This window comes from Leucopleurus acutus (assembly GCF_964270905.1).
Source record: "Leucopleurus acutus genome assembly, chromosome: 15".
In the NCBI taxonomy this organism is placed as follows: Eukaryota; Metazoa; Chordata; class Mammalia; order Artiodactyla; family Delphinidae; genus Leucopleurus; species Leucopleurus acutus.
Window position 1 is genome coordinate 17,940,332 of NC_139157.1, and position 72,089 is coordinate 18,012,420.

At 41.0% G+C, this 72,089-nt stretch overlaps 1 protein-coding gene across 1 annotated transcript; it reads right to left on the minus strand.

Moving 5' to 3' along the window:
* Positions 1-2,898: 2,898 nt before the first annotated feature.
* SAMD5 (sterile alpha motif domain containing 5) lies at positions 2,899-56,173 on the minus strand (the record flags this gene model as incomplete). Its single annotated transcript, XM_082855297.1, has 2 exons — positions 2,899-2,961; positions 55,709-56,173. 2 exons carry the CDS (start codon positions 56,171-56,173, stop codon positions 2,899-2,901), a joined length of 528 nt encoding a protein of 175 aa, XP_082711423.1.
* Between the last annotated feature and the right edge of the window lie 15,916 nt (positions 56,174-72,089).

Genomic DNA, 72,089 nt, shown 5'->3' on the forward strand with positions numbered 1-72,089 from the left:
AAAGCTTTGATGAGTTTAATAATTGTTCAAGATCATTTCTCATGCTACATTCTTAGCTTATGTTCTTAACAGATTCATGACAGGAAAAAGCTATCAACGTGATTCTAGAATTTGAACTCAGATCTGAGGAACTCCAAAATAAAAACTCAATGCTTATTGTTTCTGTTATTAATTTCACAACACCAAGATGCTGTAAATTTCTCTGGATTGAAAAACTGCTTGAGTACAGCTATGCTATGTTGCTGTAAATTCCTTTGTGAGGAAAGAGCCCTTAGAATCATGCATTCCCTATGCCAAGAATATGTGCATAAAATCTTTCTTTCCTCACCTTAAAAATTTTGTTTTAAGATGAAATGAAGAAAGTGTTGCTATAATCCTCCCATTTCCTCAGTATTATGAAGTAAAAGTCTGTAATTAACCTCTCTTGATGTTCTAGGAAATACAAATCAAGATAATCCTCTAGTTTTCATAATATATTTATTTGTCCCTCCACTATTTCCTTTACCTTAAAAAATTAACGATATCATGAATATTAGATAAAAGAAAAAAACACTATGAAAAAATTACTCTTCTTAAGCTTAATTATCTCCAGATATAATTCATGGTAAGATTACTTCCTTTCTCTTATGTCTTATATTCTAACTCTTAACTCATCTTCATTTAATGCAAAAGAATTAATGGGCTTCCTTTAATATTTCTCTGCTGATTTTAAAGCTTTCTTCCTCTAGCTTTAGGTAAGAAGTCTTTAAAATCCATGGGCTATTTCACCGTTCTAGATTGTGATAGAGGATTGTTATTTTCAAATTCCAATAGCAAACACAAAGAGAAGATTTAAATTTGGCAAAATAATTGAAGCTAGACATTATATAAATAGAAAATAAAACTTGCAATGACCAAAGAGCCCCCTTTTTGGTTGCAGTAGATTGCATCATAATGCCCACAGTGAAAATACTAGATTTTTCAGAAATCGGGTCCTCTCTAGCAACAATTCAACAAATGCATGTAAATGTACATCTGTGAAATAAATCTGCCACAGATCCTGCACCTGGAAATGAGGTCTCGAACAGGAAGCCATTTATTATCACAATAAATTATATCTATAATCTACAGAGACCCCCCACTCCTTAAAAAAAACAAAAAGCAAAAAAAAAACCTAACTTGGAAATTATAAAGACTCACTTGGGAAAAAAAAAATGATGAAAGGTTGATCGGCGTATAATTCTTACAAAACTGCAAGCAGTATTTTTTTAAACATGTAGTTTAAAAGACAACGTATACATGCTTTTAGAGCTTAATTTCCTTGCATTTGTACTTAAGAATGAGACTGACTTTACCCGGTATCTAAATTAATCTCTAGAAGTAGCTAAACTATGTCAACCTTAGATTTTTAAAGCAGTATTGTGATTAAAATAGCCCTTGGAGACCTTAACTGCCTACCCATTCCCATATGCACCAGGAAGAAATGAATGTACATCTACCTCTTTTTCTCCGAGGGTTCCTACTCTTGAGCATTACAATGTGATGTAAGCTTCAATCTCTTTTGTACTTCTAAGTAGTGCAGGGAAGATTCTGGAATACAGTACTGCCCAGCTGCTCTCAGAATCTGTCTGACCGCAGAGCTTGTTGCATGTCTAGATCTTTTCTGATGATCTCCTTTTAACTAAGTTTGGGGTCTGGTCAACATGACTGTATTTTCTAAGCAGAAAAGAAAACTGCCAACATCCAAAGGCAAAAACAATAGGAATTAGAAGAACTCCAGATTCATCTTAATTTCTTCCTCCCACCTCCTTCTACTCTCCTTTTTGGCTGTGGTTATACAGGGCTCTTAATGTCCACTGCCACGGCCCACCTCTCTGCCCCCGCCACCACCAAAGGCCTGAAATCAGAATCTGGGGGGGGGAATCTGGGCCATGGCAGTGTCCAGGGCTGAGGAAAACTGGCCATCCAGTCACACAGCTGGCCCTTGCTCCATGTACATCAGAGTAAGACACTCTTACATGTCCTAACACTCAAATTCAGCCAGATGAAACTTGAGAAGTTAGAAAAAAGTTTCTTCCTTTGCAGATGTTCCTGAATTTGTCACCTTTATCATTGTACCTACATATGAAATAACTACATAAAGCACCTTAAAATAAGAATTCCTTCACCAAACTATTCTATAGAGAATTATATAACATACTTCACCTATGAAAACAGTCCTATATAAAGGGAAAAAATATGTTAAAATACAAAATTAAAATGACTATTCTCGGGCTTCCCTGGTGGCGCAGTGGTTGAGAGTCCGCCTGCCGATGCAGGGGATGCGAGTTCGTGCCCCGGTCCGGGAGGATCCCACATGCCGCGGAGCGGCTGGGCCCGTGAGCCGTGGCCGCTGAGCCTGCGCGTCCGGAGCCTGTGCTCCGCAACGGGAGAGGCCACAGCAGTGAGAGGCCCGCGTACCGCAAAAAAAAAAAAAAAAAAAAGACTATTCTCAACTTAAAGGCTAATTTGGAAATGATGTAATTTCTAGCTATTGCCAGAAATCTTTTTGTCTTGTATTACCACTTAGTCAGTACCCAAATGCCTTAGCCAACCTCACTTATTTGCAGCAAGAATTCATAGTACCGAGGGCAGAATCCCAAAATATGTAGAAGACTGTATCTCACAATGGTGTGTCTTTAAAAAATGAACTCAGTACTTCTTTATGTGTGATATTTCACTGCCTTTTGTCTAGCTATTATAAGTTCGTTACCCAGTGTACTAAGTTGATTATTCCAGAATTTTTCCAAGCAAAAAGTTAGGCTGCTGAGTATTTCCAGGGTCATCATCCATTTCCCTTTTTGAAAGAAGGCTCTAAATATGCCCTTTTCCAGTCTTCAGGCACCTCATCAGTCCTCCACGAGTTCTCAAAAATGATATCTAGCGGTTCTGTGATGACTTCGGCCAATTCATTAAGAACTCTAGGATGCCAGCCATTGGGACCTGTGGATTTGAACATATCGGGGTTATTTAAGTTCTCCTTTACCCATTCTTCCCCTAGTCTATCATGGATTCCTGCTCCAATTTTTAAGTCATACTTGTCGCTTTCTGGTTACCACATGGACTTCTGAAAACCAGCTTTCAGTCTCTGCTTTTTATCTATCAATTTTCTCTTTGAAGCTAATAAGAGAAAAATGTATTTTATTCTTCTCAAGCCTATGTTTTGTTTAAAAAAAAAAGGTCTACTTCTCTTTCCTTTCATGTTTCTTATAAGAAAAGGAAAGTTAAAACGCAATAAATAAATAAAAGTATATCTTGTAATAGTTTGCCTTCCTGAAATCACATCACTGAATTCTGCATTCTGGCAGCCTTAGTCATAGGTAACAGTCAACGTACTGCTAAACATTTCAAAGGCTACCTAGCTCATGCTCAGAGGGTACATATCTATCCAGCTTGTCTGTACAAGTGCTAATTCAAAATGTACCTTCCAAAATAAAAAAAGATTCACAATCATCTTTAATCATGCTTTGTATGCACATAACTTTAACACATAGGCATTTAAAAAGCATAGTTGTGCATGAACTGGAAAGAGATGGAGAAGCGTTTCTTACAAACAGTAACCTAGTTGAATTCATCTGCTATTGTGTGGTCATCTGCACCAGTGTTCTGGGATTGATATTACACTAATTATCTCCAAGCTCTGATCCGTGTTGACGGTTTTAACCCCTTCGTGGTCACCATGATTCCTCCAAAATTGAAAGACAGCAACAGATTACAGTTTCCTGCCCATCTGTCATAGTTATGCCCTGGGCCTAGAATCCCTTGACAGATCGAGAATGGACAAAGGAGAAGAAGGAAAAAAAAAGAGTGCAAAGGAAGAATGAGGATGCCTGGGTCTCTCCTATGATTTTTTTTTTTTTTTTTCTCCTATGATTTTTGATATGACAGGCAGGCTGTGCTGCTCGGATTCAACGATTTTCTTGTTGTTGTTTTTTAACTGGAAAAGCTTCTGGAAATGGTTGAATCAATTTTGCTCTCTTTTGTTTTTGTTTTGTTTTGTTTTTCTAGTCTATATCTCTCCAGTGGTACCCCCAGTTTTATCTCTTGCAAAAAAAATCATATTGCAGGCATTATTAAGACTTTTAAGAAACAATTCTGCATATTTCTCTAGGGCATAATAATTTGCTTTAGCATATGTCATCTTCACCCTTGCTCAAACCTGCCGATGGCAATATGTTAACTAATATGTCACCATTCATTACTTTGGGTAATATCATCCGGCAGTTGCATCTAAATGGATAGGAAGTATTACTAGCCATGCTCAGGAAGTTTCTTTCTCCAGAAAATCAAGCTGCTTTCAGGCCTTTTTCGCCCCTGTAAGACCAAGTAATAATATCTTACTACTCACTAATATAGTCACATAGTCACTCAGATAAACCCATACCCAAGCCAATCAATGCCTCCATGAAAACCAAACTCCTGTTATAAACTATGTAAAAGTAATGTTCAATCTGTCTTGACAAACTAAGTTTTTTTTTTTTGAGGGGGGAGTGATCAAAGTTACCTTAACATCACGAAGGCAAAACTGTTTCATTTTTAATGCTCGAATGAATGAATGAATGAAAAAGCATTGCAACAAAAATTGTATTTGCTATAGAGTGCAAGCTAACTTGCTATTTCTATCTGAAAAACCAGAAAGAGCCTCAGGTTACAGCATTAGGGTTACTAAGACCTCAGGAAGACTACAGCTGAATTCTGAAGGGGTCACAAAGGAAGGAGGCAGCATCCTGAGGACATTCTTATTAAAATGATTCTCAGATGTCTGCACCACACCTGATAGGCTCTGCCTGAAGTCAGCAGGATGACCTTGTCTGCTGTTAAAGGTCATTTTATTCCAGGAACCTGTGGAAATAAAGAAAACGCCTTTGTACAGACTATCATCTAGTAAACGGGCAGACACCCCCCACCTTAAACTTATCTAAAGATGTGGACCACGAAGTCATTCACAAATCTAGCATCAACCTAACAGCCTCGGAAACCTCTTGTGTCTTTGGTTCAACAAAAATAAATCGCATTCATTAAACAAGCCCAGCCGTGCAATTCGCTACTTTTCATTCTTTGGGGGAGGGGGTGGGAGGCAAACAGGATTTCCACAGTTGGGTCATGGAGAGTTTCAAGATGTGACAGCAGTCGCAGAGAACAGTAATTAGCTGAGCACATGGTGCTTCGTGATCATAGGAAACGTGAGTAATTTCCATGCTAGGAAGGCTCCTTGGAGCTCTGGCGCCTGGCATGCATTGTGACATCCCAGATCCTTTTCCTTACAGACTGCAGTCCTCAAGCTGAATAGAAATGAACAGATGTTCACAACTCTGACCAGCTTTAAGGAGATAACTGCTAGAAATACGTCTTATGGGCAAACAAGCGATGCCAGTCCAGCCTCATTTCACAGAGCTGCTCCTGCCACCTCACATTTTTTCCTTTCATTTTCCCCCCTAAATAATCCGGCAAACTCCTACAAAGAAAAAAGCCCTTTCTTCACTCCACCAAGAAAAATAACAATCTGTTTATATGTGTTTACAGCCTTCTTTGGATATGACTAGGCTGACTTAACAAATCATGAAAGGAATTGCCTCAAACCTGGTCCTTTCTCAAAATTCATAAACGTCAACCTCTGGACCAATAAATAGCAAGTTATATTTTTGGTTCTACTAATGCTCCTGAAGTTTTCCTGTTTTTAAAGTTTGTAAAAATTGAATGCCAGCGGTTTGTAATATGCCAAATTATTATCTATGTCTACGGAAACATTACTAAAAGGTTTATACTCTGGTTTGGCCTAATTCTTCCCCAATCTGCCTTTGAGCCCACTCTCAGATAGTCCTACATCAGGGCCATACAAACCTAATTCTTGGGCTGAACTGTGACTTTCTCAGTTTTATTTGCTCTAAGCTCTTATGGGGGACGGGAGGGGTACAGGGACAGTCTTTCATTTCACAGATACTTGGCAATTCTAATTCTAATGTTAGAGTTCCAATCTGAGAAACAGAGGGGGTGGGCAGGGGTGCAGAAAAAGTTATTTAAGGAATAAAGAAACTATTATCCTGTGGTTAAACATTAAATGTTATGAGATTACGTTTTCTTTTTTCTCAGTTGATTATTCTGATTTTTAACTGGCTTCCAGTCTGTTGCTCTTTTCAGCTTGTGATTTCCCCCCTAATTAAAAGGCAATCAGAGTTATATGCAGGCTAAACCATTTAGAGGTTATTTCTCTATTGTGATATTAGGTTAAAGGATGTAGCTTCATTGCAGATGGAGAACCAATAAATTCTCCACACGTGGTGGCTGAGATAAAAAAAATAAAACTGGTGACTGTACCATAACAGGCCATGCAATTCCCTTGGGGGGGGGGCGGGGAGGGAGGGGGACGACCCTCTCATAGGAAAGAATTAATAAAGAACAGTGGTGCAAATGCTGCCTTCTCTCCTCCTGGATGGCACAAGGCACACAAATCTGAACCTTTGGGTGGTTGGTGATAAGACAAGATTTTTTAACACATAACTTTCTCGACATTCAACCATGTCACACTACTTATTGTTATGGAACCAAGGAAGGTTGGTAATTTGATAAGAGACCGGGGAGGTGGGCGGGTGTAAATACAGCCTCATTTTAGCTGTAAATTTCTCCAAAGGCAGAAACCACATTTTACACTTCTTTCTATCTGCCTTGGGAATATTATATATAGCATGTCACACACTTCTACTGCTGATTGATTCAACTGTCCACAGTATAATTTCTACATACAATTTCTCAGTAAACAAAGTTGCTATTGAGAAATGTTAGTCTAGCAAGTCAGATAGGAGTATAGTTTCCTTTGCCTACACAACAGAGAATAAAATTGCAATATGTTCACTAAACCCATCTGCATCTTCACAGTCATCTTTCAGTTCCTCGAAAGGCCTCTGGTGTGGGGGGCACCTCTCAGCTGCTGGGAAGGCTGAGGCTGCCTCCCAGCCCCCAGTAGGCTGGAGGATGCAATGTTACGTTACACAATGAGCTGGCATATATGTCCTTTTTTCTACAGGGGTTTTACAGGGTAGGTTTCCAGGGATTCTATAGAAAAATGTTTGGCCTGCTCCAGTATGATCCACGTATATTTTCTTTTTCTGACTTTAAACACAAATACCCAGACGCATTATAAACCATTCTGTACAACTATCCTGCCTCCATCTATGGTGTGTACTTGGTAAGTACTGATTTACTATCTAATTCCTGGAACAAATTAAACAGGTTATAATAAGCTGAACAGCTTCTCGCCACCTTCTCTGGACCCACGAGAGTTCTAAGCTTCACTCAGGACTGAATCTGCAGGTGTTAAGCAAATGGAAAGTATACTGGAGAGGATGGAAATTCTCCTACCCCTTATTATTCAGAAAACTCTCAGGAACAAATTCAGAGGTTAAAAGACAAAAGCGTCTTTATTTATGCTCTCCTCAGGGCATTCACCGATTTTATAATTTTTCCAACTGAATAGCTATGTAAATTTCCGATTTCTTAAAACCACTTTGTTATAGTCATCGTTGACATATTCTGAATATGCTGAATTCCCCCCACACGGAGGGCAGCCCACAGGGCTGTGGTCGGCAAGTGGCAGCAAACTCCAGAGACCAGGCTTCAGAGGCCCGGGACCTCCTCGCTGCCCAGAGTTGGGTCATGTCTTATCTCTACCAGGAAGAAATGATCAGGGGTTTAACTGTTGGGAATTCTGAATTCTTCTTTCAACAATTTTATAATAATTAACAGCTGGTCACAACATGAAACTGGGGCTAGGTCACCACACTTTCAAGAAGTTTAATAGTACTGTTACGGAGGCAAAATAGTAGCTGGAGGGGACAGTGCTTTTAAGAACAAAGAGGGATTCTGAGCATGTTTACAGATGCAGTGGAAGGATTCCATGGAGAGAGACCAAATGCAAGAAAATAAAGGCATAATTATGGACCATAATTATGACTAGGGCCAAGGGTAGATACCCAGAGGAGGGATTAGTCTTAGAGGGGAGAGAGGCAATTCCTCATCAGAAACAGAGGGAAAGAAGAACAGATGGGCAAGGACGTCAACACACTTTGAGATGAAGGAGAGAGCGAGGGAGGTAGCTTGTGTGCAACGGACTTGCAGTTCTCAGGAACGACCTAGCCAAGGTCATCTGCAGAAGGGGAGGTGAGAGAGGAGCAAGGGTACAGTTTTAAGGCGCCCAGAGGCGGCAAGGGGGGCCTGAACTGGGACATGAAATCAGTTTGACAGCTGCAGGAGGGCAGATTCAGCTGGGCTGGACTGCATAGAATTACAGTGAAATGAGCTTTTAGAGTTTTTCTGTATTATGCTTCAAAGTCTCCAAATACTACCCAAAATAGGGATCAAGACACGGGCCTGGAAATGCGCAATACAAGTCCAGAATAGAAATAATGATAAGTGCTACAGTATGTTGTATATGAGTGTTTTGTCTTCCAGTAAAGCTCTTTAAGGCATATTTGATATGCCTTTGAATGAAACAGTGCCGTTGATGACTAGCTTGGTCTGTTTGGGCTGCTATAACAGAATACCACAGACGGGCTGGATTATAAACAACAGAATTACTTCTCACACTTCTGGAGGCTGGGAAGTCCAAGGTCAAGGTGCCCACAGGGTCAGCGTCTGGTGAGCCTGTCTTCCTGGTTCACAGACACCACCTTCTCACTGGGTTCTCACAAGGAAGAAGGGCCAAGAGAGCCCTTAGGTCTCTTTTATTAGGGCATCAATCCCTTCCTGAGAGCTTTACTCTCATAATCTAATCACCTCCCAAAGGCCCCACCCCCAAATACCATCACATTGGGGATTAGGTTTCAACATATGAATTTTGAGACATAGACATTCAGTCTATAGCATCATCTGTCTCTAACCAGGCTCCCTGGCTACCCATTTAAGGGTTTCTCACCTCTCTGTCCCTCCATCTCCTTCTCTCTCATCTACATACTCACAGTAAAATCATCCTTTATTATGTACTAATGGTGCTTGAAACCACCATTAACACTAACCTGCTAACTCTGATTACAATTATCATTAATGTAATTACCATCAACTGTAGGTTTATAGTACATATTACAATTATTACTACCTGCCTACCCCGCCAACAGTAAACAGCTACGAACAGTAACTGAGCGACCTTCTTCTGTGCCGGACACTGTGCTAAGGACACAGTATATTTAAACATAATCTCCTTTACTTCTTACCACAAGCCAGTGTGATGGCTATCATGGACTCAGTTTTACGCATGGGGAATCTGAGGCTTTAAAGTGTAGATACCCTGAGAGGGTCAAAGAGCTAATCAGTGGCAGAGCAGTCCTGTCCCACAGCAAAGCCCAACCTTGTAAAAGTATGTCTGCACTCCCCATCATTTTTGTTTTTATTTATTTATTTTGGTCCGTGCAGCATGCGGGACTTCCTTGACCAGGGACAGAACTTTGTGCGTCCTTCAGTGGAAACGCAGAGTCCTTACCACTGGACTGCCAGGGAATTCCCCCCATCATTTTTGACTGTGAATGTATAGTAGTTAAATAGCATCCTCCAAAATTCACATCCACCTGAAACCTCAGAATGTGAATTTGCAAATACAGCCTTTGCAGATGGTTTAAACTCTGGAGATGAAATCATCCTGGATTTAGGGTGGGCCCTAGATGCAGCCACTGGTGTTCTTTTAAGAAGAGGAGAAGGCACAGACACACATCGAGAAGAAGGCCATGTGAAGACAGAGGCCAAGAGCGGAGTAATGCAGCTACAAGCCCAGTAATGCCAGGAACCACCAGAAACTGGGAGGGGCAAGGGAGAATTCTCCCTTCGGGCCCTTAGAGGGAGCATGGCCCCCCACAAACTGTGATTTCATATTTCCGGACTCCAGAACTGTGAGAGAGTAAACGTCTGTTGTTTGAAGCCATTCAGTTTGTGGTACTTTGTACAGCAGCTCTCATAAACTAATATGGAATCCTTTCACAGAAATACTTAATTTCTCAAATGCTCTTGGGATTATTTTTAATCACTCCATCATTTTTAGCAATACATGCAAATGTGATTTTAGGCAAAAGGTATTTTATTTTTATTCAGGATACAAAATGTTGCGCATAATGCTTACTTAGATATTATATTTAATGTCATTCATAATATATAAGAACATTTTAATTTTGTCCTATTAAATGATGCAAACTGTTACATGATTTGTAAAAAATACATTAAAAACTATATGCTGTGTTTATGCATCCTCCATGTATATTAAGATGCAGACTGAGATTTAACTATTTCCTACAGCAACAAAAATAGAAAATAATCAGGGCTTCCCTGGTGGCACAGTGGTTGGGAATCTGCCTGCCAATGCAGGGGACATGGGTTCAAGCCCTGGTACGGGAGGATCCCACATGCCGCAGAGCAACTAAGCCCGTGCGCCACAACTACTGAGCCTCCCTGCGTTCTAGAGCCTGCGAGCCACAACTACTGAAGCCCGCGTGCCTAGAATCCGTGCTCCACAACGAAGAGTAGCCACCCTCGCCGCAACTAGAGAAAGCCCGCACGCAGCAACAAAGACCAAACTCAGCCAAAAAATAAATAAATAAAAAGATTGGCTTATGATGTTTAAAAAAAGAAAGAAAATAATCAGCAGTTGGGATGATTGTTTTCATTTTGCTTGATGCCCACTAGTTTATTTACTTGAATATTTATGATTTGCTTTAAGTTGCAAGACCAGAGGGAAGGTTACAGTGACTATTTGTAAGCATTTCTCTACAAATAACACGCTATATACATGACATTTTTATTTCCAATAAGTTAAAATTGAATGTAAACACCAGTATTTTTCTGTTTTGATATCAGTTATTGAAGAATGTGAGTTTAATGTGCGATGTAAGCATATCTGAACTCTAATGAAGCTCTCATTTTACAGAGGAAAATATTTAAATAATTTTCATTGATATACTTAAAGATATATGATGAAACAGTTACTATTCCCAACCTGGAAACCTTTCTTGACTCTTTTGACAGCTCAGAAACCTCCAGCTAGATAACATGGCAGTTTCTATATTAGCAGTTCTCAAACATTTGTTTCCAGGAGCAAACTGCATTTTTAAAGAACACTGAAGATTCCAAAGAGCTTTTGTTTATATGGGTTATAATTATCGACATTTACCTATTTGAAACTGCAACTGAGAAATGTTTAAAATATTTATTTAATTCATTTAAAAATTAAAATAGTACATGTATCATGTTAACATAACATTTTTATTAAAAATAAATCTATTTCCCCCAAAATTAATAATAAGCATGACATTGTTTTGCATTTTTGCATATCTCTTTAATGGCTAGTTTTATAGGCTACTGAGTTCTCATATCTTCCACACTTGAACTGTGACAATATGTTGTCTTAGTTGAAATACATAAAGAAAATCTGTGCCATTAGAAAAAGGAAAATATTTTAACAGCTTTTTAAGATAGATAATTGTAGATATTCTTTTGCTACCATGCCAAAATTTGACAACATATAGATTCTTAAGTCAGTTACCATGTGAAATCTGAAACCATATCAATGAACTTTTTGTACTCCATCAACTACATGAAAATCTTTGGTCTGTCTTCTACTATTAACAGATCTCTTGTTATACGTGATTTGGCAACATCATGCATTAATCATTTGGAAAATATTAGGTTCCTGAGCTATGCAGATCTTCTAAATGTTAACACATATCGTCATTCAATATCAAAAAAGTAACATTTGTTACTATCACCACCCAGCTCATCAAAAAAGCCTTCAAGTCTTGGGAAACTGTCAAGCTCACTGTGGCAGACACAGGTTTTTTTTTTAATGTAATTTTTACTTGAATATTCAAATTTTACCATTAACAAATATTATCCATTACTTTTCTTGAAATATTAGGTTCACTTTACTCACTTTCAAGAAATTTAGCTGCTGGGACTTCCCTGGCAGTCCAGTGGTTAAGACTCTGGGCTTCCAATGCAGTGGGTGCGGGTTCAATCTCTGGTTGGGGAACTAAGATCCCACATCCCACGCAGCGTGGGCAAAAATAAAATAAAATATATATTAAAAAAGAAAGAAATTTAGCTGCCAAATACCCAATAAGTAACCACAATTTGTTCCTCAGTTGTTCTTCTAAGGCAAAATGCTGTTCCATGACTAAAGCAGCTAGTTGAGCTAGTAACTTAACAGCAGAAGTGGTTAGTGAGGAGACAAGGTTCACATGCACTTCCAATTGCAACAGAAGTCTTTGTGAGTAGTTCTCATTTTGTCACACAGAATATCAAAAAAAAAAATGTACTCAAAGGTTGAGAATTTAATAAACTTACTAATTTCTACTGCTTCATCAAGGATATTTTAAGGAAAACAGCTATTTTTTGGTATGTGCTCAGGTGATGAATGCCATAAGCATTAATGCAGTTTGATGCCACTGCCTTGATTGGCACTAATGTGCCAGCATTTTTACCCACTGTGGCTTTTGTGCTACCAATGCAAACGTCCACAACGCGAAAAAGGCAAATAATGTTACAGTATTGTTATGAAATAATTATTACCTCAAAGACCCCTGGGACCCCCAAGGATCTGTGGACCACACTTTGAGAACCACTGTCTAAACCACTTCTAGATGGTACAGGCCACAAAATCAGCACCAGGAGATCTCAGACCAACTCATCAGTCTGGAATATAATTCTTCCCTTTGAAATAACTCCTTCCTAACAATCGCTCTGTATTTACCCTCCTGGCTCCCCACCTGCCTCAGCCCCATGAAACCAGAAAGTCTGTAGCCTTCCTGCCATGAAGGTGAGTTGACTTTCCTCCTGTCGGGAGAGGGTTTGCAAAGGTAGCTGGGCTGACTGGGGGGGAAACGCTTCTCGGAGGGACAGTGCTTGCCAGATTTGACGAAAGCAAGAGCTTTTCATGTGACTTAGGCAATTCTGATCAAAAATAACCTGTGGTCTCTTGGCATCCAGTCCCAGACCCCTGAACACTGAAGCGTGGCCTCCACTGGGCCTTAACCTCACCTGCCAAATTGGAATGGGCAGGGAAGCAAGACAACTGTCATAAGCCTTTTTAGCAATTCCTTGGAAAGCCCATTTGCATGTATAGTGGCAGCCAGAGTGAAGCACTACCCAGGGAATCTGTGCTGTTTTCCATTACTCTACCTCTTCTCTGGTTTTGGCAGGGGAAAAGAGGGACATTTTTAAATGTCTCGAGAAAACCACAAGCTCTGATGCCATCATTCTGGGTCTTAAGGACTATCAGCTAATTGCTTTAAAGAAACAGTACTGGGCTTCCTGGGTGGTGCAATGGTTAAGAATCCACCTGTCAATGCAGGGGACATGGGTTCGATCCCTGGCCCAGGAAGATCCCACATGCCACCGAGAAACTAAGCCAGTGTGCCACAACTACTGAGCCTGCGCTCTAGAGCCCACGAGCCACAACTACTGAGCCCATGTGCCACAACTACTGAAGCCCACGCGCCTAGAGCCCGTGCTCTGCAACAAGAGAAGCCACCGCAATGAGAAGCCCGCATACCGCAAGGAAGAGTAGCCCCCACTTGCCACAACTAGAGAAAGCCTGCACATAGCAATGAAGACCCAATGTAGCTAAAAACAAAAAAAAATAAAAATAAAAGAAAGAAAGAAACAGTACTTATGAAGTCATCTGAATAATCCTCAAGATGCTGGCCTTGTCCAAATAAACTCTGAGGACGTGTAAATGGGTTACCTGAAGCAGCAAAATATGTAAATAGGATGTTTCATCATACACTGAAGGTCTTCACCACACACACACTTGGTGTTATGAAGTGACACTTCTAGAAGGTTTGGGAGCAAAATCCAAATCGCAGCCCTTCACACGGTTACAGTTCAAGGTAGCCTAATGTCACTGTGTCCAGAGTGAGCCCAGAGTGACTCTTTGTGTGTGTGTGTGTGTGTGTGTGTGTGTGTGTGTGTGAGAGAGAGAGAGAGAGAGACAGAGAGACAGAGAGACAGAGAGACGTTGAGGGTTGGGGATGGGGAATGGAGGACACCTGGGTCTACCTCCTCAAACCAAACCAGCCTATCCTCCAGGTATCCTCAGCAGTCAGTGCATCCCTTCCTGCCAGGACAGAAGTGAAAGCCCCTGGCGGGAAGCAGTGCAGGGCTAGAGACCCATGCTCAGACTCTGGAAGGAAACCCCAGGTTTACTACTTTCTGGATGGGTGGGCTTGGGCACATTACTTAACTTAACTGCTCTGTGCTTCAGTTTCCCATCTGAAATGAGAACAACAGCGGTACCATTTCAGAGGGCTGTTATGAGGATTAAACGAGTTAACATTTGCAAGACCGTTTAGAACAGCATCTGGCACAGTGTCAGCCTATATAAGTGGATGTTTCTTCTAACACGTACCCCATAAAAGGCATGGAATTCTATTTCTTCATTCAATCACCGAGTGATATAAACCCACCCCTAAGGAGGCATAGATACTTAGGCACATTTTCAGAACAAAAACATAATGGATGTGCGGCAACATTATTAAGTTAGTCATCCACAAATGTTATTAGAATAAATCATGAATAGTGTGTATGCTTTAAGCGCTGTCTAGCCATTAAGTTTGAAAAATTTCATTTAGCTTTGTGAAGCATGCCCTATAGAACATAACTGCCATAGCAGTCGTTCTCAGCTTGTTCAAGCATAAAGACCCCTTTAATTGTTTTAAAACGTAAGTCACACCCCCCCGCCACAGGGCGTGTGTGTGAGTGCACGCATCCACACACACACACGCACAAAAGAGAGTAACTTCACTATTAAATTCTTCTTACTTTCCTACCACTCTTTGAGAAAAATTGTTGCTTTAAAAGTGATCAAGAATGTAAGAATGCCTTCAAATAAATGTATATGAAACATATTATTTATGTACAGATCCACTGAGGATAGGTCGTACCCAAGTAGGTTCCAACTGTTTTTATTTTGGCTACACCGTGCAGCTTGTGGGATCTCCGTTCCCCAACCAGGGATCGAAGCAGGGATTCCACGGCTGTGAAAGCCCAGAATCCTAACCAGTAGGCCACCAGGGAACTTGGTTCCAACACTCCTGTATTAATTCCTCAAGGGTCTGGGTTTCTCAGATTAGAAGTCGCTTTCACAGAGGAATGGAATCATCAGAAGCTAAGATCGTGTTCTTGAAGAAATTCAAATATATTAAAATAAAAGTTGATTAACCAAGTGAAAGTCAAACCCCAGGATCCCGACTTTAATCTAACACGGAGTGGTCACCCCAGGCTTGCACTGGTTAGCATGTGGCAGGCAAGAAGTATTTCAGTACATCTGAATACAGCAGTATTCCAAGAAGCTAAAGGCCAACATTTTTTATGACTTAAATCAGAATAGCTTGCTTTCCTCTCCACACAATCTTCCACAGTTGAGCCTCACAATTTTTCACTGTTTACCCCTTCAGGAATCTGACCCTCTGCGGCAAAGATGTTAAACAGAGAAACAGATAATACCATGTCGTTTCTACAGGAAACATGCCTGGTTCCAGAGATAATAGAAGGGACCCAAATTTCCTGGAACTAATACATATCCATGGAAACATCTCCAGGCAAAAACAGAGAAGCTCATTGGACTGGGCATTTTTCAGACAATTCAAAACTAGGATAACAAGAGATTTCAGAAGCTCCCTACTGTTGATAGGACTCTGCTCTGTATGACATGGAACGCAATCCCAAGAGCTGACTTTTTGTCCCTCAGACAAAATAGTATTTGAAATAGGTATAAACGTCTGCTGAAATTACGTTTAGGAACAAGTTCTTCAGTTATTTTCTTCTGTGCTTCTCATTCCCTTTGAGAGCAAATGGAAAACAACCTCTCACGTAATTGCATTTTGCTATCACTTTAAAGGCAGAGTTGTTTTTATTTTAGGACATAACGTGCAAAATCATGTTATTTGACTCTACCTTATATTCACAGGTCATGCAAGCTAAATAAAGACACCTTGCTGATTTCTTAATATAGATTCAGCTAAGATTAGTTATGCATCTGCCACCTTAACATTCAGATTGGGGGGAAGAAAAGCCTTAGTTAAAAATCACACTTGCATTGGAAGCACTTATAATTTCATGGTTCATTTAAGAGCATCACAATCAAGAATTTAATTATGTCAAAAAAAGAACGGTATCTTTTTAACAACCAGAAGTGCATCCCCCTCAATTTCTCTCCTCCCCCGCCCCCAAAGTGGGTCATTCTTCTTAACCTTTATGGGCTTGTTTTCTGACCTAGGAAATAACGAGTGTGATTAGATGATCTTAAGATACCCTCTGGTTCTATCATGCTGTGATTTTAAGATTTCTAGGGAATAGTCTGATGCGGAGGCAAAGGCGAAACAGAGCCAAGATGCTATGGGAACTCGGCCAATTCAGCTCCTAAACAAGGCAGTAATTCCCATGATGCAGACACACATCCCACTGGGCACTGTCAGTGGACTGGCAACTCGAAGCTACCACAGAACAACAGTTCCACCAAAACCTCAACTCCACATTAACATTTAAACATCTGCCTACACACTTTATTTAATCCATTCTATGGTTAATGCAAGGATCTCTATGACACCAGTTAAAAAACAAAATATTCAACTGAGTATTGGCTTTTAAAATAAGTAAATAAAAATGAAACAAATAAACATCTGCCTAACAATATGCCATTCAATAAATCACTGAACCTCAAAAAAAAAAAAAAAAAAAAAAACATGGATTCCTCCCAACGAAGGTCTGTGTCAGTGTCAAGGCATCAGAATGGACTGAGAACTAATAACAGGAAATTAACCTCTGTAGGGGGGAAGGGGAAAGTCTTATTTTTGGATCAGCAAATCTAACAATAATTTTCAGGTTGAGTAACAAAGCGTTTATGCTTTGCAAGTTTCTGTAAATGCATAGTATAATCCTTTACACCGCTGAATTACTTAAATAATTCACTCTGGTGGTGGATAATGTTCTGATTGGTCCAATTAAATGAAGGTCTGACTGGTTCCCCCGCCAAACAGAGCCTGAGACAAAAGCTTAGGTGCAGGTCGTTTATTTGGGAATGTGATCCCAGAGAGCAGAAGTAGGGGCCAGGGAGCGTGAAATAAAGAAGGGAAAGCCAACACAAGGATGCATCTGGGGTTGGCCACTCAGTGACGTGCTGTTCAATTCTGTAAGACCTTCAGGGGAGCCTTAGGAAATGCATCTCAGAACCAGGTATGTGAAAGAAGAGAGGAGGAACATTTTAGACCTCATCTTCTATTACCCACTTGTCAAGGTTTTTCTGGTGGGTGGCAATTTTTCTGCACTTTGTATTTACACACGGTGAGAGCCTAGCCAGCTCCCATAGGAGTGAATGAAAGAATCAAAGAAGCTCCTGGCTATAAAGCAAGAAGCGCAGGCTTGAGCCAATGAGCCGTGAGGCTACACTTATGTGCTACCTGTTTAAGCCTGTGCAGAAGTGTTCACTCAGCAGTGGGTGGAATAAGAAACAAGGCTAAGATGATTTGAACTGGTGCACACAAGTATCAGGCATGTGTATGAGTCAGGATGGGCCAGTTATGCCGCAGTAACAAATGACCCCACGATTTCAATGGCTTACAACAACAAAGGTTTATTTTTCACTCATGCTACAAATCCAAGGTGGGTCTGCTATGGCTCTGGGCCATTTTCTTCACTCCAGGACCAAAGCTGACAAATCAGTCTCCATCAAAAAAAATAGCCAGGGCTTCCCTGGTGGCACAGTGGTTGAGAGTTCGCCTACCGATGCAGGGGACACGGGTTCGTGCCCCGGTCCGGGAAGATCCCACATGCCGCAGAGCGGCTGGGCCCGTGAGCCATGGCCACTGAGCCTGCGCGTCTGGAGCCTGTGCTCCGCAACGAGAGAGGCCACAACAGTACTCAGAGACTACCATTTAACAGATTGACATCCCACCTCTCACCATCAAACCACTGTTTTACTGTCTTTAAAGACCTACCCTAATTTGAAGTTATCTTGGTTATTTACATGTCTAATTGTTTATTCTCTGCACCCCCTACCCCCTCCCCAAAGTGTACACTCCATGTACCGCAAAACAAACAAACAAACAAAAAACATAGCCAGTCCTTGTGACTTGAGGGAAAATATTAAATTTGTGAACTATGCACAGTTTTATAAAGCTTCTGCCTGGAAGAGGTCCACATCACTTCTACTCACCTTTCATTGACCAAAACATGCCATCTGCCTATTCTTAGTTCGAAGGGCTGGAATATATAATTCTCCTGCAGGGAGGGGTAATGTAGGAAGAGTGATTTGGAATACAGTAATACAGCCTATTACTCTATACTTTCATTTTCATGGGAGAAAAGCCAAGGGTAGGAGGAACAATTAACTTTAAGGAATCCTGTGAAAATTATTTCATAGCACCAATTTTCTTTGGGCACATGGCAACCAATATTTAGGAATATTGGGCTTCCCTGGTGGTGCAGTGGTTGAGAGTCCGCCTGCCGATGCAGGGGACACGGGTTCGTGCCCCAGTCCGGGAAGATCCCACATGCCGCGGAGCGGCTGGGCCCGTGAGCCATGGCCGCTGAGCCTGTGCGTCCAGAGCCTGTGCTCTGCAACGGGAGAGACCACAACAGTGAGAGGCCCGCGTACCGCAAAAAAAAAAAAAAAAAAAAAATTTAGGAATATTAAGTCTCAATCAAAGAAAGCAAATCTTTTTCCAATGAGAAAAAAAAAGCATGGGGGATACCTCATGGGGAAGGATAAGAAACCATCTACTTCCTGTTTTGTGAATTCCTTCATTTTATAGATGTTCAAATCCCAAATGAAGTGACTCCTGAGGAAGTTAATGAGAGACCTGGGACTAGGCTTCAATTCTCTGTATTCCCATTCCAGGACAGAGTTGATAGAAAACATTAGTCATCATTTTCTGTTCAAATTACCTGAAAAGTACATACATTTTACAGAAAATATCTGTTTCTTTTATAAAGTTAACAACCTAATGTAACAATGAAACAATTTAAAATAGCGAGGTAGGCACTACACTGACAAGACAAAATTCAATTTAATTTGTTAATAAATTAAAGGAAGCATGTTACAGTTAGAGCATTTGATTTACCAGCCTGCCGACCAGAGATATCACGTTCTTTGTACAAACTTAAGAACCATCAGAATTTTGTCAGATGAAACAACCAAGAGGGAACAGGGAAGAGGTTAGACGAACCTCATTTAAATAAAGGGAGTCCCTATTTGGGAGAGAAAACTGTAACCTCCAAGCCTTTACCTAATTTGATCTGCCTTAGAGGCCAATGATGAAAGCGTGGCAAACTATTCCATCCGTTTATTCATTCAATCCGTTTTTACTGAGCGCCCATGCTGTGCACAGCACAGTTCTAGGCACTGGGCTGACAGCGAAGGGCAAGGCAGCAATGTCCCCCCTTCATGGAGTGTACGCTTTGGGGAGGGGGTGGGGGGTGCAGAGAATAAACAATTAGACATGTAAATAACCAAGATAACTTCAAATTAGGGTAGGTCTTTAAGGACAGTAAAACAGTGGTTTGATGGTGAGAGGTGGGATGTCAATCTGTTAAGTGGGGGTCTCTGAGCAGGCATCATGTAAGGAAATTATGACGCTATTTATGTAAAATCGCAACCCAGTTGTTAGTAACAATCAGCAACATTACCCTTTAAGGCTATTGTTACTCTAGTGAGATCTTTGAATGGATTTTACCTCCACTTCCCATTCCCCACTAAATCTCTCTTTTAATTGCCCATTACTATATTTTTCTTGTTTTATTTATTAAATGCACTTTTATGATTACAGACAATTTAAAAATGAAGTAAGCTATTTTATATCCCCATTACCCAAATTAAGTTGCTTTTTAAGTATTTTCTATACATCATGAAGCCTCTGAAAGAAAATTCATCCTCCCTCCTCACCACCCTCAGTTACCCCTTCTTCTCCTACCTGAGTTTAATTCTGGCAGTAGAAAGATTTCGTACCTTTCAAGTCTGGATTTGGGCAAAAATACAGGTTCTGCTAAACAAAAAATTCCTTTCTTACCTGTCCCGGGCAGAAACACATACCAGAGGCAGAATTCTAAGAATGGCCCCAGTGACTCTTGCCTTTGTCCAAGTCCCTGCCCTTTGAGTAAGGGTGAAACCCATGAATACACGATGTCACTCCCATGATTAGGTTACACTGTATGACAAAAGGCAGATTCTTCAGGTTGGCTTAATCTAATCCTAGTCATTTAAAAGCATAGTGCTTCTCTGGCTAGAAGACAGGAAGACAGAGAAATCGGGAGCATGAGAAGAACTTGGCTCACCACTGCTGGTTTAAAACAGGAGAAGGAGGGCTTCCCTGGTGGCGCAGTGGTTGAGAGTCCGCCTGCCGATGCAGGGGACACGGGTTCTGGCCCGGTCCGGGAAGATCCCACATGCCGCGGAGCAGCTGGGCCCGTGAGCCATGGCCGCTGAGCCTGCGCGTCCGGAGCCTGTGCTCCGCAACGGGAGAGGCCACAACAATGAGAGGCCCGCGTACCGCAAAAAAGAAAAAAAAAAAAAATAGGAGAAGGAACGCAGTCAGTATCCAGACGCCCACCGCTAACAGCCAGCAAAGATTTGGGAACCTCGAATCTACAGCTGTGAGTGGAGTCCTGACCACTGGACGGCCAGGGAATTTCCTGCAAGGAATTGTATTCTCCCAACAACCTACCACCTTAGGAGCAGATTCTCCCCCAAATCCTCCAGATAAGAGCCCAAGCTGGCTGATACCTTGACTTTGGCCTTATAAGACCCTGAGCAGAGAACCCAGCCAACTTGCCCAGAGTGTTGACTTACAGAACTGTGAGGTAACCAATGGGTATTATTTTTAGCCATTAGGTTGGTAGGAATTTGTCATGCAGCAAGAGAAAACTAACACAACATGTAACCAGATTTATCAACTGAGTGTTCTATTGTTAAACAGCTAAATAATGACACTTTCCCACCTTCAGAATATGCACCATTAATTCTAATGAAACGAGGGGAATTGTCTGGGAGAAAAGGGGGAGGAGGGTCAGTGATGGAAAAGTAGGACCCAATGTGGGACAGACTAATGGCAAACACTGTATCATTTACCATGCCCGGTTGCAGTGTAACATGAGCTGGACCACCAACTACAGTACTCTAAAGGAAGGAAAGAGGCAGAACAGCTAGGATAAACTAAAATGTGCCATGGCACAAAGTGACAGGAAACTGGGTACAACCAACTGTCTTTCTTGTCAATTCTGAGTACATGGGGTGGGGGAGAGAGGGGAGATGATGAAATTGCTTAAATGATGCCATGCCTTTCTGGCAGTTTTCCAATTATAAATCCACATGATTATATGCAGAGTTCAGAAGTATTTACATATTGCAGCAGAGGAAACATTGTGTGTTCACCCGATGCCCTTTCCTTTTCCTTGGCACAAAGGAAGGCTACCATTTCAGGCTCCTCTACAAATATGTTGGGAATACGATGGAGTTCTGGCAAATGGGATGTAAGTAGAAATAACAGAAGTCATCTCCAGGCCACCTCTTCAAAAATATCGTGAACCAATCTGAAGTTCTCTTGTCCCTGAAGAGGCCACGTGTTGAGGGAGCCTGGATCTCTGAGTCATTGCACGGAAGAGAGCCTCCACCAAGGTACACTGGACTTTGTTGGAGCCAGAAATAAGTCTGTTAAGGTTTTCAGATTTGGGGGGGGAGGGTAATATTCTTATTACAGCACAGCTTAATAATATTCACTTATCCTAAATAATACAAATATATTTTCTCCTTGGATTTAATTTATTAACAGGTTTAGACAGAATCTCTTTCTCTTAGACTTTTTCTTGATCTAGTGTAACACCCAAGCATTACACAAGGACATTAACACAGGAATTTGAATATCAAATTTAATTACTGTTAAAAGACACTCACACATCTGATATTTACACTGGATAATTTCTGTCTTAACGTAAAACTACAATGAGGAGCACACATATACATGCAAATGTACACATATACATGTAATTATTAATAATAGGAATAATGACAAACTCCTTCCTGCAATGCCAGTTTAAAGTATACTTAACCTCGTGGAGACTTATTTATGCAATAACAAGACTTTTAAAATAAAACTAGTGTAACAACAACAAAAAACAGTACACTTAACCTTAACCACATCTCCATCCCCCACTACCACCCCCCCTCAGAAGATGGGCCCAGCGCTCTGATCTTTTCAGCCTAATGTAAGCAATCAATGTCAACCTGGAACAAAGACAAGTTTAAAGTGAAAACTAGCATTTGTTTAGCAGGCAGAAGGACTCACAATGAGAAGTCAAATTCTTTTTCCTGAACATTCAGAAAAGGTGTTAACCACTTATAAACCAGAAGGCAGAAGTGAATATACCAGGCCTTCTAACCCAATCACCCATTTTGCCATTTACTTGAAATGAATTTCAAAAGACCTAAGAAGAGACAAAGGGCTAACACGTATTCCTTTAATGTACACGATTATAATTAACCCAAAGTCTGTTTCAAATTTACTGTTATCTATTAAGGAGTAAATAATTTTACAGCCCTCTAATACAGCTCTTAAGCTTTAAATCACTGACCATAACTAATAAGCAGCTTAATAGCAAGAATACCCTAAATAGAGCCACAGACCGCAATTTCACTGAGCATAAATCATCATCATTTTTAATGCAAAGGCAACAGCAAATCTCTGTAATTACTGGGTGCATTTTGAATCACTTTTATTATTACTGCACTGGCCCCATTAAAAATCCAGAACACTGAACTGCATGGAATATAAAACTGGAATTATGATACGCTACAAATGCGAATTGAAATCCATAAATTTTCTGCTAGTATTCAGAATTATTTTGTTGCCAAAGAATTTCAGCTATTCAGAAATAACTTTGAAAGCGTTTGCTTTGTCTAGAGCAATAAGTAAGAGCATTTTACACTGCCAAACTGGGGGAGTTGATTTCGGAGCAAAACTATGTGGATGGTTTCTTAAGCACTCAGGATTTTACATTTCTAAAGCAAACCATAATATGCAAAAAGAAAAACAGAATAGAAAAATCAAATAGACTCTACCATCCACGAAAGGATATTAAATGGTGCGTCCCTTCCCAAATCACTTCCATAGCCCCCCTCGCCCAATGGGATGTGATGGGGGCTACAAGAGACCCGGCAACATCAGCATCAATCCCCTTACTACAAATGACCAGGGGGTGTCAGGACATTTACAAAAAGGTAATAACAACAACACTGTTATTTGTGTGCATATGAGTAAGGAACACAGGATCGGCCACCAAGCCACTGAGAGGGATGGTGATAATATGAATATAACTTTAAGTGTAAGTTTAATAGCTAATGATCTAATAACTCCCTCTTAAATATATTCCGTAAATGCTGGCGTTCACATGAATGTATGTATCTATGTAGATACAGTATTTACTATTTACATCACATGGATGAGTATGCAGTGTAATCATTCTATTACAAGTAAATTTCCTATATACTAACTCCTACTAATTTGCCTGATGTCCACAATAGACGTTACAGCCCTGAAAGACCAACAATTTTCTTTCAATGAGGTTGTGCCACCACAGAAAGCCTTTTTATAAATTATATGCGCTATAATTTTCTACTCACAGTGTACTGGCATCTGAAGGGCCTTAATCTCCTTTGAGTATCTTATTTTTGAATATACTTTTCTACTACCTTTCAAAAGAGAGGATCTTGCTCTCCCTTGAACAGTCCTTGCCCACTGCTTATATGTGTTCACTTATATATATTTTTTCATACTTATTACCCTTTATTAATCCAGTTTTTTTTTTTAGTTTCTGCTTTATAACAAAGCGACTCAGTTATACATATACATATGTTCCCATATCTCTTCCCTCTTGCGTCTCCCTCCCTCCCACCCTCCCTATCCCACCCCTCTAGGTGGTCACAAAGCACCGAGCTGATCTCCCTGTGCTATGCGGCTGCTTCCCACTAGCTATCTATTTTACGTTTGGTAGTGTATATATGTCCATGCCACTCTCTCGCTTTGTCACAGCTTACCCTTCCCTCTCCCCGTGTCCTCAAGTCCATTCTCTAGTAGGTCTGTGTCTTTATTCCCATCTTACCCCTAGGTTCTTCATAACATTTTTTTCTTAGATTCCATATATATGTGTTAGCATACGGTATTTGTCTCTCTCTTTCTGGCTTACTTCACTCTGTATGACAGACTCTAGGTCCATCCAGCTCACTACAAATAACTCAATTTCGTTTCTTTTTATGGCTGAGTAATATTCCATTGTATATATGTGCCACATCTTCTTTATCCATTCATCCGATGATGGACACTTAGGTTGCTTCCATGTCCTGGCTATCGTAAATAGAGCTGCAGTGAACATTGTGGTACATGACTCTTTCTGAATTATGGTTTTCTCAGGGTATATGCCCAGTAGTGGGATTGCTGGGTCGTATGGTAGCTCTATTTTTAGTTTATATTTTATTACGTTCTCCTGGAATGCCTCCTCTCCTCCTCCCGACTCATATCTAAACTTGACTCAAACTCCATCCTTTATGTTATAAATCCCCAGATCACCCCATCCTGAAGAATTCATTCTCCTTATTCTAAACTCTTAGTTCATTTAGCAGCCATCCTGCTTTCCCATCTTTGCTGCCTTAAGCTATGCATTTAACATTTTACAAATTTCTGTCTTTTCTTATCAACTATAAGTTCATCAACAGAAATTATGCCTTAGTGCTGAAGTATTTTTAAAAATTGTCCATAATCCTCAACACTCAAGAGTTCCATAATTTTAGGACTAGATGTTCTTTCTCAGGTTATTTAGACCTAAATATTGTATATTCTGGTCATTATATACGATTTGGCTCCAAGCAAATCAAACACACAAATGGCAAAACAAATGGCAAAAAAAATTTTTTAATTAAAATTTTCTCACTTCTAGATAAGTTCAACTAAGTTCTATAATTCTGACCTTGCTCTCACTAGAACTTTCTCCAGAGGAGTGAACAGAGGATGTTCTCATTTGAAACCATAAAAATGTTTCTAGATGTCAGAATGTATACATGTGTTTAAGCAAATCAATGCAAGTCAGGCCAAATGACACAGCTTTCAAACAGAGAAAATAATTTTGCAGCCAGAAGGAATGTGACTTCAAATCTTGATTTTGTCATTCCACAAGCTTGGGATGTGGATTCAGTGGTTTAGAAAACAGGGATGGGAAAGTAGGGTTAGAATGACATGGATCAGTGATTCTCAAACTACTGAATTACCCAGCCTGCTGTGTGTTTGTTATCCGACTCTTAGTCCTTGCCCTAACTGTTCATTCAGACAAGTTCCTTTTAACTCTGTTTGGGAATTCCTTATGAGATTTTTACTTTAAAAAAGGCATCATAGGGCTTCCCTGGTGGCGCAGTGGTTAAGAATCCACCTGCCAATGCAGAGGACACGGGTTCAAGCCCTGGTCCGGCAAGATCCCACATGCCATGGAGCAACTAAGGTCATGCTTCACAACTACTGAAGCCCACGAGCTACAACAACGGAGCCTGCATGCCTAGAGCCCATGCTCTGCAGCAAGAGAAACCACTGCAGTGAGAAGCCCACACACTGCAACGAAGAGCAGCCCCTGCTCGCCGCAACTAGAGAAAGCCCGCGCGCAGCAACGAAGACCCAACGCAGCCAAAAATAAATAAATTAAAATTTTTCTTAAAGTACTATAAGAAAAAAAAAACTGAAAACCCCAGTCCTTTCACCTCTGATGTGGCATGCCTCTACAAATGCTTTCATTTAATATGGAAGAAAATGCAGGCTGGAAAGGCTAAAGGGCTCACCTCCCTCAGGACCCCAAACTAAAGTAGCCAATGGCAGAGCAGGGATTGGACCCCCATATTCCACTTGTAGTCATTCTGCTGCATTCTAGGTGTAGCAGGCCATCTCCACACTGTGGCAGGAGGTGACCTGCCCTCCCCCACCCCTTGTTGTGGTCCAGGTTGAGAACTTGCACTGGGGCTTGTGATGGTTAATTTTCTGTGTCAGTGTGGCTTGGAATTGGTGCCCCGAAACAGTCTAGATGTTGCTGTGAAGATATTTCTTAGATGTGTTTAACAATAGATAATAGAGTAAAGCAGCTTTTCTTGTACAATGTCGGTGGGTCTCATCCAATCAGGTGAAAGCCTTAAGAGAAAAGCCTGAAGTCCCCCAAGAATGAAGAAATTCTGCCTTCAGACTGACTTTGGACTCAAGACCATAACATCAATTCTTCCCTGAGTCTCCAGCCTGCCCTGCAGATTTAGACACACCAGCGCCCACAATCACATGAGCCAATTTCTTAAAATAAGTCATTCTCACTCCCTCCTTCTCTCTCTCTACACCTACACACACACACATACACACACACACACACACACACACACACACCCCACATGCTCACACCCTATTGATTCTGATCCTCTAATACAGGATACTCACCCTGCTGGCTTTGCAGTAAGTCTCTCACTGTCTTCTGCCACCACTGAGCTTCCTGTGTATCCTGTCTTGCAATCCTGTTGTCTATCTTCCTGATCTCAGCCTGAAAGCTTTGCCTGTTCTCTAAAATGTTCCCTCTGCTTGATCAAAGGCAGGTATACCATGAAGGAGAAGCCTCGAGGCTCCTTACCTGGGCTTTTCCCAGGCCTTTTACCTAATTGTGTATTCTGTTTCTTAAAAAGGGTCCTCTCAATTTGATAAACCTCATCTCCAAAAGACCTGGCTCCACCCCTGGGTTCCATGGATGTGTGGGCCTGGGTCCCTACGTCAGAGTCTGAGCTCTGAACTCACCTGCCTCGCCTCTGGCAGAGCTGCGGGACTCTTACCCTGCCCAGGGCCTGACCATTCCTGGGACTAGGCTGCATGGCAGGTGTGTAAAATCTCAGCTCAGAAGAACTTAAGTGAACCTTGACTATCCAAAATCTTAGAAGTAACTCTAGTCATAAGGCCTCCTCAGTGTTGTGCTGTTAATATTTAATAACCGGCTCCCCAGGGGGAAAAAATGTATACATACATACACATTCATAAATATATTATACATTTTACTGATATAAATGATGTGTAGCCCATAATTTACAAAAAGATAAACTCTGTGATACCCCTTATTGTAATTCCATAATACCCAATTGATTCTCATAGAATGCTTCTGTTGATTTGGGCTGAACTCTTGTATTGGAAGCCAACCCGTATCAGAAGAGTAGAGTTCTGACATGAATGTTGGCTGCTATGTTTGTTTAAATTAATGAGCAAGATGAAAATGGCGGCAAGTGTCCTCCTGGTGCACATTCCATGGAGTGGGTGCCTGCCAAGCACTAGGCATGGTGTCCGGCCTTGGGGCTGAAGAAGGAAATAAGTCACGGGCCTGCCTTCACATCTTACGGAACAAAAAAGACTGAAAACAGCAATTATCCTGCTAATCATCTAAGATTACAATTAAATACTGTAATTTCAGGCAGAACAGTTTAAATGCTGAGCCAAATTCACTTCTACAATTTACATAATCATAACTGACTATTATGACTTGAGTGTAGATTTCATGTGGACTGGACTTTATTCACGTAAACAAGATTAAAGTGTTTTTTCTAAAACATTAGAACAAAAATTAATTGAGAGTTTTAGAGCCTAAGGAACCTCTTTGATCTCCAAAATTGAAAAGGAAAAAAAAAACTATTATTTTTAAATCCTTGAAAGTCTAAATGTCCTGGGGTAATTGAAATACATATTCTGGTTTTGTTATAGAGATTTCTCGAGCCAGAAGGGATCTACAGTAGGAAAAAAGGCATATGTTTTATAAACAGAACACTGTTTAATGTGCCATAGTCATGACAGTAGTTTACAATTTCAAATAAGGCTAATTCTAAGTGAAAGTAGGTCAAGTTCAGAGGGTAACTTGGATTAACCTGGATCTCTGTAACACAATTAGGTAGTCCTAAGAATAACAGATGAAGACACCCGATGACAGAAATTGCAAAGAAGGCTGATGATGCAAAATGCCCAGGGCTCAGAACCCAGGACTTTTCTCCCAGTGTTTGGGAAATAGTGGCCTGGCCATGCATCTCACTAGTTCCTTAACTCCACCCCAAGCCACTCTGCACCCCAGCTCTCTGCCTTTTAGTTGCTGATTCTTAGCGTTTACAGCCAATCCTCTGTAAAGTTTGTTCTGCTTATTAAATTAATTTCACAATCTTCAACAATCACCACAAAGATTTAAAAAACAAAACAAAGCAAAAACAAAAACTACAAGCCAGCTGTGGTTGAGAAGGCGGCGGCAGGGGCTGGATGGCATGTCTCCAGGATGCCAGCTAGAGGAAGCAGTGGGCTGGCCCCAGAGGGCACCATGGGCTGCTTCACTTTACACTTCTCTGCAGAAGGAAATGAGAACTGACATGCCCTATCACTCATAAAAAGCCGTCTGCACCTGCCTCCTGCACACTGCCCACAGGCCCTGCTCCAAGGTAAATGCCAACAAGAAAAATGTGCACGTGTGTGCACACACGTGGCTACAACATGGTAGTAACTAACCGTATCGCCAGAAAACATTCCTCTACTAATATTGAAGTATTTCCTGTCTGGGTCACATCTGTTTATAGTATAAAAGCGAAGGTTAATTATTACTAAAGAGAAATCCCAAACACAAATAACAAATATTTCCGTGCCTGTGGCAGAACCTCTTAATATGTTTGCTGGATAGTTCTGCTTGTAGTTTTTTTTTTTTTTTAAAGCAGAACCTAAATATTAGAAAAGTACCGTCACCATATGTAGTAAAGACTAAAACCCACTTTAAAGAAAAAAGAAAGGTCACCAAAAGAAAAGTTGCTGAAGCATCCCAACTGTTGACAATATTTTTAAATGTCCTTTCAACCCATCTCTAAAACTAACAAACCTTTCCCACTAACTTTATTCTTTTAAACACGCAATACAAATCTTAAGTATCTCAGTTATCATTTGTATTGTATAAACTGGGCAACCTCTGAAAGAATTATTTTATGATAATATTCAAAACAGCCATATATTACAAAGTATTTATAAGTGCCTGACTCATTTTTATTGGATATTCCAAAATGTTCTAAAACAAGTAGAGGACTAGCAAAATAAGTGGTATGAAAAGCATTAATAATAAACTGCTTTACTCAAGGTGGGAAGAAGTAGGCAGAAAGTACAAAAGGTCCAAGAAAATCATTACTGATGAGTTTATTCAGCATTTTCTACGAGTGCCACCCTTCCTTTATGCAAACCTCCTGGAAGGCTTCCTATGACATTATCTATAATGAAATGATAATGGTGTCCAATTGTTTTGTGTATCTTAACAACACAAAGAAATAACTTATTTGTATCTATACCCCAAAGACAATTAAAGTTTATACTATTAACAGAATCCAATGTTCAATTCTAGAAGATAAATCGACCTAAGTTACATCTAAATTGGTATTCCTCAAATTGTTGGATTAAGGCCAAGGCAAGTTATTTTTCAATAATATTATAGTGTACACAAGAATAAGAAGTACGTTTATTTAATAAGGGTATCAGAATATTTATGATATTTTTAAAATATATAAAACATTAAAAATTATTTCTGCTATTTATATAAATATGGCTACAAAGACTAATATTTTGCTATAGTTCTATTGCTAACATGCCTATGAATAGATCCACCATTTTCATCTTTAATAGCAGCTAACATTGAATACATATTAGATTAGTTAACTTTCTGAGTGCTATGTTCCAAGCACTGTGCTAAATGCTTGACCTACGTTTTCTCCTTTAACCTTTCAGAACAATCCTATGAGGTAGGAAGCATTATCTTTGATTTATAGATAAGGAAAGAGTGGCAGAGAAAGATTCAGCCATCTGCCTGAGGTCACACAGATCAAAAATGATGGAGTCCAGTACACCTGACTTGACTCATCTCATCAACTATACTGTTTAGCACTTGCTTAGTTGGTGATGCTCTAGTAAATGTCGTACAACTGTGCTCTGGATTTATGTTCATCCTGTCCAAACTTACTTAAAACTATATGGACTGCCAATGGATTTGGTAGAGACTGAGCACTTCGGAAGGGATCGCTTTCACTAGGCAACAACCGAGTTCCATCAGCTTCTGAGCAACCAGCCACTTACTTAGATTCAAGCTTAGATCCCAACCACATGTGACACAAATTGCCTTGAACCCAAACAGTATGATATCCTGTCAGGTGGTAGAGCACGGATGTAACTTCTCAGGTCAGTGTTACGGGTTGAACTGTGTCCCGTCCAAAATTCACGTGTTGTAGTCCTAACCCCCGGTATTCCAGAATGTGACTGTATTGGAGATAGGGCCTTTAAGAGGTAATTACGGCATAATAAGGTCATATGGGTGGGCCCTCATCCAATATGACTGACTGGTGTCCTTATAAGAAGAGGAGATTAGAAGATTAGGACACAGACAACAAACAGAGAGGAGACCATGTGAGGACCCAGTGAGAAGATGGCCATCTGCAAGCCAAGGAGAGAGTCCTCAGAATGAAACCAGCCCTGTCCACACCTTGATCTTGGACTTCCAGCCTCCAGAACTGTGAGAAAATAAATTTCTGTTGCTTAAACTACCCAGCCTGTGGCATTTGGTTATGGCGGTCCCAGGTAACTAATACAGTCAGCAATTAAATCCATGTGCAACCTCTGCAGGAATACCTTGTTCCTGAATTACATGCTTTTCACCAATAAAATAGGAAAATTAATTGATTACCATTAGAGCAATGTAGGAGATAGTTTTTTAAAACAAAGCCCCAAAGATGGGGGTAGGGTGGAGCCCAATAAACTGGGTGCTTGTGGATAAAGAGATTCAGAACTCCTGAGGAGATAACAGGAAAGAAAACAAAGAATGGTGAAAGCATGAAGGAGCTCTGTAAAATAAATAAGTTTAGGTAACTCTCCAGGTCAAACATATCTGACAGGTCCCAGGCAGCGGAATAAATTCTGAACTCCTTAGCACTATAGCAAAGTCCCTCAAAAACCCAGCCCAGGGCTTCCCTGGCGGCGCAGTGGTTGAGAGTCCACCTGCCGATGCAGGGTGGATCCCACATGCCGCGGAGCGGCTGGGCCCGTGAGCCATGGCCACTGGGCCTGCGCGTCTGGAGCCTGTACTCTGCAACGGGAGAGGTCACAACAGTGAGAGGCCTGCGTACCGCAAAACAAACAAACAAATAAACAAAAAAACCCAGCCCAGCGCTCAATAAGCTGCACCTATACCATATAAACACTGGCCCGTAGCTGAGCACCACCCATGGCGGACCACTCACCAATTTACATTATTCCCCTCTCTACTCTGAAATTTGGGTGACGATGTTTCATGCATGCATTCATTCAACAAATGTTGTGTAGCAAGGTGCTGAATATTCAAAAGTTTATAAAATGGACAAGTTATAAAATGGATGGTCTATTTCCCTCAGTTTCCAGTCCCTAGTCCCCACTATAGCTCTGCCTAGTGAAAGCTACCATTTACTTTCCAAAGATCCTCCCAACCTCCAATCAAAATGGACAGCTTTCTCTTTTGTACCCCCCCAAAATTCTGTTTATATTTCATTTTGGCATTCATATCATACTGAAATATTATGTATGCTTACATACACATATTTACTATGTATGGATTTGTGGATGTATTTGTGTGTGTACATAGATATCAATACAGAAACAGATATATCCATATAGATTGTCCTCTAGATTATAAATTCCATTAGAGCATAATTTATACTTTAGTTACCTTTGAATTCCCCACATAACACCTAACAGTACTTTGCACATTCTTGGTGTTCAAAAAATATCTGCTGAACGTCAATGAATTTTTAAATATTAATGAACAATAATCAATAATATGCTAAGGTACAGAACTAAACAAAAATATGAAACTCACCAAATCTAGGCCCCCAAATTTCTAGGTTTACCATGTTTTCTCTGCAAAACACTGTTGCCCATTCCCTCTGCAAATATTTTTACTTTTTATGAGCTGAACTGCCACAGCCCACTTCATGATGCCTGGACTCTGCCCCAGGAATTCATCTCTAGCAGGCCATCTAGAGTGTGGTGTGTAGGTGACGCTAACAAAATGACAAAAGCCAGCCAGGTATGGTCTCTGTGGTATATCCAAGGATAATGGCCCAAAGGTTGGACCTGTATCTGCCTGCTGGAACCTAAGATCGGTTTAGAAATTGATGCTTATCGTACCATAAACCGTCTAGCTTTTCAGATGGCATACTGGCTTTCTTAGTTGTGTTTCTCTACCTGTAGGTAAAGCATATCAACAGACTGATCCTTCTAAAGAATATTCAGGGACATTAACAATCAACAGTGCTTCTCTAACACAGGCTGACAGATGTTTCTCTCGCCATCAGGTTTCGAGACACAGGCTTCAGATGATTTCGCCCATGCAGGAACCTACCACCATGGTTCACGCCTCAGTTTAAAAACCTTGACTGCTCTCTTCAGGAATCTGATGGTTGTGGTTTAATGTGACATTTCCATTGTGACTAACAACAATGCCATGTCACAAATGGGAAAAGTTAGAATCTGATCCCTTGTAACCTCTAGCTACCTAAACTTTGGATATCAACTGATTTTACTAAAAGGTCAGATACTATTTATACAGATCCAGTACTGTTTTTTAAGTTTCTTTTCCTTCTATATCAGTGTTCCTTGGACCTTTAAAAATGTATTTCCACTCCCAAACAGGCCAACTGATGACCAGCTTGCATCAGGGGTCAGCCACATCATCACCATCTCCATAAAATCTCCCCACTTTCCAGATCAGATACCCACTCCATAGAGTCCCATAACAGGCTCCCATGCCTACTCATAGTACTTATCCCAGTCAAAGCATTGTAATCCCCTACTGAGTGGTCTGTTTTCACAGTACGTTCTTGAGGACACAGACTGAGTCTTATTCTTCAAGACAAACAATGTCTAACAGAGAGAGAGTGTCCAGTTAAAAAATTTCAAATGAATGCAGAAATGAGTCTATGCAATAGCACAAGCAAACATCAATTTTGAAGTAAAATTGTGTGGACAAAGAATGTCACCTGCCACTTCAGTAAACAAAGGATGTTGCAGCCATCAAGTCGTCAGCCACTGCAGCCACCCCTGATGGTGCACCTGAGGGGAACTCAGGGTGGAGAGAAACAGATACTGGCCCTACATAGTTAAGGTGCACATCAAAGGAATAATTTCAGTAAGCTCAGACTCTTGCATCTTCCCATACATAGAAAAGCATTAAACTCATTAACTTGAGATGTCTCTTTTTTCTTTAGTTAACAGTAATCTTTTGATGTTCTGACTACGTGGGTTTCGGGGTGGGTTTTTTTTGGCAAAAACTCCTATCTATCCTGGCTCTGCTCTTACCTCTTTAGAACAGTCCCTCAGAGCTATCTGAGAGGCTATATCCGGGGTTTAAGTCCTCAGTAAGTCCATCAAATAAAACATAACCCTCAACTTTTAGGTTGCGCATTTTTTTCAGTTAACGATAGTAATGTTTCTCTAAATCCTTACTTCAGGTTATCACAACACATGGACATCTAAGTTTTCAGTCCCCTATTATACACAGAAGCTAAAGCAGCACAGAAATAACATTATTTGAGTATTTACTATGTTCTGGGAATTTTTCTAAGTCCTTTATGAGTATTATTTAAATGCTCACAAAAAATTCATATAAGGTATGTAGGACTGCTATCCCATTTTACAGATAAGGAAAATAAGGACCCAAGAAGTAAAGTAACTTGTTCAAGACCCCTCACATAGCACAGCATTATTGTAGACAGAAAGTACCAAAAGTTCTTAAAATTACATTTTAAATTATTTTCTGAGAACTTACTATATGTTTGTCTATGGTTTAATAGTGTCTTTGGACAAGTTTGTTGAAATATAATTTGCATACAATAATTTACCCTTTTTGTCTATTTGGCTCAATGAGGTTTTTTTTTTTTTTTTTGAGGTACACAGGCCTCTCACTGCCGTGGCCTCTCCTGTTGCGGAGCACAGGCTCCAGACGCACAGGCTCAGCGGCCATGGCTCACGGGCCCAGCCACTCCCTGGCATGTGGGATCTTCCCGGACCGGGGCACGAACCCGTGTCCCCGGAATCGGCAGGCGGACTCTCAACCACTGCGCCACCAGGGAAGCCCGGCTCAATGAGTTTTGACAGATGTATACAGTCATGAAATCACAACCACAATAAAATATATAACATCTTCATCATCTCAAAAATTTTCCACGTGCCCTTTTGCAGTCATGCCCAGCCCACGGCAATCACTGATCTTTCTTCTGTCACTATAGTTTTGTCTTTTCTAGAATATCACACAAATGGAATCGTACACTATGTAGTCTTCTGTGTCTGGCTTCTTTCATCTTGCATAAGTCTTCTGAGGTTCATCTATGTTATTGCCAAGTATCAGTAATTTGTTCCTTTTTCTTGCTTGGTAGTATCTCACAGTATGGATATATGACAATCTGTTTATCCATTCACAAGTAGATGAAGATTTGGGTTGTTTCCAGTTTGGGGCTATTTTAAGTAAAGCTTCCATGTATATTCATGCATACGTCTTTGTATGGACATACGTTTAATGTCTCTTGGGTAGAGAGCTATGAGTGGGGCTGCTTGGCTGTATGGTAAGCTTACACGCACCTTCATAAGAGACTGACGAACTGTTTTCCAAAGAGGCTGGACCATCCTGCATTCTCAACAGAAACGTATGCAAGCTCTACTTGCTTTATATTCTAAACAGCGCTTGGTTTTGACAGGCTTTTTAATTCTAGACATTCTAATGGCATCTCACTGTGGTTTTAATCTGCATTTCTCTAATGACTAAGGATGTTGAGCATCTTTTCATGTGCATAATTGCAATCCATAAATCTTGTTTGGTGAAGGTCAAAATGTTTGTCCATTTTCCTGTTGAAATGATTTTCTTACTACTGAGTTGTTAGAGTTCTTTCTTTAAGCAGACAGGCACTTTGCAAATTCTTTCTCTCAGTCTCTGGCTTGAACTTTTAGTTCCTTAATAATATATTTTAAATGTATTCCTTAACAATATAGTTTTTAATAAACTTTATTTTTAGAAGTTTCAGATTTACAGAAAAATGGAGAAGATAGTACAAAGAGTCCCCATATAACCCCATACCCGCTTCCCCGTTTTTAACATCTTACATTACTATGGTACATTTTTTATAATTAATAGCCATTTTTTAAGTTTCTATCTGATAGTTGCAACGTCCTGGTCATTCCTGGGTCTGGTTCTACTGACTGCTTTTTCTCTTGGTAGGTTAATTTTCTTTTCCCTTTTTATTCTGCATATCTTACAGATTTTGATTAAACACAAAACACTGTATACAGAAAAGCAGCTGAGACTGACGTAAATGAATTTACTTCTGGAATGGGCATATCTCTTCTGTTGTCAGGCTATTACTGTGAGTGCTTAAGTTAATCTAAGAGTACTGAGGTGGGTGTGTGTTTTGCTGATGCTATAGTAACTTTTGGTACAGCAAAAACTATGAATTCTTCTAGCAGTGGATTCCAGCCACCTTATGTTTAATGTGAGATCTGGGGTAACAGAGGGTTTTTCTTAGAGTTCCTGTTCCACACCAATACATGGTGGGGTCAAAGGAGTTTTCTTTATCCTCCTGCTGCAGCCTCTGTCTTTGACAGACCTTGTGCACCTGAGCTTCAGAAGTGAGGCTTTCTCAGCATCCCTTCCTCTTCTCCCTATGAATGACAGCCAGTCTCTACCTTGCACCACTGGTGGATCCGTGGATCATGAATCCAAGCCTGCTCCTCCCCAGCTGATGGGCTTTATCCAGCATCAGTGCAGGGCTGAGACAGTATATTTTCTATCACTATTCCAACAATTCCAACAAAAACTTTGCCTGGATCCAGGTTTGGGCAGGTTTCTTGCCCATCCCTGCCTATGACAGCTTTTGTGTCCTATGACAGAAGTTCTGGGACACTGGTGGATTTTGTGCCTGTCTCCGAGGGGTAGAGTTCGTCATCACCTACATGCCTGCACCACTGACAAGCTTCCTCTGGTTTCCTGCCCCACTCATTCTTTCTCATGAGTATTGAGTTGAAGGCCTATGGTAAAAAGTGGTAAGTACTGATAGATACAGATCCTCTTTGTATCTGGCGTCCCTGACAATTTAAAATTGTCATGTCAGCCCATACTAGCTTTCAAAAATTCACAAAAATTTTACTTGTTGTCTTCACATCTGCTTTGATGGCTGCTAACCCTCCTTCTCGGGCCCTGCTAAAGACAAAACAATGATGTGTCCCTTCTCTCCTTGGAATTTAGATCATCTGACTACCTTTAGAACTCAGGTCTCTGATGGGACCAAAAATAGGCACAATACTGTACATTATCCACCTTTTTCTCATGGTTAATGTGGGACCAGTGTATTCCTGTGGCTTTCTACACCGTAAATGAAAGCAGAACTCTAGAGTTAAATATTATTTAAAACAAGTTAATGATCCTATAGGACTTTACAGTATAGCCAAAGGCTTTCTCATTATTTTGAAACTTTCCTTTCCTTCTTTCCAACAAAATTAAGCCTCATATTCAGTATGTGAGTCTTTTTTCAGACTCAAATGATATGAAGGTATCCTAGGAATATTCCCATTAAGACACAGTGTTCACAGATGTAACATGGGCTGAGTCTTACTGGAATTGAATAATATGTCAGCTAATTCTTCAGAAGAGGCTAATTCCCTCTTTTATAATTAAGGCCTAGAAGACAGCCTGCTTCTCCAAGTTTATAATTGCTACTCAATTTCAAATATCTATTCTTAATTTCAATTGCAAAATAAGACCATTAAAACACATGAACCTAAGCAAAGGGGATACTTATTACAAATGACTAAATAGATTTTTTAAGCAAACAAATCAAGACTTACATATGACCCAAAAAGGTACCTTTAAAAGTAATTTTTGTAATTAGTGCTGCAATGAACATTGGGGTGCATGTATCCTTTCGGACTATTTACAATAGCCAAGACATGGAAGCAACCTAAATGTCCGTCAACAGAGGAATGAATAAAGATGTGGCACATATATACAGTGGAATATTAGCCATAAAAAGGAATGAAATAATGCCATTTGTAGCAACATGGATGGACCTAGAGATTATCATACTAAATGAAGTCAAACAGAGAAAGACAAATAGTATATGATATCACTCATATGTGGAATCTAATTAAAAAAAAGATACAAATGAACTTATTTACAAAACAGAAGCAAACTTACAGATATCAAAAACAAACTTAGAGTTACCAAAGGGGAAACGTGGGGGCAGGGATAAATCAGGAGCTTGAAATGAACATACACACACTACTATATATAAGATAAATAACTAACAAAGAGCTACTGTAGGGCTTCCCTGGTGGCGCAGTGGTTGAGAGTCCGCCTGCCAATGCAGGGGACACGGGTTCGTGCCCCGGTCCGGGAAGATCCCACATGCCACGGAGCAGCTGGGCCCGTGAGCTATGGCCGCTGAGCCTCCGTGTCCGGAGCGTGTGCTCCGCAACGGGAGAGGCCACAACAGTGAGAGGCCCGCGTACAGCAAAACAAAAAAAGAAAAAACAACAAAGAGCTACTGTATAGCACAGGGACCTCTACTCAATATTCTGTGATAACCTATATGAGAAAAAAATCTAAAAAAGAATGAATATATACATATATCTATAACTGAAACACTTTGCTGTACACCTGAAACTAACACAACATTGTAAATCAACTATAACCCAATAAAATTAAATTTAAAAAAAAATTTTAAAATAAGAAATGTTTTAAAAATACTTTTTGTTGGGAGACAATGCTTATTAAAACAGTAGAGCTATGTACATGATCAAGATATTAATAAATCGTCTCTCCTGAAAAATGCACAGTTCTAAGAAAATCAGACTTGTCTCGTGATAGTCACATTTCTGTTTTGTCTTACTTTTTATTTGATTGTTTGGTATTTGGGACTAAAATAGGACTACCCCACTAACTAACTTGTTTACCAAAATGACTTTCAACTGTTTCCAAATCCCACCTCAAACACCAAATATGCCATTATGGATATTCAAAAACTGTGCTGGAGGCTAAGAAAGCAACTCAAATTAACTTCAAGAAGTGTTCCAAGAAAGAAAAGAATCATTTGATTAAATGCCTGCTTCCAATACTATTCTCCACTTTGTCTAAAAGAATAAAAGCCCCGATCTTAAGAACTTATCTTAAACTAAAATCACAAGTTATGTATTTATTAGCAAAGACATTAATTCAGTAAAAACTCCTGAAAAGCAGAACCAAAGAAAACCAATATTTGCTTTGCAGTGTATGTACCACAGTAACAATCATACAGAGTTAATGATGGCTACTCACTTCATCAGTGAATGCTCAAGATTAACAGGGACTTTTGTCACCAAACTGGTGTGATTTAATTTATATATGACTTTCTTTCCAGTCTCCTTTTGCCAATCAGTATTTGTAATGCATGTGGAAAGAATGAAGGAATTCTCCTTATCTTAAATCAAACACGAAATATGGATTCATTCTACCGTAAGTCTATGAAATTTACACTTATTAGTATGCGATTAAATTTTAAAAATAAAGTAAAACTCTCTAGGACATATCCACTCCCTACCCCACAACTATGCCTCATTTTTCCCACCTATAAAACAAGGATAGCAAAAATAGCATCTTCCTCAGAGACCTGTGATGAGGATTGAATGAAATAATGTGATAAAGCACTCTTAGCAAATAATATAGACTGTTATCACTATTATTATCCTGCACAAGGGAGGTGGTTCGAGGAAGAAGAGAAGTCCTCCCCTGATGTGAAGAGAAAAATCAGACGTAGCCATAAATAATTCACATAAGGTTGAATCAAGAATAAGTCTAAATTTCACAGTGAATGAAATCAAAGCACAGTGAAAGGTGTTCAGACTACAGGGTGAGTTCCCTACTCTAGGAAGCTCTTGCTTTTTCAATTTGCCTGCTTTCAAAAGAACACCATCCCTCTCCCCGTTGCCCTACAAATCACTCTTAATATAATTTAGCATGTGCATCCCCAAACAGCAATCTTGGGGATAACAAAGAAGATCATGCTTCCTATCAGGGAGCAGGACTAATATGCCTCAGCAGGTCAAGCATGTCACTGTCACAATGTTTTAATAAACAATCAGAAGATTCAATTCACCCCCATTTTCAAGGTAAGTATATCAATACAAGGAACCATATTAACAGAGATAAACATATGGCCCAAACTGCTGTGCCAAGAAGTGGTGGTGAAAACTCTGATTTAAAATGATACAGCAAGGGGCTTCCCTGGTGGCGCAGTGGTTAAGAGTCCACCTGCCAATGCAGGGGGCACGGGTTCAAGCCCTGGTCCGGGAAGATCCCACATGCCGCGGAGCAACTAAGCCCATGAGCCACAACTACTGAGCCTGCGCTCTAGAGCCTGACAGCCACAGCAACTGAAGCCCACGCTCCTAGAGCCCACGCTCCGCAACAAGAAAAGCCAGCCACCGCAATGAGAAGCCCACGTACTGCAATGAAGACCCAGTGCAGCCAAAAATAAACATAGATGAAATAAATAAATTTATTTAAAAATAAATAAAGGGCTTTCCTGGTGGCACAGTGGTTGAGAGTCCGCCTGCCAATGCAGGGGACACGGGTTCGTGCCCCGGTCTGGGAAGATCCCACATGCCACAGAGTGGCTGGGCCCGTGAGCCATGGCCGCTGAGCCTGCGCGTCCGGAGCCTGTGCTCCGCAACAGGAGAGGCCACAACAATGAGAAGCCCATGTACCGCTAAATAAATAAATAAATAAAATAAAATAAAATAAAATGACACAACAATAAAACTCAAAGTTAATGTCACCAACCTAACTCCAACTCTCCACCACCTCTCCGTAATGAAGTAGGTCGCAAAAGAGTAAACTATTTTGCATACCCTCTGGCTCCACTCTAATCTATAATGGATGCAATATGCATATCCTGAATTTTTCTCCTACTGTGCAAACCAGAGATACAGGGGGTTCGTGCAATCCCAGATAGCAACGAATCCCCTCTTTTCTTTAGATGCCTTATCAATGACAGGGACTAGAGCACTGAACTTGGATGCAATTAGCAATTCACTGAATTATCGTTTTTTTCTTTCACATTTAGGTAGAGCTATTTTTCACCTTAACTGGATCCTGTAGTTAGCAAGTTCTAAGAATTGCTCAACGGTTTTTTATGTAAAATATTTTCCTCTTCATAAAGATTATCTACTGCTTTATTACTTTCTGGCCATGAAAATATTGCTGCTACTTAATGCAGTACTATTTTTGTCAATCAAGAGTTTCCCAAAGGAGGACCTCCTAATCCAGTTCCATTCTGCATTGATATATGGTTACTTTAAAGTGCCTATATATTTATTGCGTGATTGATGGCCAGCTTGGGAAGCGTTGGGTGCACCCATTTCTACACACTGAGCTGAATTCAGCACCTGAGGTAGGCATTTCTTCCAGAAACACACCATTCTGTACCCCATCTTTAATCCTTGCTTCAACGACCTTTTCAAAAAGTAATTCTTTTTGACCTGTCAACACATGTTTAAATGTAAATCAAGGATTTGTTATAACAATATTTCTTACAGAGTTTTCCAACTTCATCTTTGTTACAATTGGGCTACTGTTTCTATGCAAAGCCAAACATTCAAATTAAAATGAACGCCACTTCAATTTCTTTTGTAAGGGTTTTCAGTTTAACATGGCATCTGGCAAGCAGCCCCCATCTGTATTGTCCACCAACAGGTCTTGGGTAGGGTGAGGGCAGGAAGGGAGCAGACTAGTTGATGAGGGAGTATAAGGGGGTGGGGGGAGTGGGAGAGTGGGAGGATGAAGGAAAAGAATATAATTCTAGAATCTGGGAGCAATTTCCCGAACTATACTTAGGGGGAAAAAAAGCCCATTTTGGCTGTGAAAACAGTAAAATCAATAAAGATTCAAGTTAACCTCTCACCCCCCTCAGAGTCTCTGCCCTCTGGTTCAAAAACAAAATGTCTGCAAAACCAGAAAATTCAATCGTTACCCACAACTATGTGGCTGTTGTCTTTTGAGCAAGAAGGGTGCGGGGCTGGTCCCCACATCTCACTGCTGTCGCTGCCTCTCTTGCTTGTCTAGACAGAGACGGCAACTTCCAAAAAGCTATTGGCAGGAAGTCAACTGTAATAATATCATGACAACAACTGCCACAGTAGTTACCAAACTGAAGGTAAATGTCAAACATCGTTCCTGAAAGAAAAGCTATGTAATGTAAAAGAATGTCACAATAATCTGGGAGTAAGATCACAAAATTCCTCCTCTCACACTCAGGTGGCTTCAAAAGAGAACACTTAAGGATGGTTTCATGTTAGGAAATTTGTTCATGCAATACATCACAACATTAGGCCCAGGAAGAAAAAGACTTTCAATTACTTTTAAGTTGCTACAAAGGTATTTAATAGAATCAAATATCCATTCCCAATAAAAATGCCTACAAAATTAGGAAAACAAAGATGCTTTTCAACATCATGAAGAGTATCTTTTTTTTGGGGGGGTTGTGTTTTTTTAACATCTTTATTGGGGTATAATTGCTTTAAAATGGTGTGTTAGTTTCTGCTTTATAACAAAGTGAATCAGTTATACATATACATATGTTCCCATATCTCTTCCCTCTTGCGTCTCCCTCATGAAGAGTATCTTAAGCTGAGAGCCGATGGCAGAATAATAACAAAATACTTGTAGCATGTCCATTAAAATTTGGAATAAGACAAGAACATCTAATTATCACTATTATTTAACAATGCTACATAAATTCTAGCCAATGCAGTAGGACCAGAACACAGAAATAAAAGCTGTAATTCCTGTAAAGTAGGTGATAAAATTATCACCTGTGTATGATTACATATAACATTAGAACTCCATCTTTTTTTTTTTTTTTTTTTGCGGTACGCGGGGCTCTCACTGCTGTGGCCTCTCCCGTTGCGGAGCACAGGCTCCGGACGCGCAGGCTCAGCGGCCATGGCTCACGGGCCCAGCCGCTCCGCGGCATGTGGGATCTTCCCAGACCGGGGCACGAATCCATGTCCCCTGCATCGGCAGGCAGACTCTCAACCATTGCGCCACCAGGGAAGCCCAGAACTCCATCTTATATCATGTCCCAAAATAAATTTCAGATGAATTAGAGTTAAATGTAAACCTAAAACCAAATAAATTAATTAGAGATGTAGGTAAATATTAACTGATCCTGGACTAAAGAAGGGATTTATTATAAGAATAAAAGTAATCACAAAAATAGATTGATTATACTTCTCCGTTAAAAAAAAAGGTTCAATACAATCCCTATCAAATTACCAATGGCATTTTTCACAGAACTAGAACAAAAAAATTTTACAATTTGTATGGAAACACAAAAGACCCCGAATAGCCAAAGCAATCTTTTTTTTTTTTTTTGATTGATTTGAGTCCTCTCCCTTTTTTTCTTGATGAGTCTGGCTAAAGGTTTATCAATTTTGTTTATCTTCTCAAAGAATGAGCTTTTAGTTTTATTGATCTTTGCTATTGTTTTCTTTGTTTCTATTTCATTTATTTCTGCTCTGATCTTTATTATTTCTTTCCTTTTACTAACTTTGGGTTTTGTTTGTTCTTCTTTCTCTAGTTGCTTTAGGTGTAAGTTTAGATTGTTTAAATTTTTTAATTAAATTATTTGTTTATGGCTGCGTTGGGGTCTTCATTACTGAGCACCGGCTTTCTCCAGTTGTGGCAAGTGGGGGCTACTCTTCGTCGCAGCGCGTGGGCTTCTCATCGTGGTGCCTTCTCTTGTTGCCCAGCACAGGCTCTAGGTGTGCGGGCTTCAGTAGTTGTGGCACGCAGGCTCAGTAGTTGTGGCTCGCAGGCTCTAGAGCACAAGCTCAGTAGTTGTGGTGCACGTGCTTAGTTGCTCCATGGCATGTGGGACCTTCTCGGACCAGGGATCGAACCTGTGTCCCCTGCATTGACAGGTGGATTCTTAACCACTGTGCCACCAGGGAAGTCCCCAAAGCAATCTTGAGAAAGAAAAACGGAGCTGGAGGAACCAGGCTCCCTGACTTCATACTATACTACAAAGCGACAGTAATCAAGACAGTATAGTACTGGCACAAAACCAGAAATATAGGTCAATGGTACAGGATAGAAAGCCCAGAGATACCACGCACCTATGGTCACCTAAGCAATGACAAAGGAGGCAAAAATATACAAGGGAGAAAAGACAGTCCCTTCAATAAGTGGTGCTGGGAAAACTGGACAGCTACATGTAAAAGAATGAAATTAGAGCACTCCCTAACACCAGACACAAAAATAAACTCAAAATGGATTAAAGACCTAAATGTTAAGGCCAGACACTATAAAACTCTTAGAGGAAAACATAGGCAGAACACTCTTTGACATTAATCACAGCAAGATCCTTTTTGACCTATCTCCTAGAGAAATGGAAATAAAAATAAACAAATGGGACCTAATGAAACTTAAAAGCTTTTGCACAGCAAAGGAAACCATAAACAAAATGAAAAGACAACCATCAGAATGGGAGAAAATATCTGCAGACAAAGCAACTGACAAAGGATTAATCTCCAAAATATACAAACAGCTCATACAGTGCAATACATAAAAAACAAACAATCCAATCAAAAAATGGGCAGAAGACTTAGACATTTCTCCAAAGAAGACATACAGATGGCCAACAAACACATGAAAAGATGCTCGACATCACTAATTATTACAGAAATTCAAATCAAACTACAATGAGTCGTCACCTCATACCAGTCAGAATGGCCATCCTCAAAAAATGTACAAACAATAAATGCTGGAGAGCGTGTGGAGAAAAGGGAACCCTCTTGTACTGTGGGAGGAATGTAAATTGATACAGCCACTATGGAGAACAGAATGGAGGTTCCTTAAAAAACTAAAAATAGAACTACCATATGACCCAGCAATCCCACTACTGGGCATATACCCAGAGAAAACCATAATTCAGAAAGAGTCATGTACCACAATGTTCACTGCAGCACTATTTACAATAGCCAGGACATGGAAGCAACCTAAGTGTCCATTGACAGATGAATGCATAAAAATGTGGTACATATACACAGTGGAGTATTACTCAGCCATAAAAAGGAATGAAATTGGGTCATTTGTAGAGACGTGGGTGGACCTAGAGAGTGTCATACACAGTGAAGTAAATCAGAAGGAGAAAAGCAAATATCATATAATAAAGCATATATGTGGAATCTAGAAAAATGGTACAGATGATCTTATTTGCAAGCAGAAATAGAGACACAGACCTAGAGAACAAATGTATGGATACCAAGGGGGAAAGGGATGCGGTGGGAGGAATTGGGAGACTAGGATAGACACATATACATTACTGGTACTATGTATAAAATAGAGAGCTGATGGGAACATACTGTATAGCACAGGGAGCTCTACCTAATGCACTGTGGTAACCTAAATGGGAGGGAAGTCCAAAAGGGAGGGGATATCTGTATGTGCATGGCTGATTCATTTTTGTTGTGCAGTGGAGGCTAACACAACAGTATAAAGCAACCATTCTCCAATTAAAAATTAATTTAAAAAAAGAGAAAGGAAAACCTAAAAGGCAAATGGTAAATTGAGTAAAATATTTTCAATTATTATAACAAACAAATTATGTACATTATTGTTATTTAAACAGCTTTCTGAAATTATGGAAAGAACATTTAGCCTCAACAGAATCATAAGGACATGAACTAATAATTTAAGATAGGCCTTCATATTGAGAATAACTTTATAATCACAAGATTTTGTATTATACAACAAAGATTAGCCAGATGTTTTGAGGAATTACTGTCAGTTATTCTTTGAGGCACTTTTCATATACTGTCTCTCTGATTCAACGCCCTTAAGAAGTAGGTAATATTATACCCATTTATAGATGAGACAACTGAGTTTTAGAAAGATTAAATAATTTGTCCAAGTAAATGGTAAAAAAGAATGTAACTTCAATTCTATCCAAGTCTGTACCCTCTATATTCCTCCAGTCCGGAAGAAACAACTAAAATTATTGATAAGGTGGAATACATAGGAGTTTTAAAATTTGGACATCCAAAAATAAATCATTAAAATCTAAGGTAAACCACACTCTGAAAAATCTCTGCAACCTCTATGCAACAATGATTATTTTCCTTAATATATAAAGAGCTCTTGCCAAGCAACTGGAAGTGGTCTAAGACCAACAGAAAAAACAGGCAAGTACAGTGAATAAGCAATACATAATTATAAAAGCCACAAACATGAAATTATGTAAATCAATAATCTAAGAAATGTCATTCAAAGAATGATGAAATATTATTTCTCAAACATGACATTTTCAAATTATGAAGAAATGTAAATAATCAATAATAACATGGGTGAGGTTTCAACCCAATAAGAAAATGGTTAAATTAATTATGGTGCTAAACTAAGATGGAATATGTCTTAGCATTAAAATCACTTTTCAAATGATATCTGCCAACATAGGACTAGCCTTATCCTTACTCTTATCCAATACCAGATTTATGCATGTGTACAAGACAGAAATTCTAATTCATAGGTGATTTTTAAAGAAATACACTGTAGTGTTAGAAACTGTAAAACAGACCATTTTAAATTTCTTCTCAGTCTGCTTCAGTGTTCTCCAAATTTTCTCAATTCAGTCTATTTACTTTTCAATCAGAAATATTTTCAAAATTGTATTAGAAACAATGATTTATTCACTATCAGTAAGAGCCCTTCAAATTTGTGAAGTTCTTTTAGAATTTACAAAACAACCTCATAAAAATTATCCCATTTAATTCACACTACAACCTTTTGAGATAAATACTGGCATTATTTTACAGAAGAAATAACGTTTCTTAAACTAAAAAGATCACATTTCCTCATGTCTTCCAAGGACAGGGCAGAGAGAAAGGGCAGGCAAAGAAGGGGCCCTTAAAACAAAATGAAATTTTAAATTATGAACAAGACCTATAGAAACTCTAAACAATGTCAGTGATAAAACACTTCTCCCTGAAAAAAACCTTTTGTTGTCCTAACTTCTAGCTGTCACAGTTACTGTCGAGTTTCAATGGCATTTACATTCGCTTCAAATTAGCATCTTCAAATTAGCGGGCCTCTCACTGTTGTGGCCTCTCCCACTGCGGAGCACACGCTCCGGATGCGCAGGCTCAGCGGCCATGGTTCACGGGCCCAGCCGCTCCGCGACATGTGGGACCCTCCCGGACCGGGGCACGAACCCGTGTCCCCTCCATCGGCAGGCGGACTCTCAACCACTGCGCCACCAGGGAAGCCCAAATTAGCATCTTTTATTACCTGTCCTTTTATAGGCAGTGTCCTACCTGGGAGTTAATTCACAGAACTCCTGGTTATATGGTTGGCACCAACCCACGAACTTTGTTATAAGAGTCCTTTCCAAAATAAGTTTGTAGGACTTCCCTGGTGGTGCAGTGGTTAAGAATCCGCCTGCCAATGCAGGGGACACGGGTTCAATCCCTGGTCCAGGAAGATTCCACATGCCGTGGAGAAACTAAGCCTGTGCACCACAACTACTGAGCCTGTGCTCTAGAGCCCGCGAGCCATAACTACTGAGCCCGTGTGCCACAACTACTGAAGCCTGTGCGCCTAGAGCCCGTGCTCCGCAACAAGAGAAGCCACCGCAAGGAGAAGCCAGTACACCACAATGAACAGTAGCCACCGCTCGCTGCAACTAAAGAAAGCCCGGGTGCAGCAACAAAGACCTAACACAGCCAAAAGTAAATTAATTAATTTAAAAAAAATAACTTAAAAATAAATAAATAAGTTTGTAAAAGTTGTCATGTCTCTCCCATGGTACTACATGAATAAGTTAAACTGTAGATTGAAAATAAACAATGATAGCATCGTGATTTGTAAAAACAAAACAGAAAAACGTGAAACTTGAGTTAGTTCAATTCCATTATTCTTATGACCACTTAGAGTTTTTATATGTGTTGAAAAGTCAAAACAGTGAAACAGAGTACAAACTGCAAGGTGCAATATGTTAGTTTGGTTAAGTGCAAATTCTATTTTATAGATGAAATGTTTTTATTAAATTTGAATTCTTTAAAAATGAAATATATTCCTTATTTTAACTGTTAACTGTTTAAAACTACAGAAGAAATCAAGAAAATAATTGCTGTGTATTATTCCATGACTTTTACTTAAAATAGCTTTGTCAAATAGAGGTAGGGTGTTAAAAAATATGGGTGTCAAATACAACAGGTACACTTCCAGTCTTATTATAAAATTATCATATGCTCTAGGGAAAATATCTTAAAATTCGGATTTTGGTAAAGAATACAATGCTGATTGTTTTCCTCATCTTTTGGACATGTTCCAAATGAAGTAGGTCTTATTTTGTTTGTATTTATAACTTTATGGAAACATAACAGTAAGGTTTTAAGAGCTCATCAGACCATTTATTTCAATTAGAAGCAGTAATGAAATCTCTTTAAATTATTAGATGTCACTTAGTCTCTATGTAAGACGGATTGTATGCTTAATGCCTTTTGGCATGGTCCACAATTATTTGCCCTTAATACTTCTTATATTGACTGAAAACAAGGATTCCCTTCCTACTTCTCCCAGGCGCCCTCAAGTCCAAATCAGCGGTTGATCTGAAATAGCATTTTTCATAAAACTTAGAAAATAACTGTTAAAAACTTTTTAACTCAAGTGTTAGCAATAGTATAATAAGCCTTAGCTATAGCTAAGGACTCGATGCTGTTTCTAGCTCTACACAGACTATAACCTTGAAAAGTTATACCGATCATGGTCCTGGGTGTACTTTCCCTCACCATGGGCAATGTTCTTCCAAATACCTTAGGATATCCCTTGTTAATTTCAAGCACCAGCGTTGGTTGAGTCCGTGTCATCTGACTTACCTTACTTCAAGAAAATTCATTTCAGAACATATTTCTGGTGAACTGGAATCTAATTACTTACATAATCTGAAAAAATGTGCTTTTTTATCAAAATTTCTTTCTTATTTTTCATGGCATGCGTTAGACAACTACCTAAGAGCAGACAAGGTTCATGAGGCCCCACCCTTAGTACTGCTAACCCTGCCCTGAGCACCTTTTCCTCATTGAACAGTGAGGAAGGAAGAATGAGCACAACTGAGACCTTTAAGACTGGAGATGCCAGTGCAGAGAAAAGAGCTTTCTTTTTTTTTGACCTTTTTAATTTTAATAAAAATATGAAAATAATAATACGTACCAAGAAGGAATAGCTGTATTTTTCTTCCCATCCACAGAGGCAGTAGTTAAGAGTGTGACCTTGGGCAAGTTGTATGACCTTGGGCAGGTTGCTTAACCTCTCTCTTTTTTTTGCTCCTTTTTTATCTTCCTTTTTTTTTTTTTTTGCGGTACGCGGGCCTCGCACTGCTGTGGCCTCTCCTGTCGTGGAGCACAGGCTCCAGACGCGCAGGCTCAGCGGCCATGGCTCACGGGCCCAGCCGCTCCGCGGCATGTGGGATCTTCCCGGACTGGGGCACGAGCCCGTGTCCCCTGCATTGGCAGGCGGACTCTCAACCACTGCGCCACCAGGGAAGCCCTTAATCTTCCTTTTTTAAAAAATTTTCATTGCAGTATATTTGCTTTACAATGTTGTGTTAGTTTCTACTGTACAGCAAAGTGGGTCAGTTATACATACATACATACATATATATATATATATATATATATATATATATCCCCTCTTTTTTGGATTTCCTTCCCATTTAGATCACCACAGAGCACTGAGTAGAGGTCCCTGTGCTATACAGTAGGTTCTCATTAGTTATCTGTTTTATACACAGTATCAATAGTATATATGTCAATCTCTCACTACCAGGTGACAGTTTTGAACATTCCAACCGAATTTTGAAAATCTAATTTTTGAAGTTTTTACAAATAATTTTCATTATTGTATCCTCAGGCCTGCAGAAATGACTCCGTATCACTGGTACTAAAAATGTACTGCTGATTAATTACCAAATCCCCCTACTATCAGGAGTAAGACCTGGGCCAACAGGCTTTTCTGTACACAGCCAAGACATGACCGCTATGATGGTGGCTGAAATGTCTAAGCAAGGACAGGTACGGGGTGGCAGGAGCCAGGCTACCCATCTGGCAAATGTTGTTTGCTCAATGCCTGCTAATATCCACAAGCTTGGTTATAAGAGTCATTTTCTAAAATAAGTTTGTAGAAGTTGTCATGTCTCCCATGGTACTACATGAATCAGTCAAACAACAGACTGAAAATAAACAGTGATATTAGCACCATGAAGGCAGAGACATTCTTGGGAGAAGGAATATTTACTGTCATTTCAGCTTCTGCCAGGACCCAAGGCACAACTCCAAAGGACGTAAGCATGTTCTCTGCCAACCTCTCTTTCCTTTCTAAATATTCTTTCTATATCCTTCACCCTGGCCCCAAAAAACAGAAGCCCTCATGCCACCTGTCTCTCCAAACACCTCCATCCCAAGCCATCTCTCCCCAAAATCCATGAATAACACTGTTACCATGAGAGTCTTATTACTTACGGTAATTAAATTCACACTGAGGCGTGAATGAAGCTTAACACTCCTACAGCATTTTTAAAATAACATTATATTAACTCAGCTCTACTTGGTAGTGTGTGGCAAGGAGATATTTTTCAGTGAAGAAGTCTGTACACCTTCCCCGTCCACCATCTACCCTAGAGCCTGCCTTCCGCTTTTCCAAGTCTGCTAGAAAACAGGATATTTTTACAGTCCCATACAACCCACATCTACCACAACCCCCAGGAACAAGCACTGCCAAACTTACAGGATGCAATACAACATCACACGTAGCTTGTAACCTGCAGCGCAAACATAGGAATGGTGAGAGTACTTTCTATTCACGTAGAGCTATATATATCCTACAAGCATTATTGTATAACGTTTACATTTAGGCATAGCTATAAACACCAGATGCATAATACCTAGTATTTGTATATTAACGCAATACGCTCCATAAACCTCTAATCTCTCCATCTCCCCCCTCACTGGTATCATGTGAGCAGACAGAGAAATGAGGGCTCTTCAACGCCATCCCCACAAAGTTCCCAGTCTCCTCATCCACCCTTCCTCTCCGCCCCTCTGTCATGGAGAAGGCATCCCCCCACACACTGGAAGTGTGTTCCCCTTTTTTTTCCAGTGCTCTGGACACAATTCCCTCCCACCTCCTTGATCTCTTGGGTGGTCTCCCTTCTCCCACATCTTCACCCGCTCCCTCTCTCTGGCTCCCTCCCACCAACACTTAGACATGCTGTAGCTTCTCTCATCCTTAAAAAAGAAATACAAATTCACAAAACTCTTCCCTTGACTCAAATTCTCCCTTCTTCCTCCAGCTATAGCTTTAGTCTATTTTCTCAGTCTGACTTCATTAAAAAGTTGCCTATAGTACATCCAGACAATGGACTATTACTCAGCGCTAAAAACAAATGAGCTATCAAGCCATGAAAAGACACAAAGGAATCATAAATGCCTATCACCAAGTGAAAGAAACCAATCTGAAAAAGTTATATACTATGTAGCCTTTCCAAATATGTGACGTTCTAGAAAAGGCAATACTGTGGAGAGAGCAAAAAATCATTGCTTGCCAGGAGTTGGGGGAAAAGAAGAATGAATGGGTAGAGCACAGAGGATTTTTAGGGCAATGAATATACTCTGCACGATACCATAATGATAGCTACATGTCATTCATTATACATTTGTTCAAAGTCAAGAATGCACACCACCAAGAGTGACCGCCTAATGTAAGCTATGAACTTTAGGTGATTATAATGTATCAAGGTAGGTTCATCAATTGTAACAAATGTCCCACTTCTGGTGGGAGTGAGGAACACTATGCATGTGTGGGACAGGGGTATATAGGAACTCTCTGGACCATCCTCTCAATTTTTCTGAGAACCTAAAACTGCTCTTTAAAAAAAATTAAATCTTAAAAACAAAAGTTGTCTATGCTCCCTGTTTCCACGTCCTCTCATTGGTCCATCACTTGAACCTGCTATTTCAGAGGTCCCCACTGGCACGGCTGCTACTTCCCATGGCATAGATACATTTAGTTCTTGTCCTGCTTGACTGGTCTCTGACCTCCTGACCAGTCCCTCCTCCTTGAAGCGCCACTGCTTCCACTGACTCACCCTTTCTGCCTCCCTCGAAGGTTCTTCGTCCTCTGTCCACCTCCCAAATCCTGGTATTCCCCAAGGTTCTGTCCTGGTCCCTTCTCCCTTCTCCCTCTACAGATCACTCGTATTTGTGGCTTCAATGTGCCGACTACTCCCAAATCTGTATCTTTTGTCCCAGCAACTCTCCTCTGCTCCACAACTGTATTTCCAACTGCCAACTAGACAAATATGTTCAAATATGCCTCCGGCATCAGTATATTTAAACCTGAAGGCAACATCTCTGTTTCCAAACTTGCTCTTCTCCTGGGCCTCTTGCTCAGGAAAGGGCATCGCAATCCTAAATCAGAAATCTACACGTCATCCCAACCTCTCTCCCCTCATCCCTGTCGTCCAAACAATCATCCAGTCCCAGCAATTCTACCCCTCAGTTACCTCCATGGCGCCTCCCAGCCTGTCGCCACGCAGTCCAGGCTGCCGGCAAATCTCTCCTGACACTGCAACCTCGTCCTAATCATTTCCTCTATCTCTGGTCAGGATCCATCAATAGCTCCCCTCTCGAGATACACTCCAGCGCCTACATATTACTCCAAGGCCAGCCAGGACCAGCCCCTGCCTGTCTCGCCATCTCTTGCCACTTCTTCCAAGCATTCCGTGCTCCAGCCAGGCTGAATTCCTTTAAATTCCCGGTGCCCTGCTGCACTTCTTCCCTTTCTGGCCCTTTGCACACACTGTTCTCTATACCTAGAACACTTGTTCCCTTAGGACCCTCCTCTCCTTCAGGCTAAACCCTCCATCCTTCAGTTCTCAGACCAAAGGCCAGTTCTAGAAAGTCTGCCATGATCCCCCTCCCCGCAAACTAGGTTGGAAGCAATCACTTATACTTTATCATTGTTGTTCATCCCATTTTATGTCTTCCCCGCTAGATCCCAAGTTCCTTGAAGGCAGGACTTCTGCATCCTGCCAATCACAGTAACCTGGAGCCTGGCAGAGCCTCAGCATAGAGAAGCTTGATAAAGTATCGAGAACATGTACACAAAGCTTTTCCTAATCCTTACTTTGTGAAAACATATCCCCACTTCATTAAGGTAGAAATCACAGCAGTCGGAGAAGCTAAGGACAGAGCAGAAGAGGGATTCATCCAATGTTTTTAGATTTCAAGCAGCGCTCTTTCCAAGCTCCTGGTTTTCCAAAGCTGGATTGCCTTGGTACAGAGAGAAACTTACTTTTCTTACATTTTAACTCACCTAAAAGAGGAAAGTGGAAACTGCTGATAAGACAATGAACACAGCACTGCAGCACAGTGCCCGGTAACATTAACTGTTATTGGGGCAAATACCACAATCCTGCAGTCCTTTCAAGTAATTCCTGGGAAAATTCCTCAACTTACTTTCCTCTGTAAAGATTCACTATTCCTGCCTTGATCACCCTACATAAAATCCGCTTTCAAACCATCTAATATTCTCACCAAAGTACAAAAAAATTACAAGGATCAGCCATGCAAAGACTATAAAGGAGACGTGAGGCCTCTCTAACAAGCAGAATTCCAAATGCACAGAATGAACACTGTGTTCTGATCATGACAGAGCCAAGGAATCTGGAGAAATTAAAAAGTGGATCACACTTTAAAGAAGAGTCCTGGGCTTCCCTGGTGGCGCAGTGGTTAAGAATCCGGCTGCCAATGCAGAGGACATGGGTTCAAGCCGTGGTCCGGGAAGATCCCACATGCCGCAGAGCAACTAAGCCCACAACTACCTGGGCGCCACAACTACTGAGCCTGTGCTCTAGAGCCCGTGAGGCACAACTACTGAAGCCCGCGTGCCTAGAGCCCGGGCTCCGCAACAAGAGAAGCCACTGCAATAAGAAGCCCGTGCACCACAACGAAGAGTAGCCCCTGCTCACTCTAGCTAGAGAAAGCCCGTGTGCAGCAACAAAGACCCAATGCAGCCAAAAATTAATTAATTAATTAATTAATTTAAAAAAAAGAGTCCTAACACTGTTGCAGAAAACAACTTCTTAGATCATTTAAAATCCAAAATTTAAGAAGCAATGCATACGTAGGCAACAAATTCAGAAAAAGCAACATGATCTGGCACTGTACATGTGCATGCTCAGTTTGGGGTACATTAATTGTATTTTAGTTTCTATTTCAGTGTGTGTTTTTCTTGTAACAAATACATGAAGTGACAGAATTTTTTTTACACTTAAATTCGTCAGCTCCATTTTTTTGGTCCCCACTTGGAGCATTGATGAAGGAGGTACACAAACACTTCTGGCCCCATTTTATTCTTCTTCTCTTTGAGAAATTACGTATGTGTAGAAAGTGAATGAGGGTATATTTTTACTATCAAACATTATTGTTATGGGATTTATATAGAAGTTGACAGAAAGTATTATTTACAAAAGTAAATAGTACTACAATGTAAGTCGAAATTTTCTTCGATAAATTGCACTTACTCAAATGCACTACCATCTCACACACTGATCTAGGCAGGAATGCGCAGTCCAAAGCCAATGCCCAGACATTCATGTCCTTAGAACCCTCTTCCACTTATCCTTTTCAGCTTCTGACTTTGATATCGAGGCCTTTTTAAGCATCAGAATCAAAATGTGTTACATCATCCCCACCTGCAGCCCACACTCTCCTCTACCCACCCAGCCCCGTACCCAGCTCTTCTGAAGAAGCAGCAAGCCCTAGTGATATGAACTTGTACCCAGCATCCCTTTCTGGCCAGGACTTGACCTCTGCCCTCACCAGGTGCCCAGGAGCTCACACTCTCTCAGCCTAAGCCCACCTCACTTCCCAGGATGTAATCACAAAAGTCTGACTGGCCTTGAACTCCTTTGACCTGCCATCTCCAGGAACGAGCCTTTATTTTACACTGATGTCAGAGTCACTGTATACACACTACACGTATCTCCACCTCTACCTGCCTGGGAAAACTGTGTTCTCCCCTTCATCGCCCTGTTTGGGGCACATAGCAGAAACACAGTCAGAGTGGGTAACTGGAACATGTGTTTAACTTAAGGCAAACTGTCCTCCGGACTTGCCCTCTTTATATAGCTCATACAAAACAAATTTATACTCTTAAGCAGGTTATCTCAGTTGCCTGTCTTACAAGATAACCTATGGATAATATTAAACCTTCTATTCTCATCTACCCTAGATATTTTTATCTACTTTTTACAAAGTTTTCTCTTGAACTTCCTTAAATCCAGACGTTATGACCGTAACTTACGACTATAAAGCAACGCAAGTGCCCTAGACAAGCACACAACATTTGGATTATCCGCACACAACATTTGGATTACCCGCATGTCTCTGCTGCGGTGCTGTGTCTACTCCCCTCCAGCTACAGCATCCTTGCCACCATTCTCCGCTGGGCTTCTCTCTATGTCTTGACTTTCCCACTGAGGTGCTCCTTTTCCTGGGCAACTCCAGGCAAGCTTGAGGATTACACATACTGTTTACTTCTCCCTTTCAAGTCAGGACCCTCTACCTGGATGGCTGCAGAAGCCTGAACTGAACAGACTCAGCTGGTGGCCGAGCTCTTGTAAGAAATTAAGACTTTCCGTAGTTAATTATTAAAGGCCCAAATCCACAGTTCAGCCTTCCTCACAGATCGGCTGCCATACTTTCCCAGCTTCTCCCCAGGGAAGTCCTCACTGGTGACAGAAAATCTCACTTCCTTGTGCTGTGCTCTCCTTTCCTACATGAGAATCCACTCAGGCTTTCTAGAAGTCACAGCTGTACCTGCTTCATCTCATCTGGATTAATAATCAACCAAACCGGTGACCCAGCACAGAACTCAGGAGCACGCCCTCAGTGACCCCATTACCACCAATGTCCTTAGCACCCATTACCTCCCTACACTTAAGCTGAAGGAACTTATCCCAAGCGGACTGACTTGTGTTTTGTTAACTTTTCCCCTAGACTGTTCATGTCAATCGTTCACTTTTCAAATTTGCAGCTGGGATTCCACTTTATGGAATTGAGAGCAACAGGGCATCATTTCTCACTCTTTGAAGGAAAGGGTCGGCCAATTTCCCTTGGGAGCTTCTCAAAAAGGTGAGAAAAAGAAAGGTCGAGAACAATGTGGGTTTTAACCAGTCTTCTGGTACCTTCACACCCAAACACTCCCACGGAGGGTATCATGACTGTCCCGTGCTCCTGGAGAAGCACCGCGCACCCAGTTCCTGACCGAGCCTACGCGGACACTTGGTCCTAGTTTAGAAGTAACGCCTGGGTGAGGGATCCTGTCGTATCAACCGTTGGTGGCACCGGGAAGCAAGGGATAAAAAGCGAACACAGAAAGAACCCAGAAGAGAATCCCAAATACCCAGAGCCTCCTCGTCTCCCGTCGTTTCCTGGGAAAAGCGGGCTGCCAAGCCTGGGCAGGAGCGGCCGGGCCGCGTCCCTCCCGCCGCGCGCCCACGCCGCCTCCTTACCTTGCGGGAGTACGGGGGCTTGCTCAGGTGGATGCCGTCGCGGACGAGCTTATCCCTGATCATGATCTTCAGCTTCAGCTTCGGGTAGCTCACCAGCTCCCTGCCGCGAGGGGCGGTCGTCAGGCTGCGGGGGTCCTCGCGGGGGCTCTGGGCCTGGCCGCCGCAAGGCTCCCCCCGGCGGCGAGTGGGGACGGCGACCGAAGGCGGCCCGGGTGGCGCGGGCGGCGGCTGCGGCTCCAGCGTGAAGTAGAGGCCGGCGGCGGCGGCGTCCTGCTCTCGCAGCCGGCGCACGGCCTCCAGGATGCGACGCCGGTGCGCGGGCGCCAGCACCCCGATGGCGTCCAGGTCTGGGTCCCCGATCTGCTTGCACACCTCCAGGTCATCGTAGCCGTTATCCACGAAGGACTCCGCGTACTGCGGGAGCTGCAGCGCTTTCAGCCACTCGTAGACTATGTTGGTGCACATGGTGGGACTGGAACCCCCGCCGGCAAACGGCGTCCCAGCGCCCGAGCGGCACGGGCGGCACCAGTTCTGAGAACTTTTAATCCTCTCCTCCAAAGGGAAAGAAAAAAATCTCAGTGAAGTTTTCCTTTTAAAGAAAAGGATAGGGCCGGAGACAGAAAGCCATCAGAAGCCTGAAGAGGGAGAAGCGGAAAAGCGGCAAAGTGAATTCCCCAAGCAGCCTGGAGCTCGCAGGCACTGGCGGCTGGGGGAGCCGCTCCGCGCCGCCCCTAGATTCTCCGCCGCCGCCGCCGCCGCCGGCGCCTAGGGGAGGGGCGCGCGGCGGGCGCGCGAGGGGGCGGAGGCGGGCGGGGCCCGGGCACACCCCTCGGACCCGCGCGGGGTCAGCGGCGCATCGCGCCGCCCAGGACTTTCCGCAGCCCGGACCTTCCTAGGACTGCGCGCCGCATCTCAGTTTCTGGCCGCCGCCGTTGGCGTCTGAACGCGCGCCCCACGCTGCGGAGGCAGCTCCTCGGCGCAGATCCGCGTCCGCCCTGGAGCGCCTCGTCTTCGCTAGTGCAAGTCACTGTCGTCCTCCTAGCGGAGAGGGGGTGTCTCCTAAACTGCCGGGCTCCCGCGGATGCCTTGGATTGCTTTTCACATTTGTTTTTAATCCGCTTTCTCTAGCTCGTGGAAATCTCTGCGCTCACTTCTTCCCGAACCTCTCTGGCTGCAGCCTGCGCGCTCGCCGGTCGCCCACGGGCACTTCCCCAGGCTGGGAGAGGCTGGGAGAGGCTGGAAGGTCAAGTTTCCCTTCTCCTTTCCCGATCCGCGTTGGATCCCCCTTGCTCGGAGCCCGCGCGCAAGGCCGGAGCCCGGCGTTCTGGCTTCTCCCAGGAACGGCCGCTCGGCGCCCGGTCGCGGCGCTTTGGCTCGGCGGGTGGGCGCGACGCGGGGACCGCCCGTTTCAGCCGGCGCTGCGTGCGGCCCCTCCTCGCTGCAGCTGGGCACTCTGGGCAGCGGGAGAGGCTGGTACTTCTGCCTGGCTCTCCCTAGGCCCCCGGGTCTGCGAAAGTTTGGGACGGGTTGTACGAAATTTCCCCTCGGCTGGCGCATTCCCTGCCGCCCCGCCCCCCCACCCCCACCCCGGCGACTTTCTGCCGGGTTCTCTCACCCTCGTCTCCACTGTGCTTTCTTTCCGGTCCCCCCCACACACCCCCCAGCACTCTGCCCTGCCTCTTCGGGTGCTCTACCCCCCAGGGATGACACTTCGAGGCGTTCAGTCCAGGAGCCTGGGGAGCAGAGCTTATGCCTCCCGCCCCGGGATCGCGTGGACATCGATACACCAGCACCCAGCTCGCGTTAGAGGAGACGCACCAACCTCCGCCCGCCACACTTTCTCTCTAGGGAAGAACACCATCTACCGATTTTCCCTTTCGTGCCCAATGCCTGAACAGGCGCCTGGGGCGGGGACCCGAGGAGCAGGTGGAACCGCCGAGTGCCTCGCCCGAGTTTCCTTAAGTGTGTTGACCTCTTCTTGGGGCTAAGGGAATTTTGGTCTAGGTACTCAGTGGGGCAGGTTCACTGCCTCCACTCTTTTCGCGGAAGGGCGTTTCAACTTCGCACCTGAGCCATTTCAGGACCTGAACTGGACACTTTTCCTGGAGTCGCCGTGGGGCGTGCCAGTCGCTAGCCCCGACTCGACGATGATTTCAGTGTCGTTTCCAGACCTGCTCATTTAGCCTTCGGGGCAAGGAGGGGGTCTTCTTTCCTAAATCAAAAGAGCTGAACCCCTTTGGGGACGTAGAGCCCTTAAAGAATCAAATGACAGTTTTGGCCCTTTGGGCGGGCAAAACAACCCACCTAGGTGCACCCAAAATATTGCCTATAGCTGGGGGCGGGGGGAGAGGGTGGGCCGGGTTCCCAAGCCTCCGGACTCGCGGATACCACATTAAGAACAGTTGCCAGGAAGGATCTGCCAGGAAGGAGCCTGGTGGGCGTGAGGAGTCGAGCGCGAAGAGCTGTGAGGCTGCATGTAGCCCGTCCCCCACCCCCGCTGGGTCGCCCGGGTCACGCCTGACGGAGCTCGCCCTAGGGTCGCCGGCAATGCTAGGTTGCGTTTCTCCCGCGCGCTTGGGTGCTGAAAGCACCAAGCCCCTTCCGCCCGGCGCAGCTCGCCGTCTCTCTCTCGCCAAAGCAGGCTCACAGTGCCCCCTAGCGATCGCGCGGCCGAATTTTAACGAGTTGTTCAAGCACCCCTACCCCAAACTTACTCAGCCAAAGAAGTGAGCTTCAAGGCTTTATAATAGTTCCCCGACCCCCTTTTAAAATACAAATGTTTACAGCAGGTTTACCTTTGTACCCAGACACTGTTTCATAAAGACCTTTGACTTTTAGGAGGAAAATACTCCAGCAGTTTGAACTATGCTGCTAAGAACAGAAGTTACAGCAGGTTATTTATTTGTAATTTACCATACGCCAGGCACTTACACATATCTCCTTATATATGGAAAGCCGTATTATTATCCAGCATCTTACAGAAGAAGAAATGGAGGCACCGAAACACCAATTTGCCCACCCACCCCACCCCAAAGATGTCACTGTTCACGATAGGGCAAGGGCCAGAACCCTGGAGGAATAAATTCAGCGCCTGTCTTCCAGCCAGGAAACTTCCTCGTCTCCAGAGTGTGCTGGGTAACGTGCAGGAAAAATTGGTCTGGTTGTAAGAGGGGAGCGCTTTTTGTGTTTAGACTGTGGAACTGAAAGCTGCAGGGATTTTTAGTGCTGTGGCTTTTTTCTTTCCCCAGTCGTGTGAAAAGTCCAACAATGTTACTGAGGGGTTCTTTGCTTAGTTATATACAGCTTTTTCCCCTCTGGGAGCTTGAAGACACTCACCTTGCTCATTAATCCTCAGTGACGACAGCAAGTATTTGTATTTCCGTTTTATAATTACGGAAACTTGTTTGGGGGAAGATAAACTACTTGTCCAAGGTCATACAGTAAATCAGGGCAGAGACAAGAAGAAACCTGCCATGTCAAAGTGTCTTCCCAACCGGTGGCTGGGATTCTCCCTTTATTTATGTGCAAAGCCACTATCCAATTAGGAAATAAAGCATCCTGGTGCTCTCTTTGAAAGGGAAGCCTTTTATAAATCAATCGCTGTTAATCAGTCATAAATAAAACTTACTGTTACCTGTAGAGAAAGCCTGCTATGTGGAGACTTCACTAGTCTGAACTGAGACACTTGTTCCCTTCTACTTCTCTTATTTCCTACACTTGCTCAAGTCTTTTATTTGTGAGCCCTCAAGGCTACTATCTTTCTTCTGCTTTGCCTTAGCATACTGAACCTCTTAATAGATTTAGTTCCAGAGGCAACTACATATAATCGCAAATACAAAAGTTTTATAGGCTAAACAAGAGGGAGAGACACAAAGCTAAAGTCCAAAGTACAACAGGCAGTTTTAAGATTTAGAACTGTAGTGTTTTGGAGCTAGAAGGCCATTCAAGGTCATCTCAAACATCCATGTTTACATGAAGGAAGTTGAAGCTCAGGAAGGTCAAATTACTTACCTAAGGTCACACCGCTAGTTTGTGACAGATCTAGGACAGGAACCCAGATCTGTTTCCTCCTATGTTCTTCACTATGCACTGCATTACCTCATTTTTTGCTGTAAGCGCCTGACTACTATCAAAAACATTCATTTACTCATCAAACGTTTATTAAGTAGGCATTTCAGTGCCAGGCACTGAAGCAAAAAGAGATGAGATTTCCTTCATTAATTGGAACTGGAGAGATTTCAGCATTCTAAATATGTAGAGAATAAACCCATAGTTTTTTGTATGTGAGTTCATGAATTAAGAAGATTACAAAGGTGCTATTTTCTTCTATCTTTAATTAATTATTCAAATTCCATGAATCTTTACACTAGCCAAAATGTGTAATTAAACTATTTTACATCCAGACAGAAATGTATTTTAAAAAAACAAGTGGCTATTATGCTTCTAGGCACAGCCTTGGAACACCAAATTAATTTACTCAACACACATTGTCGAGTACCTATAATTTTACAAGTATTTTCAAGTGGTATTGCTTTATTAGAATCTTTTTCTTTTTATAAAAATGTTCAAAACATTTATGATGCTGATTATTATTTAATATGTTTGGAGCCAGATGTTTTTTTTTTTTGCAGAGAGGACTCCTTGCCTGATGAAAATTAATGGGAAAATAGGTGGTAGACAACGTTTCTTTGTAGGCATTCTTTGAGAACTGTTCTGTAACGGTAATAACTATGGCAAAATGCCTGTTGATACTCAGTGTAATAAATTAATGATAATTATATTCAAGTTTTAAATTCTAAATCTCAAAAGACAGCTTTTCTACTTTGCTCAGACTCTGTAACCTGATCTAAGGATATAGAGTGAAAAACAATTTGTTTTGAAATTTTCTAGGTGCCACTTAAGGTTTCATACCATTTTTTTTGGAATAAATTGTTTGCATGTAGGGTGTGTAAAAATTAATTTCCCTTAACATCTATTAAACATCAGTCCCCATTGCGTCTAGGCTTGTAGAAGTCAAGGATATATAATATTAATCTTAAAATGCAGAATATGTCTTGCCTCTGTTTAAACTATGAGCTAAAAAGCATCTAGGAGGAGCGGATGCCATAGGGAGAAAGGAGAATAATGGACTTGAGTGATGTAATAGGCAATGTGTTCTCTGGTGGCTGGGAGTCAGACGTTGGGTTGGCAACTTAATTGGGGGCAGGCTGGGCGGGGGCACCTGTTAATATGTCTGAGCTGTATACATTATACTTGTGTGTGACAACACGTATATGAAAGAAGGAGAGACACGAAGCAGTAGGGAGTAGCAGCAGGATTCCATTAGATTATTCATTTCTATTATAACAGGCCTTTCTTTCTTTAAGGAAGGAACAAAGGGTAAAAAAAAAAAAAGTTCGAAAAAGTCAGAGACCTGGAGATCACTAACAGAAAAAGCCAAGCAAGAGACTAATAGTGATAGAAAATAAAATGAGATCCATTAAAAAAAAATAATAAATCTATGCTCTTATCTCTGGTAAGCCCGAAACATGCTGTATTTTAAAATTCACTCAAGAAGAGGAGGAAAGGATTGATTAGTTCAATATTTCCTAAAGTAAAGATGGTAGGTGAAGTATTTTGTTAAATGATAGGCAGCTCTTAGGAGTACCTTTTTTTTTTTTAATCTAAATCAGCAAAGTTAACTTACCACCTGAAAGTTAGGTTACATAATCTCATACAAGTGAAATGATATTGATAAAAACTATTTCAGACAAGTGCAAGTTATCTACCTAATCACAAAAATGAAATCATTCCATTTATGACCAGGTGTCAAAACTGAACACATACTAGCTGTTCCCATCTAACAGTTCATTTCCATTCAGGTGTTAGGACAAATGGTTTGGTGAGGCTACTTCCTGAGATCTATTTGGCTCCCGTGAGTGAGAGGTTGTAGGTGGCCTCTTTTGAGACAAAGTAATTTTATGTGTTTGTTTTCAAATCTTTCTTCCTCCTTATTTGGTTCAAATTTGCTATTGGAATATACACTCTAAAGCTCTTGAACCCTTAACTTATAGGAAACCTGCAGTAATTGGGGCTCCTATGGAAACCTTAGGCCTTGTTCCTTTTCCAGCTTTAGAGAGAGGCAGGTGGACTGTCTGTGACCTTTGAGGTCACTTTGGATATACATATGCAAACTCAGACCTCATTTATGGGTGTGTTAACATCCTATCTGAGTGCAGCACCAGATTCTTAAACCAGCAAAGCCCTGTTCCTAGAAGTGTGTTTGACAAACCCGGGAATAGTAGATGTTTTGAATACATCTTTAAAACTTTTCAGCCTATCAGTTTCACCAAAGCCAAATTTCAGACTCTTGGTGTTGTTCATCTGTCTTGTCCGAGTGATCCCAGACCCTCACAGCTTGGACCATGGCCATGGTCTTGGCAGCATGCTCTCCGCCAATGTGTCCTGACTTCCGAGGACTTGCTGGTTTCATGAGCAAGGAGAGCGGGGTCTTCAGGGTCCTGCCCAGAAAAAATATAAATGATACATTCCTTATACTGTACATCAGGATAAATTCCAGATGGATCAACAATTTAAAGATAAAGGTGAAACGATATACATACTAAAAGAAAATATGGGTAACTTGGGAGTAGGGAAGACTTTCTTAATTTTGAATCCACTTCTAGAAGCAATGGGAAAAAAGATTGATGCCTTTGATTACATAAATATAAAAAGCCTTTGCATGGCAAACAAATAAAATTAAAATTGAAACTCCATTAGCAAAATAAAAAAGGCAAATGACACCCTCTGGGAAAACATTTAGAACTTATGTGACAATCAAGGATTGGAAAAGCTAATACCAAAAAAAGCATCTCAAAATAGAAGAGGAAAAAAGGCAATAGACCTAAACGAAAATTGGCCAGAGTTCCCAGTAAAAATGCAAATGGATATTCATCTGAAACCATTCTCTACCTTCCTCAAGATAAAAGAAATTCACTTTCAAAATATACTGAGAGACCACCACTTACCTATCAGATTAGCAAAAAACAAAAGTTTAGCAAGAAACTCATTTGGCAAGACCGCAGAGAAACAAACATTCTCAAAATTAAGAATAAAAAGGCAAAATGGCACAACCTCTGCATTGCTCAGACTCAGAAAAATAAAACAGTATCTATTTATTTGAAAGAGAATTTAACCAAGTATTGAATCTAAAAGACAAAAAGTAAACCCTGCAGTATACCAGATGTAGTAACTTTAGGAAGTAGCTATTTATCCTTAAAAATTGAGGGAACAAAGGAAAGAGGTTGGAATTATTAGAATATAAAAACTTCAAGAAGGAGCCCTGCTGAGCGGGGACCCAGAATTCTGAGAAATGTGTGCTACCTGATTGGTTAGGAGGAAGGACCCCATGGAGCTGGGGTCAGACTTCTGAGGAAGGAACACCATCTGGCTGGTAGAGGTACCTCAGGAGTTCCAAGGAGGTCCCCCTGCAGAGCTGAGGTTTCTAAGGAAGGCTGCTTACTAGCTGGGGCTGAAACCTTAGGGAGGGTTGTAAGAGTGTAGAAAACTGGAAACCGTAACCTGTCCCTACTGGATGAAACGCCATTGCAGGGGTGACTCTGACAGGAAGAGGGGACAAAGCAGAAAGTAGCAAGTCCCTCATTCTTTTTCCTGCTTTGCAGCCTACGTCTAGCACACTTTTGCCAGAACTTAGCAGGGAGCCAGCCGGTAAAGCAGAAAGGTGGAACGCTGAGTCCCAGCACCTGCATCTCAAAGTGGAGCATGAAATGGTGGGTAGAGAGATGAGAAAAAATGAACAAATAATCAGCATAACACCTATGGAGGGGGATTTGGTGATAGCCAGCAAGTTTCATGTTCATTTATCCTTCAATTTCGCATTCCCACTTCTGTGAATCTATCCCAAAGATATACTAGCAAAAAATTTTTTAAAACTTGTTTAAGTATGCATAAGACTGTTAATCACAGTTCTTTTTGTAATAGCTAAATATTAGCACCAGCCCAAATGTCCATCAATGAGGGACTGCTGGAATAAGCTATGGTTAAACGACACAGTGAAGTACTTGGCAACTGTTAAAAGGAATGAGGACTCCCTCTGTACATGAGCATGGAGTGAGCTCCAGGCTATACCACTATTTGAAAAAAAAAAAAGCAAGATGGAGGAAAGTATTCAATACTTACATTTAGTATTCTATACTTAATTTAAGGAGGAGGAGGTGTGACTATATGTCCTACAATTTGAGAAATGATTATTCAAAAAGAGATAGATGGCATAGGGTGGAAGAGATGGGGCTAGGACTTAGATTTTTTTTTTTAAACATATTTTGTCGATTTGGCTGTGGAACAATGAAAATGTTTTAAATAATCATAAAATTAAATTAAATTTTAAAATCAACCTCCCCAAATTAGAAGTAAAACAAAACAAAGAAACCTATTTGCCCTGTAGTGGCATAACCTCACAGAGAGGAGCTATCTAAGGGACTTAAAAGGGCAATTTGACCATACAAACCCAATGGGATCACCTAAGGAAAAAAGAACAACAACAATAAATAGTAAACTATTTGTTTACTAATGAGACTGTTGTTAATAGTATTTGGATTGTTACGAAGACATTGTTACATGTATAATGTGGTATAAATCAAATAATAATTGTTGGTGGTGTTGAGATCCAAGATTTTTGAAAGCACGATTGAAAAGGAGCTAGAGTTGTAAGATTAATGAGTTAAAAATAAAACTCCGTAGTCCTAAATTTTAATTTGAAATAATATGAACTCATAATATATTTTATCTTAAAAAAACACCTTTTCTTAGCTTTGTCTACAAAAAGGTTTAGAAAAAACGATTGACCCAATAGTAATGAGACCTCTAGAACCCAAATTCTGATCTCAAATACTATTTCCCACTAAAGGGAACTACTTCCTTAAAAAAATGCCCAGTTGCAGGTTTGGGGAAGGAAATGAACAAGATTAGTCTGGGAAATGTTGTCATAGCAGAAGACAAGGTATCTATCAAAGACAGCTAGGCATGCCAAAGGGCTCAGGCACCAACCTGAACAAGTTCCCACCAGACAAAGATGGAATAATTTTAGCATTATCAATTAGGATCATAAGTGTAATGAATGAAAACTGATCAAATATGTTTAAACTCATAAGTTCCTATGATATTTTAATAAGACCCTACTTGGTAACCTTTAGAGGATATTAGAGAACCACTTCATTATTTTAAAGACGGGTACCTAAAGAGAATGAATCAAGCATTTTTCCTGCTTTTCCTATATGATTTGTAACTCAGGAAACAAAATCATTGATGAGGAGAAATTTCCTCATAGAAGCATCCCGGCTATGAAAATTAAAATGTCACTAATGCGACTCCTATTAAAGTAATATATCTACCAGTAGACTTCAAAATAGGAATCCCTAAGAAGCTTTTAGGGAGACCACAAGTTCAATATTATATTCATGGCACTATGAAGACATTATTGGCCTTCTCCCCTGTGTTAACTTTTACAATAATGGTACAAAAGTAATGGTGGGCAAAACTGCTGGGGCCTCAATACCTGTCAAGGTGGTGGCACAAACCACCTTACTAGCAGCTGTTGTATTTCTACCAACACACACTGCAAGACAAAAACAAGCCAATTTCACCTCAGAATTTCCTAATGAAGCAGTAAAAGTAATTAATTGTATTAAATCTTGACCGATTACAAAAAAAAAATTTTTTTTTCCATGTTAAAAGAAGGTAGAAATACACATAAAGCCCTTATGCTGACTACTGACCTCTGGTGGTCATCTCCTTAAAAATCACTGTGTGATTGAGTTGCCCCTGAACTAACTGCTTTTTCCACGGAACATAATTTTCACTTCAAGGAATGACTGACAGAAAAATTATGGTTATTCAGATTTGGGTATTGGCAGGTATTGTCCTGAAAATGAATGAAGTGACACTGACACGTCAAGTAAACAACTGACAGTATCTGTTGCCAGTGGTAAAATTCAAATTTTCCAATAAAAATCTGAATTTGGGAAAACTTGAGTTTGCCACCATGAGCTTGACAGCTTCCCAACACCTACAGATTTTTAAAAAATAATCAATGGTTATTAATAAATGTGGTTTTTTGATATTGGATAATGAAATATGTCCACATTTGGAAGTTCTACATATATCAGTATATTTTCCAAATATTGTCACAACATCATGCCTGGTGAGAGATCCATTCAAATAGGAAGATAAACCTATTCTTAATTGAATAGGAAAAGTCCACTGACATGGTTTCAGATTTCACACTACAACTAACCTTTAGAAAACTACCATTCATCAAGGTTCTGTATAGTGTCCAAGGAGAATATCTACGGTTATCTGAAAAGGGTATTAAAATAATTCTTCCACTTCTAACAACACATCTTTGTGAAGATGGATTTTTTATGCACTTCAATTAAAGCAACATATTGCGACAGATTGAATACAGAAGCAGAAAGAAAAATCCAGTGCTCTTCTATTCCATTAAACCAGACAGTAAAGAGATTTGTAAAAATGTAAAACAATGCTCTTCTTCTTGTGAATTTTTTATTTTGGAAAATATAGTTTCTCCCATAAAATATGCTATTTATGTTAACATATAATGTTTTATTATTGTTATTTTAAACAAATAAATATTTTAAAGTTTTCTCAGTTTTAATTTTTAATATAGTAAATACCAGTAGATAAAATCCACAAAAGCAAGAGCTCTGCGGGATCCTCAATAATTTTTGAGTGTAATGTACTCATAAGGCAAAAAGTTTGATAACTGCTGATCTTAGTATGTCAATGGCTGACAGCATCACTAAAAGAGAGACATCCAGACATTATTATTACTTCCATTGGAAGTGGACACTACCTATGAAGAAGTCTTGCCAGAAGTTATATTGAACCTGACTCTGAACAAAGTTCTATGAGCAGCTACCAGTTTACAGGGAATACAACAGATGAACATGTGGGAGATGCAATCAGCAAAATCCAGACTAAAGGAGATGACAAAAAAAGCACCATTTTTCTTAAACAAAAATGGCAAAGTCAGGGTGTGGGTGCAGAGAGGAATTGGGAGACAGAGACTTTGACAAGAGAAACAAAAGGCAGATCAAACAATTTTAAAATATGGACTTTTCCTGGAACCTGATTTGAACAGGCATTGTTAAATACTGTTATAAGAAAATGAGAAAAATGTAAATACTGACTAAATATTTGTTGATATTAAGAAATTGATCATTTGGGGGGGTGATACCAATATTGTAGTTATGTGTGTTTTCTTTCCTTTTTTTTTTTAATGTAGCAATTCCATAGAGATGCAATTTTTACAGGTGAAATATATAATGCCTGGGATTTGCTCCAGAGTAATTTGGAGAAGAGGTAGTAATACACGAAACAAGCCTAACCTTGAGTTAATTATTGAAGCTGGGTTATATTAAATAGGGTTCATTATATTATTTTCTTTACTATTGTACCTGTTTTCAAATTTTTGTAATAACAAGTTAAACAAATATATAGGCGATGCGAACTCCACATTGTTCTGTGGGATGGCTTGCAACCCTGTAGATGGGCACAAGGTGGCCTACCATAATTAGAACAGGAGGTGAGATTGCCAATGACAGAGATCAGAGAGATTATGTAGAGGCCGGAGTTGCAGATGGCTAGAACTAGAACTGTGAAAAAAATATCTATATAAAGAATATGATCAATGGCTATTGCGTTAGTAGGGTGGAAACAGAACCAAAAAATTGGAAAATAGCGTATGTCACTGATTAGTTCTTTGTCATTTAATATTTATTGAGTGCCTGTCATGTTTCAAGTACTGTTCTAAGAGTGGAGATACGGCAGTGCCCAAGAGAGACAGTTTCTTTCCTCCTAGGGCTTAAATAAATAACTGTATCATTTCAGATGTAGATAAAAAATATTAAGAAAAATAAAGTCTAAAAGGAAGAATAAATGTCATGAAACACCTGGGGGAAGGAATGTTCTGGGTAGAGGGAACAGCAAATGCAAAGGTACTGAGGCAGCACCAAGCGTGGTGCATTTGGGGAGAAGTAAGAAGGCCTGTGTTGTGGAGAAAAGTAAGAGTGAGGGAGAGTTGGAACAATTGGAATCAGAGAGGGGAGCAGGGCTGAATCACCTTGAGGGCATTGGAGCTTGTTCCAAGTGTGATAGAAAACCATCTCTTCAGATTCCTGGCAGGGGAACGTGAGCTAATTCGTAATTTGACAGGACTATTCTGGCTGCTTCATGGAGGAGAGACCACAGGGACCAAGCATACAAGCAGTGAGACCACTTAGAAAGCTACCTTAGTAGGTCTAGCAAGGCCTTGGACTTGGCACCTATAGTGGCAAACGTGGTGAGAAGCATTCAGAATGTCTGATACAGGCATACCTCGCTTTATTGTTCTTCGTCTTGTTTATTGAGTTTCACAGATACTGCGTTTTTTACAAATTGAAGGTCTGTGGCAACCCTGCTCTGAGTAAGTCTATCAGTACCATTTCTCCAACAGCGTTATCTTTTAATTGAGATATGTACATTGTCTTTAAAGCATAATGCTATTGCACACTTAACAGACTACAGTGTAGTGTAAACAAAACTGTTATATACACTGGGAAACCCCAAAATTCGTGTGACTCCCTTTATTTTGATATTCGCTTTATTGTGGTGGTCTGGAACTCAACCCTGCCGTATCCCCAAAGAATGCCATTACACTAGTAGAGCTTGCTGGGTGTGGACTGTGAAAAAGAGAGAAACCAAGGTTGACTCCTAAATGTTTGGCATGAGCAACTGAGGGACGGGGTCGCCATATTCTATTATAATGGAGAGACAGGAGTGATTTGGGGAGTGGGGATAGAAAGGAAGCAAGAGTCCCCATTCAGACATATCAAGTTTCAGACGCCTAAAAGTTATCTAAGTGGAGTCGTCAAGGGGCGTCTGCAGCTAGGGGAGAACAGTAGGGCAGAAGTATAAACTTGGCCATTTCAGCATGTAGTTGGTATTTAAAGTCACAGGATGAAGTGAGATTAGATTAAAGCAGGCAAGCGATGAAAATTTAGGGCACCGCGACGTGGAGCATCTGGAAGGCACTCTGGAGAAGCACAGGAGAGAAGCAGAAGGATCAGGCCGTGAGGTGGGGATGGGACCTGTCAATAAAGCCACTCCAAGAAGGCAACGAGCAACTGCGTCCATTGCTGCCGAGGGATCCAGACTGACTTTGGATCGAGAGCAAGGAGGTCAGTTTTTGGCCTTGCCCAGAACAGTCTCAGCCCAGGGGTGGGCTCAAGAGGGACTGAGGGGAGAAAGCGGAGGTGACAGTACAGGGAGTGTAGCCATAAGGGATCAGAAAAATGGGGTGAGGGCTAGAGAATGGTATGCGGTAAAGGAAGGGTCTTTTTTTAGTAACAAGAGAAATTTCTGTATGTGGGGCTGCAGAAGGGAAGGATCCAGGAAGAGGGGGGAACAGGTGATGCAGGAACAGAGCCCCTGGGCGGCTGGGAGGGGATGGAATGGGGGCATGCGTGGAGGCTCTGGCCTCGGGTAGGAGCCCAGCTGGTTCGTTTTGTTTCTAACAGGTGGGAGAGCAAGTCTGTGGGGACAGACACAGGTAGATGAGTAGATGTGGGGATGGGAGGATGTGGAAGTTCTGTTCTGATTGATGACCGAAGGCAAGGTCATCTGATGAGAAAGAGGAGGAAGCCATGCAGGTATGAGGTGGTGTAGAAACAGCCATCCTAGGGAGTGGGAGACTGAATCGACTAGAGACATATAGCAGGGATGCCGGTAACCCTGGGGTCGTATTTGCAGCTTATGGTCATAAACTGAATGAGGCCAGTCAGCAGGATTGTATGCTATCCTTCAGCAGTATGGAGCTGCTTCAGTGCATGTGAAGAGCTGGCAGAGGATTCACTTTAACCAAATCTTGACTTAGAAAAAAAACCCAGAATACAATGCAAGAGAGGATTTACACATAGGAAATGGAAACCTGAAACAATCCAACAAACAAACTTAGAAGTTTGACAGTCTTTTCTGTTATCCTGCATAAAGCAAAGAAAGAATTGAGCTAGTTAATCAAATAATCTGACTAACAAAAAACTTTATTACATAAGATTATACATTTTTAAAGGATGAGTACACCTAATAAAACTATACTGGAAACTCTTGATTCAGAGGACAGCACAGTACCTTGGGGTTATAATGATGAGCATCAGTTATTGTGCTAGTGAAAGAAATACTAAACTTGATATTAGAGAGAAGAGGAAAGAATGACTATACTTGATAGAATTCCAGATTACCCAATTTACATTCTAATTGAAATTACCTTAGCATAACCTACCGCCCTGAAAATGCTGCAGGAAAGGAAATCAGGACTCAAAACCCTTTTTCCAGGGCCTGAGTTCAGTGGTGTAGATGGGAAAAGACGATTTACAAGTCACTGTGAGCACAAAAAGACATAAATTTCAGGTACAAAGGAAATAAAAGAAATGAGTATAAAAGCTACATGAATGGAAGAGTTTCTTCTTTAAATTTTATTGCATTAATTTAATTCTATACCTAGAAATAATAGAAAATGACTTAAGGCAAATATTTTTTTCCAGAAAATTCTGAAAGGTTATGCTTTGGATTGGTAGAAGGAAGGTGGGAATAATTTACAAAAGTCACCATGAAAGATTTATAAAGTATAAAAGCAAAAGTAGACTTTTTCTGAAGACATCGAAATAGAAGATCTTTAGAACTATGTTCTCCAAGAAGTTCTGTGAGATTAATGGAAAAAAAGTGTTTAAATTTTTTTGACAAAATACTTAGGGTGTCCATTAAAATGGAAATTCCATGAAGAAAATACTAGATGATAAGTAAGAACAAAATGATAAATTATGTATCTTTACAGGGACTTATGTCTATGTATCTCCTAGTTCCTTATGGAATTTCTAGGTAAGGGAAGATTTCTTTGAAGCAAATGGTGTCAATGTTAGTGTGTGGTAGAAAGACGCAGGGTTGTGCCTTTTTTAAAATATACACAGAGCAGTGCTTCCCTGGTGGCGCAGTAGTAGAGAGTCCGCCTGCCGATTCAAGGGACGCAGGTTCGTGCCCCGGTCCGGGAAGATCCCACATGCCGCGGAGCGGCTGGGCCCGTGAGCCATGGCCACTGAGCCTGCGTGTCTGGAGCCTGTGCTCTGCAATAGGAGAGGCCACAACAGTGAGAGGCCCGCGTACCGCAAAAAAAAAAAAAAAAAAAAAAAGATACAGAACATTTCTCTCACCCCCAGAAGTTCCTCTTTCCCCTTTGCAGTCAATTCCTACTCCTATCCCAGCTCCAGGCAACCACTGATGTGTTTTGTATCATGGATTCTGCCTTTAGTAAAATTTCTTATGAATGGAATACAAGCTATGCGGTCTTCTGTGTGTGACTTCTTTCCCTTAGCAAAATGTGTTGAGATTCAGCCATGTGGTGTGAACCTGTAATTAGTGCCTTTTTATTATTGAGTAGTAATTTATCATTAAGAATGTACCTCCATTTGTCCATTTAACGACTGATGGACGTTTTGGGTTCTTTCCAGTTCCTGGTTTTCATGAATATTGCTGCGGTGAACATTTGAGCACAAATCTCTGTGTGGATTGATGCTATGCTTTCATTTCTTTTTGGATAAATACCTGGAAGGCGATTGCTGGGTCATATAGTGACCATAAGGAACTGCCTTCTAAAGTGACCATATACCTTTATATCCCACTGGTGATGGAGGAGAGCCTGATTTGCTACTCATGTTCTACAACGTTTGTCATTGTCAGTTCCTTTCATTTTAGCGATTCAATTTTATATGCAGTGATATCTCACTGCGGCTTTAATTTGCATTTCTCTAATAACTAATGACATTGACCATCTTTTCTTGTACTTATATCTGGTAATTTTATCTTTGGTGAAGTGTCAACTTTTTGCCTGTTTTATGTTATCAAAGTTGTTTTAATATTGAGTAGCAAGGGTTCTTTGTGAATTTGCATAGATTTTTTTTTATCAGATATATGCTTTGCAAATAATTTCTCTCAGTATGTGGCTTGCCTTTTCATTTTCTTCACATTGTCTCTTGAAGGACAAAATCCTTAAATTATGTCCAGTTTATCAACTTGTTCTTTCAGGGTTCATACTTTCTGTGTTTTCTTTAAGAAATTTTTGCAAAATGTAAGGTCATTAAGGTTTTCTCCTCCATTTTCTTCTAGAAGTTTTGTCGTTGTCACTTTTACACTTGGATCTATGATCCATTTCAAGTTAATTTTTGTATGTGGTCTGAGGTAAAGGTCAAAGTTCATCATTTTTACATATAAATAATCAGCTTTGCCAATACCATTTATTGAAAAGATTATCCTTTCTCCATGGCATCTTTGTTGA